The 68,332-nt window shown below is 56.6% G+C and overlaps 2 protein-coding genes across 5 annotated transcripts in view; both read left to right on the forward strand.

Moving 5' to 3' along the window:
* Nucleotides 1-10,455: 10,455 nt before the first annotated feature.
* On the forward strand, nt 10,456-41,231 carry SLC6A17 (solute carrier family 6 member 17). 2 transcript variants are annotated; one of them, XM_074893635.1, is made up of 13 exons: nt 10,456-10,525; nt 12,685-12,751; nt 25,534-25,935; nt 29,833-29,990; nt 30,287-30,413; nt 31,120-31,301; nt 32,403-32,513; nt 33,518-33,759; nt 34,425-34,617; nt 34,994-35,186; nt 35,378-35,537; nt 36,064-36,226; nt 36,677-41,231. In XM_074893635.1, exons 3-13 carry the CDS (start codon nt 25,650-25,652, stop codon nt 37,043-37,045), a joined length of 2,184 nt encoding a protein of 727 aa, XP_074749736.1. In that variant the 5' UTR covers nt 10,456-10,525; nt 12,685-12,751; nt 25,534-25,649; the 3' UTR covers nt 37,046-41,231. The 2 variants fall into 2 exon arrangements, with proteins under 2 accessions (XP_074749736.1, XP_074749735.1); XM_074893634.1 differs by lacking the exons at nt 10,456-10,525; nt 12,685-12,751 and adding an exon at nt 17,476-17,894.
* Nucleotides 41,232-44,242: 3,011 nt separating this feature from the next.
* Nucleotides 44,243-68,332, forward strand: part of KCNC4 (potassium voltage-gated channel subfamily C member 4) — a 24,364-nt gene continuing 274 nt past the window's right edge. The window contains exons 1-5 of one of the 3 annotated variants that reach the window (XM_074893668.1): nt 44,243-44,781; nt 46,756-47,502; nt 52,358-53,294; nt 54,853-55,038; nt 60,662-61,541. In XM_074893668.1, coding sequence (XP_074749769.1) covers nt 44,614-44,781; nt 46,756-47,502; nt 52,358-53,294; nt 54,853-55,038; nt 60,662-60,798 — 2,175 coding nt within the window. In that variant the 5' untranslated portion in view covers nt 44,243-44,613 and the 3' untranslated portion in view covers nt 60,799-61,541. Of the gene's footprint in view, nt 44,782-45,606; nt 45,750-46,755; nt 47,503-52,357; nt 53,295-54,852; nt 55,039-60,661; nt 61,542-67,411 lie in introns of those variants that run through there. The other 2 variants (XM_074893669.1, XM_074893670.1) reach the window with 2 other exon arrangements.

Below are 68,332 nucleotides of genomic sequence, written 5' to 3' on the forward strand. Positions count from 1 at the left end.
TCTCCCGGCCCCATTTCTGGGAGGACATTGCTTGGGTGAGAGGAAACAGGGCCCCTACCCTTCTCCTGGGGACACGCGTGACCAGTGGGACAGCACTACCTTGTCCCCAGGATGGGGTTTAATGGGTCCCACCTGGCTCCCCCATTGGTCTTCCCTTCAGCTCGTCGGAGGGAAGTAAATTCAATAACTTCACCAAGGGCATGAGCTCAGTGGAGCCGGCTGAGGCTTTCCTCGGCATTAACCCCGCTTCCTCTGCCGCACGGAGGAGTCACGGTTGTTAGCCGAGGCCGGAGGCTGAAGAGGAGGCAGAATACCCCTCTCTGTGCCTCTGCTCCCCAAGGAGCTGAGAAAGGGTTGCCCCATCCTCTCAACCCAACCTAAAATGCGCCTGGGGACCTGCTGCTCCGGGCAGAGGATAAAATTGCACGGGAAGGTTAATTGGCAGCAGGGAGCAATAACGTTGCTGCAGTGTCTTTCTTCTCTGTCTGTTTGCTGTAGCGCTGTTTGATTTGCTCTCCATCCCTCTGGCGCGGCAGCATCCTCTCTGCCTGTCAGACCAGCCCAGCCAAGAGCAGGGCACTGAGAGTGGATGCTCAGGGGGGGATTTTGCAGCATCCCTCTCGGGTCCCTGGCACGTAGGAGGTATTGGTGGGCTGAATGTGGGAACGCTTTTCCATGGAGGAAGGCACAGAGCCTCCTCTGTGTCCCTCTGACTCACAGTAATTTCATTAACTTGTCTCATTCAAAGGAGGCCAGACCCTGGCAGCGTGGGACACGCTGACCCTATCGAGGCTGCGTTGTCTTGCAGGCTGAAATCCATCCTTTCATTGATTCCAGCAGGGCCATCTCCCAGCCCAGTCAATTCCTCTTGGCTGTGCACGGAGGATTAATTCGCCCCCACTTCTGCCCACTAAGGCAACTGCTTCTGGGTGAGAGCACAGCAGCCTTTTACCAGCCGCTCAAGGCAGTGGTTTACCCTAGGAAGGAGTGAGGGGTTGTATCCAGCCCAAAAGGGGGATGAAAGGGCAGCAGAAATATCCTCCTTGGGTGGGAACGGGGCAGAAAGAGCATTTTCTATAGGAAGAAAAATGCATCTGTTCTGCAGGAGTCAGGTGCAGGAGTCGTGCATCACCATGAGATCCAGCATCCCTTTGCTTGTTGCTGGGACACCTCTGCCTCGATGGGACCCCCACGTGCTGTAACAACCCCCTCCCTCCCATGGGGAGCCCCCATCCCACGGGGTGGCTCGGTGGGACACAGGACAGCTGGGTTTGGGATGATGCTGTTTTCCAAGGCGCCCGCTGCCAGCTCTGGCTTCTGCCGGCCCTGCAGGAATGCGCGAGGGCACCTGGAGGCAGAGCCCCTGTTTGTTGTTTTAATAAATACAGAGCAGACGGGTCCGGCATGGGGAAGCTCTCCTCCGAGGAGCTGGAGGGGCTGAGAGGGAGGGAAGACCCCAGTGGAGGGGTTCATCCCTGCCCTGAGCTGCTGTCAATCACTGTCATCAGCTGTCCAGAGGCAGGGTGATTGACAGCAGGTTCAGTAGCTGCTGTCTCCTGTTTCCTTCTTGGCTGAGGACAGAGGTTGAGGGCTAAACCCAGCTCCTGAGGGGTAACAGGACATGGGGTGGGGCCCTTGGGGGTTGTTTTCTTGGAGGCTCCCTGCAAACATCTTTCCTTTGTTCTCCCACCATAGCAGCCTGCAGAAGAGGAGGAGGAGGATGAGGAGGGCTCCCTGCCACGCTGGCTACAGGGCCCAGTGCAGGCTCATGTTCTCCCCACTACCCTATTTCACATACCCATCCCACGACCTGCGTGGTGACGCAAGAAGGCAGGAGGTGAGTGCTGTGCCCTCCCCAAACAAGCAATCCCCAGGGTAAATCCCAAATGCCCCCTTGGGTTGCACCCCAATATGTTTTATCCAGCCTGTAGGGTTGGTGCCCCAAAGGGACCTGGGCTCTGTGCCTGTCCCAGCAGCAACTGGGACAACAGGTACCTTTGGTCTGAAGGCATCAACCTCCCAACCCCGTCCTGGCTCCCAGGGCCTCCCATCAACCCCAATTTCCTGCAGACCCCGGTGATAAGAGTCTGATCCTCGGCCGTGGAAATCCGATGCCCCGAAATCGGGGAATGCAGGTCCTGGGGGACTGTGGAAACGCAGCTGAGAATGAGCAGATCTTGCTGCTTCTCAGCTGCCAAAGAAAGAAATCCCTTTGGAGGATGGATGTGGTCTTAGTGCCACTCTCCAGCATCACAGCTGGACTGTATTGCCCTGATTTCTGCCAGTTGTGTTGGTTCTTGCATGGTTAAAAGCTGCCAGGCACACCTGTGCCCACTGAAGCACTCAATAAATAACTGGGTGTTCATTGTGATTTAATTTCATCCCTTTTTTTAGGCTTTACTGTGGTCATTGAAGTCCAAGGGACTCGTGGATCTCACTTGCTCTCCGGTAAGGTTGGAGTCAGGGATTGCAGAACAAGGCTCCCTCTGGTTTTCCTGCCCCTCTTCACCTCCCCTCATTTGGAGTCTGGCCTGGCCATGCCCAAAACGAGGGAGAAACCCTAAAATCACTCTCCCAAGCTGGTCTGGGAGCCCATATTGGGCAGGTGGTGGGTGCTGTCAGATGAAGGTTCTCATGGGATACTGGTTTTGCTGGACTTGGAGGGGGTGTCTTTTTATCACACCAGCCCTGCATCTCGATGCTCTCCACAGAGCACGGACCAGAGGAGCTGAGCGATTCTGGCTTATTTATTCCCATCCTTATCAACCCGGCTCAGGATACGTCCATTCCCTGACCTCACCCCATCCCTGCACCCCGCTGCTGTGGTGTTCCCCGCCTGCACTGGGACATCCCTCTGCTCTGCTGGGCCTGGGGGCTTTGTCCTCCCAGCTAGCCTTGAATTTGGGGTGAATTTCTCCCTTTTCAGGTGTTCCTGTGCATTCTGATCAGGTGTTTCAGCCTGAAGCTGCACATCCCAGATCTGACCATGTTAGAGAGACCATCTCCAGGTTTTACAATCCCTTTCCCAAGTAGGAATGGGTTCAGCTTCAGGACTGCCCCATCCCAGCTGCCAGGCCTGGAGGGCAGAGGGAAGGTGTGATGTTGAGTCAGGAAAACCAGACATCTCCCCAAAAAAGTCCACTCTGCTGTAGATGAAATGCTCTGTGTGAAAGACTGTAAAACCAGAGCTGACGTATGCCCAGAAATTACGCTGATTTAATGGAGCTGCTATCTAGATTGCTTTGTAGCCATGTGCCAACCGCTGCAGCGATTGAACTAAACTGATTTTCTTGAGGAATCCTCGTTTGGGAGTGCCGGCATCGGCCGCTCTGCTGCCAGCCCAGCCGGGCAGTTTAATTCCTCGAGGCTGGTGGTTCTCACAGGGTTGAGCTTGGGTTGAAGAGTCCAAAGATGGGAGCCCAGGATGGGGATGGCAGCCCCAGGGCTTGTCTTGCCTCCCCAGTTTATAGCTTGGATAAGGGGTCCCTGCACTTGGCCCTGTTCCCATTACGAGGGGACAGCCGGGGTCTGCACAAGGGCTGGGGGTTTATTTGCAGCCCCGGGACCGAGTGGGGAATTTGGGATCTGCATCACGCTCGCGCCTGGGCTCTGTCAGGCAGAAACGTGGGTAGCGCACGTGAGTCCAGAACTGAGACTGTTGCAGAAGAAATCTCTGCTAAGGAGCCAAGATCCTCATTTTTTTCCACCCAAATAAAGTCTCAGCCAGAAAGTGGGATGTATCCAGGGCAACGCCGGTGCCTCGCAGCTTGGCTTTGCCGAGACCCAACCCGGGATCCCTTTGGACCAGCACAGGGGTAGGATGGCTCCGGGCAGCACTCCGGGTCTGCCCGGAGGGGATGGGAGAGGCTCGCAGGGGGGATCTCCCGAGGCTCCGGGCTCCCCCAGAGCCTCACGGAGATGCTCCACTGCCATCTAGTGACAACGGGACCCCGGAGAGGGAAGGTCGGTGACACCGGCCCCGGGTGAGTCCAGCCGCGGGCAGCGGGTCCTGCCCGCTCCCCCTGGCGAGGGGCAGCCTCGGGGGGTCTGGCCGTGGAGCTGAGCCGTCTCCCCGGTGGAAAGGAGGGTTCTCCATCGCGGCTGATTCCTCCCTTGCAAGGACAGAGTGTTTCTCTGCTGTCCTCCCCCGGGCAACCCACCACGGGCACCTGCCTGCATCAGCCTGGCATCACTGGCAGGGAAAGGGCTTCTCCAGCCCTGTCCAAACATGCTCAGGCTCTAAACATCTCTAGATCAGGCTATTACATTTTAAAAACTTGCTTTTTCCGAAGGAGCTGATGGGAACAAGGTGCCTGTGCATCCCCGGCTGTAGGTACCCGATTTCCTCCGGCGCCTTGGACACGCTACAGCCTCCTGGAGCATCTCTCCACCACCTCCTCCCTCCCTTCCCTCATCAACGCAGTGAAATTATTTAGTGCCTTTAACATAATTAACACATTGCAATCCTAAACTACTAGCAGCTGCCCGGCCCCGCAATTTATCCTTCCACTCCACCATTAATGCCTCCCTCCGGGCGATTATAAAGCAAAAAAATGCTCCAAACCCAAGCCCTGTGCTGGAGGAAAAAGGAAGAAATGGGGCAGAGGACCTGTGTGCGTTAATATAATTAACCCACCGCAATCCCAGATTGCTTGGAGGCTGCCTGGCTCTGTAATTCATCCTTCCACCAAGCTGTTAATGTGACCAGAGGGGCTGTTAGCGCACACGTGTGTGTAAATGTGTGCGAGGCTGCCGTGTTGTCCCCGTCCCCCGCTTTTTGGAGGTGATTTCCCCGCCAGCATCATCTCCCCAAACGTGTCTCGCTCCTCAGTTTGCCACCCGAAATCACGGCAGTCGCTGTATGATTATACGCCTCTGTTCTGTAATTACCTTTGCTTACGCTAATTGTGTAATTGGGAGAGGCAATTACCTGGTGAAATGAGATAGGAAGAGGGGCTGGCTGGCTCTCCCAGCACGGCTGCTCGTGGGATCCCTTCCTGGCTGGTCCTGGGGTAAATCAGGAGTAGAGTCGCTGACCCTCTCGGGAAGGGGACCCCTGTGTTTGCAGTACGGTGCCTCGGCCGCATCCTGCTCACGCAGCAACTGAAGCCACCCCTTTCCAATCACCCTTTTCCCCCCTTTTAATGCTCAAACCCCTGATCCTCAGGGTTTATCCCCAGATATCAGCCTCTCTCCCCAACCCCACATGTGCCAGCTGCCACCTTACCTGCGAGACTCCTCACGTCGGGCTCAGAAACATCTCCCACGGGCTCTCTTTCCCCTCTCTCCTCCCATGTGTTTGCAGACAGATGTCCCCAGGGCTTGGCCCGTCCCCAGCCCGACCCTGCTCCCCGTGATCTACATGGATAAACCCTCCTGGGATGCTGGAAAAAAGGAGGGTGAAGTCCCAAGGGGATGGCTGGGGCAGGGAGGGGAGAACCGGGCTCGGAGCAGGATTTGCTCCAAGATTAAGGATCTGATTTCTTTCAGCCGCGGCTTTTTCTCGTCGGTGCTCTAAGCGGATTGCATTAAGCTGCTTGGTGAGCGATCGCTTTGGATGTATCTTCCCAATTTTGCCTGTGCTGTCCCTTTGGGGCAGGTTTTTGGAAAGGGCTCAGGGTCTGGTGGGGGCCTGCTGGCTCCTCCCCAAACACAAGACATTGATTCGGCTCCCAGCTCCCCTCCACTGCCCTCTCAGCTCTACCGATGCCCCCAGGTCCATCTCCAGATTTTGGCTTTACCAGGATGATTTCACCCACTGGGGTTTGGTGAGCAGCTCAGCAACCGAGTCTCAGCAGAGACCTGACAAACTCATCACACCCAGTGCTTGGACACTGCCGCTCCCTCTCCCTGTAGCCTTGGATTTCAATATCAAACTTTTCCAAGGAAGGAAGTTAAACCCCAGGCACAACACATTTAATCTGCTGGCAGCACTAATCCTATTTGTAAACACTCGGGTGAGGGGTGCACAGCTCCAGCGCTTGGCTGAACCCCTCAGCTTCCCAACGGGACCCCCCCTGATCCCCCCCCACCAGCACACGCCTCCGACACGGGGAGTCTGGCTGCCTTTTCCCCTCTGAATCCTAAACCCCAACAGTTTTGTAGGATACAGGTGACCTCTGTTTTGAGACAACACGGAGAGCTCAGCATTCCCAGTGCTCCCAGTATGGGATCCCTCTGATCCGGTGCCAGGATCCGCAGCTCCTTCTGGTTTTTCCCCGGAGTTCACAGAGACGTGCAGGTTGTGGTGCAGCATCGTCTCCCCGTTTTTCTGCTGGGGCTCTCCCTGCTGTGTGCAAATAATTAACAGATCCCTGTTAATGGGGTCTGTGGTGGCGGGGGCCAGATCCAGACCAGCTCAGTGAGGGATTCGGGGCCTCTCAGGAGCCTGGGGACCCCCCAAAGGGCAGGTGATGCCCAGCCCATAAATCACTGCTGGCCACTAAGCCAATGGGAGACTGGATGCTGCATCATATGAGTAGATTCATGCGGTTCAGCCAATGGGCAGCTGGCTTTTTGCATATGTGATGAAGGGATAATTAACAGCTAGGTTTTCCCTCCCACGCTGACCCTTCAAAGGGGGGATAAAAGGGCTGTGGGGAGCACAGTAGTTTGTTGTTATTCTTTGTGTTACAGTAGGGCTGAGACAAAGACCTCGTGGGCTACAGCCCTTGTGATGGTGGGGACCCCCAAAGCCACCCAGAGTGGGCTGCAGCGTGGTGGGGGCCAGTGGCCTTGGCCACCAGCACAGTGCTGGTCCCCTGATGGGGGCTCCAGCAAGAGGGATCCCACACTGAGGAGGGCAGGGGGTGCCCAAATTTATGGCTGGTGATTTTTGTGCCTGCTCCTGCCAGTTGGCATCAGGTTGGGGTAGGTGATTTGGGGGTGTGGGGAAAACAACATTGCAGGGATGGGGACCCGCGGGTGAGAGGTTTGGGGGGGGGGGGGCAGGCAGGAGGGCAGCGATGGGAAGAGCGAGGGAGGTGTCAGGAGGAGCAGATGGTACAGAAGGAGCTGCTGGGGGAGAGGGGGGATAATTATAGTCTGGAGCAGAGCTCAGCAGCTCCAGGTGCGCGTCCCTTTCTCAAGCTCGAGTGCTTGGATTGAGGCATCTTTAAAAAGCTGTGAGGGACTGGGGCATCTGCCTGGTTGTGTGAAGCATCTGTGGCTGCTCTGAGCAGCTTTTCCTTCCCCTGCTCCAGTGTGGCTCTGCTGGAGCTGGTTGCTGGAGGTCCCTGTCCCTGTGGGTGGTTTGGTGATGGAGCCCTGGCTGGTCCCATCCTTGGCACAGATGCTGCTTTCCCCAGCTCAGCCCTGCAAAACCCAGCTCCTTTCTTTCCCTCCATCGCACCTGGGCTGCTCCAGGGCTGGGTCTCATCCTGCCCCATCCTTGAGTGTCTCCTGCGGTCCAGGCTGGTGCTGGGGACTGGCTCCCATCACTGGCAGCTCTTGCAGCAAAGCCGAGGCAGCGGAGCTGAAACAAGCCCAAGCAATTAAAAGCACCCGCAGCAGATGGTCGGTGCAGTCTGTCTCCCCGCCACTGCCGCCTCCTCGCTCTTCCCTTTCCTCATCCTCTCTCCTGACTCCTCTTATTCTTGTTTTTGCTGACTTATTCCCTCCAGGATTTCCCAACCCTTCCCCAAAGCAGGACCCCCACCTGTACCTCCAGCCCCTATTTTCACCCCAACGGAGGTGCACAGTGCAAACCCAAAGCCTCATCTGCTGAGCTCAGGTGTTCAGGTGAGGAGACATCTGCAAATGTGGGGAAGCAAAAGCACGATGGGGGCTGGGACCTGCTGGTTCCATCTGATCTTCCCCATCCCCAGCTGTAGAGAGATGATGCTGCGTGTTTTGTGTGCCCTGGGCTCCAGCTCTGAGCGTCTTCTTGAAGGGGCGGTATATTCTAGGTAACAAAGAGAAGGGATGGTTAAAATATCCCTAAAATCAGCCTGGTTGAATGGTTCCTATTTTATACAGGCTTCTTCTGCATCCCCCAACCCTTCCCTTGATTCGTAGCCCCCTCCCCAGCTCCTGGGTTGTGCTCAGCCTCCCCAGCTCTGCCCAGGCGTAAAATTTCCAGGTGGTGCAGCTGAAATGGAGCCACAAGCTCTCGCCTCTGACGGGGCCGTGGCTTGAAAGGCCACAGGCTTTGCAATCCCCTCTCCCAAACACGAACATCCCCCGTGTCCGTCCCCCCCCTTCCCAGGGGATCCCTGCGCAGCTGCATTCCTCCGCGGTCCCTTTCTCAGCGGCTGTGGCCGTGTCATTCAGCCGAGGTCGAGCCCTGCAGCGGGGTCGATGGGCTTTATCCCAGCTTCCAAAAGACGCATTGTTTTTTTGGGGTTGATTTCTCCAGTTGTTTGTCTCTTCACCTCCTCCGGGGTCTCTTTGGCTTTGCCAGTTTTGTTGGGTGTCCAAACCTCCTCTCGGGTGGCAGCGATTAAAGCCTGACCCGGACAATGGAGTGTGCTGCTGTCTTGGCAGCGGCTCCGCGTGCCGACAGCCATGGGGATGCTGCAGGGGCGGGGACCAGGATGGGGACCGACAGGAGGTTGCTGCTTGGATGGTTTCCCATGTAAAGGCTGGGCTGGGTGGGTGTTTCCACTGGAAGATGCCCCAGGAGGTCCCTGAATGGCTGGTTTCAAGGTGCTCTTGTGTGGGGATGCCCTGGGGGGTCCCAGCTGGCATCAGGCTGTGTGGCGGCTGAAGCTCTGAGTACTGTTGAACCAGGGGGAAAGTCCTGTTTGCTGAGGCCTGAGTAAATCCTTCCCTGATCCTATCAAGTGTTGCTTGATGTCAGCGCTGTCTCGGCTTTGCTTGGCTCCAGGCAGTGCCAGAGCCTGGGGGGAAGGGATGGGGCACAACAGGGGAACCCCCACTTTGCAGCCAGCACAGAGAGCTCTGAGCACTGGGGAAAAGGAGGAGAAATCAGAAACATGGGAGGATTGAACAGGTAAAAAGCCAGACCCCAAACCACAGCGAGCCCCGCTCTGGCAGGGGGTACCACCCATCACGCTGCGTGGCCGGCACATCTCCCCTTGGCAGAGCCATCTCCTGCTGTCACCCCTGTCCAGGTAAGGGGACTTGGGGAGGAAAATCCCCCTCTCCCAGCTCCTTGAAAAGCTGCAGCAAACCCTGAGCTGGCTGAAAAATGTGCCTCTCCCAACATCTTGCAAAGCTGCAGCAAATCCTGCCTCAGTGCAGGATGCTCAGGGCATGAGCCCGCATCCCTGGTGTGAGCGGGACGGGGCAGCGTGGCCACGTTGGACCCGCACAGCTCAGCCCAGCAGATGCTGCTCAGGCAGAAACACTCCTCAAAGCTCTCCCGAGCCCCATTCCTCCTCCTGGCCCCGTTGCAGCTGGGCTGGGTCTGTGCTGTTGGATGGGAGAGAAGAATAATCAGCCTCAGGGGGCTAATGGCAGGAGGTGCCTTGGTTTGTGCCAGCTATAGTGGGGCAGCCTGGCTCTTCCCGATGGGAGAGGGCTCCAGAGGGGCTGAGCATCAGCGGCCTCTCGCACCGAGGCAGGGGAGAGGCAGCCCCGCGGGCGGCTGGCTGGGAGCTCAGCAGGGAGGGCGAGGGATGGCATCCAAGCTCTTCTCTCCAGCAGCGTTTCAGATACCTTGGGGCTTGCTCTGTCCTTAAAGCGCAGTGAAACCCCCTGATGTGGGGAGCTTGGAGGGTTGGGGGGCATGAGGGAGGGGAGGGTGGCTTGTCCCAACTCATTTGTCTTCACGTGGATGATCGTTTCCAGCTGAACTGCTGGGGTGGGATCTTTTTTATCAGCTGATTTAGTCCTCCGAGTGACCCTTCGCAGCCTTGAGACCTCCTGGTTTTCCCTCTCCACCAGTACAGCTCTACTGGGGGCTGAACTGCTGCCGGAGACATCCCACCCTCAGGCAAGATGCAGAAGAGCCCGTGGAAATGCCCAACTGAGTGATGGCCAGGGGATTCAAAGAGAAAAACCCAGCTGTGCCCAGCATCCAGGATAAAGAAACACGCTCCCTCAGCCAGATGTTTTGGGTTTCTTTCAGGCCAGGGGTGCTCACAGGACGTTGAAGGGTGGGTTTGTGCCGTGTACAGGGCAGTGGGTATCCCTACAACATCTCCATGGGCAGCCTGACTTCAGGGACCTCCGAGGATGGACACGGAGGCACTTGTGTGCCTGACATTGGCACTGAGATCCCGTGGGATGTGCTGAGATGAAGCTACAGGTAAAAATTCCCAGGAGGAGGGAAAAAAGAGTTCGGATCTTTGCCCTCTGTTACTCTCCACCAGTCACGGGTCAGCCCAAACAGCTCGATGGGGGGTGAAGTGAGGCGCAGGTGAAGGTCTCTGGGGACAGACAGTGGCTGTTTCTGGGACGAGACAGGCGAGGGAAGAGCTCAGTGTGTGTTTGTGCTGCACTGCTGCAAACCACTCCCCAGCCGCTGGAACAAGCGCAGCGGCTGTGCCACTCCGTCCCTGCCCGCGTCCTTCTCCTCAGATGGCCGCATCCTGCTCCTGGAGGTGCTCAGGCCTGGGAGGTGAGGGATTCAGGGTTTGGTCTGGGGCAGGATGCAGCATTTCTTTGGGGCTGGGACTAATCCAGGAGAGCAGCTGGGATGGAGGGCGTGGGATGAGGGCTGGCTCCCAGTTTGATGCAGACCCTGTCAGGCCTGATGGGGCTTGTCAGGGTGGTTGGTTGGGCCACGGGAAGGATTTTTCACTTGCACCCAGCTCTGAAAGAAGGAGGGAGCAGGGTGAACCCACCACCCTGGGTGGCTCCATCTCCTGATGCCTCACTTCCCACACCCACCCTGCAGGGCTGATGGACCAGTCCTGCCCCAAGTCCGATTGCCGGGTGAGCCAGGCTTCTCCGCAGTCTGTGTTTTTTTCCACCTTTTCCTTGCTCTGCCAAAGGGGATTATTAAATATCACCTCCCTCATCCTCAGCTCTGTTCAGCTGCTGAGGGGTGACCTGATTGTGGGGACGTGATACCGCAGGGGATGGAGGGGTGCGGAATTCAGGCCAGGGGAGCTGAGTGGCTGGTGGGGGGGAGCTGAAGGGGAAATTTGGGGACTGTTTTGCTTGGAAACATATAGAAAGCAGCATCCTGGAGAAGAACGTGTGACGTCAAAGGCAGCGCTTAAAATATACCCAGGGCAAAATCACATGGCAGCTGGTGAAACAGGAGCCGACGGGCTCCACGCACCAAGTCCCACGGGAGCCTTGGGGATGGGGTGGGAAGCAGCCCCCAGCTGAAGCCGGCAGCTTTGCTTTCTCCGCTCCCTTATTCCAGCAGCTCCCCGGCCCTTGCCACCACCCAGGAGCTGCATCGCCAGGCTGGGGACAGTGGGGAGGGCTGGCCGGTGGCAGGCGGCTGCGGGGACCGCAGGTGGCCAGCTGGCTCCCATCTGCTCCCCCGGCAGCCGGGGTTGTGGCTGTACGGCCCCAGGGTGGTTTCTGGGTGATTTTTGTTGAAAGCAGCTACTGGTGGGGACCGGCTGGATGGCATTTGGCTGCTTCTCGTTAGCTGGGTAGAGAATGATGCCGGGTGCCAAGTTGCTGGGGGTTATCTCCCCGGGGAGAGCAGGGACTGTGGCAGGGCATGATGAGCAGCTCGGTGGGGTTGGCTCAAGAGCCCAGGACGTGCTTTTTTACTCCAGGGGATGCGAGTTGGGGTGAAAAATCCTCTGGTTTTGGCACTTTGAACCCTCTTGAGTCTGCCAGGCAGGTTGCACAGTCAGGATGAGCATCAGAGGAACAAGCCACATAGTCTGGGCAGCATCAGACAAGGCCATTGCAAACTCCGTCCTTGTGTCCTTCCTTTGGGACTCAGAAAGGGGACACATGTCCCCCTCTCAAAGAAGCTGGCCCAACGACAGGCTGAGATCTCTATTCCTCCAGGAATAAATGGCACAGCCAGCAGTGACCATGCAAGGAGATGCGAGGCTGAGCAGCCCTTTGAAGGGTTTTTGTTTTCATTTCCAAGAACAAAATGTCCAAGGACTCTGCAGCTCCCCAGAGTGGATCCAGGCACTGAGACTGTCCCAGATCCCCAACTCAGGCCTCTGTGCTGGGCAGGGAGGGCTGGATCTGGCCATGAGAGAGGGCACTTGGGGTCTATCCCACTGCAAACCTTCCAGGGAGATGGAGGTGGCTCAGCTGGGGAGCGCAGGCAGTGAGGGGCAGGACCAGGGGTCTGGGAGGGAAAGCAGTGTCAGCCAAGACACAGGCAAAGCCTTCAAAAAACCCTCCCTGGGATCACTCAAAGCTCATCCAAAAAGACCCATCCAGGCCATCAAAGCCACCTGGAAACAGAGCCTGCTCCGCCGCGGCACCCCGAGCCAGCGTGGTGCCACCCAGCCCCAGCGCTTATGAATTCGCCCCGTTGCACAACGCAGACTCGGCCGTGTCTGATCCGACGGCAGCTCGGCATGTGAAGAAAATTAAGACCAGAACTCAGGAGCAGCAGCTCTTTAAAGCGTGTTGTCCCGCTGCTAGGAACCCTTGCCCAGAGGCGATGGGACATGGTTCTCATTCCTACGCCTGTGCTGGGGTTTATTATTTTTCCTTCTATTGTGCAGAGTCCCCTTTATTCCCTGCATGCTTGTCCCCCAGGGCTGAATGAAGCAGTGTGGTTTTCTTCTCGCACTCAGACAAGGCTTATTGCCTCCTCCCAACCACCCTTTTGTTTTTTAGACGTGATCTCCAGGACAAAAATAGATGGCCCCTGCTCCTTGCAGTGCTGGAGAAGAAGAGCCAACAGGTGAGTGCACGGAGGGGCACTGGGGCTGGTTTCATTAAGATCACTAATAAATGGTAAATGTTTCTTTTAAAGGTCATTTTCTCAGTGATTTTTGATGTTTCCAGCTGGGTCTGTCTGGCGTTTGTCCATATTTTGGGGACACGGTACCCTGCGGGGTTGTCATCCTGCTCTTGGGTGACCTGAGAAGTTTGGGAGCCCTTGGAAGTGCCACCATGTCTGTGCAGGCTCGATGGTCACCGGCTCAAGGTGTCCCTGTTCCCCCTCGTGATGATGAGGATGGGGCATCTCTGGGATGAGCAGGGCAAATCCAAGGGGAATATCCTGCTCGGGCTCCCAGCTGTGCCACTGCCTCACCTGTAGCCTTGGGCACATCCCTTCGCCCCACGGGATGGGGGAAGCAGCCTGGCACAGCAAGTTGGGATTCTTGGGTGGAAAATGCTCTGTAAGAGCCAGAAATTCCTCTGCTCTGAGTCAGGCCAGGCTCTCCTTTCCCAGGCTCTGCTCCTTTCCCTCCACGTTAGCAGCTCCCGGCCTTGAATGAGCCGTGACAGGCCCTGGCTTTGCAGGCAAATACATATTTAGAAACCGGAGGGTATTATCCCCTTCGATTATTATCACTTGAATGTAGGTCGACTTGACAGCTTAGGTGGAAAATCATCTGAGCTGAGGTCCACGCTCACTGTCCTGTTAATCACTCCCTGTTCGCACCCTGCTTGGGGGGGAAAAGCCAGGTTTAGGAGCCTTGTCACCAGTGGAGGAGGCAATAAGGTAATTTATTAAGGCAGCATCTCCTCCCAAAGGCACAGGGTGGTCCCTGCGGCCAGGGGGGGTTTGGGGGAGAGACGGGGTGGTAAATGCATCTCCCCATGCTGGCAGCACCCTCGTGATGCTCCAGGCTGCCGGCGGTTGACCAAGGGGAGGGATTCATTCATCCCTGTGCTCCCTGCAGATGTCCATCCACCCCTGCTCTCTGTCCATCTGGGCTTGTCTGTCTGTCCATCCCTTCCCACAGCTCTGTCCCGGTGCTGCTGCCCGGCTGCAGCGCGTTTGGAAACGCAGGCGGTGCCGCATCCCTCCTGGGAAGGACTGCTCCATCCCCACCCGCTCTACCCTCGCCCGCTCCCTCTAAACATTCTCGCTGTATTTTTCCTCCCGCAATTGCAACTTTCATCCTTTAAAAAGCCTCAGTGATGCCTCCCCCACACTGGGCCCCCTCCCTTGGACCAGTCCTATGAATGAATGGTTGGTGGCCCTGTGATGCCATTTCCATGGTGACAGATGGCAGCGGAAAATGCGGGGATCAGGGTCACATGAAAGCAGCGGTAAATTCAGGCGGTTATTTATAGGCTGCTGCTCCAGCGTTTATGGAAATGCGTCTATCTTCGACCGTGGTATCAGCCCTTTGCTGGCTCTCCGGGGCACTGCTCTTCCAGGAGAGACATTACTCATGCTCTGCTTTAATCCAGACTGTTCCCGCGGCTCAGGCTAGTGTCGGAAAAGTACCGGGCTCTCTGGGTTTGAGGTTTGGGTTGGGTTTTTTGTTTTTTTTTTGTGAGCCTGAGTCTCTGAATCAACCTCAGCCAAATACAGCCACAGTCAGAGCTTCTTGCATCTGCCTGTGGTATCTTCTGTGCTGATCGCTGGCACTGTCTGGGGCACGACAACCTGGGCCATAACCTGAAATTTCCGTCCTGAGTGTGAATGTTCATGGCAGAGCCCAGATCCAGCCTTGTCTAGGCTTTTTTTAGCTCTGATACAGCTGGGGAATCTTTCTGTGCCTCAGTTTACCAACCAGCAACACACTTCAGTGAGGTGTGGCCAGCCAAAGGGAGATCTTTAAATCCGCAGGAGAGGATTTATGACACTTTAAGGTGTCATCGAGTCACCTGTCACCCAGGAACCACCCCCCTCCCCAGCTCAAGTGTGTGCAGGAGCAGGGGAGCTGAATGGCTGGTTCAGTCCCTTTTAATAAGGTAGTTTGATTTCCCTTTGCTTAAGAGCCCCTTAATAAATTCACCCAATCTTCTTTTTTTAATCTCTGGGTGTGCAGAGAGCTTTATGCTGTCGGCATTTGCAGCCCGCGGGCTCTGCAGCTCCCCTTCCTCAGTCCTCCCAAGCTCGTATCCATCTCCCCATGGAGACAGCACTAGGATGCAATAAAAATGTCCATCTTTGGAGATTAGGAAGTTTTTCTGGTGCCTGCAGACAGCAGTGCCTTTCTCCCATCGCTGGGCTCTTCCCAGTGCTTGTGGCGAGCCTGATGCTGCCCTATACGGGGGTGGCTGTCACCTCACAGCCGGGGGAGAGTCCGTCTCACACCAACCCTGTGTGGGGTTGAATTTCATGGAGGGAGAAGCTCCTCCACGCCCCGGGATGTCTCCTGGCCCCTCTGCCCCGTGGCTTTGTCCCAGACCCCTGACTGCAGCTGGCAGTTGTGCGGGAGCAGAGCAGGGAGCGTCCCCGTGGAGGTGACGTGCTGTGGGGCACGTTTCTCTCTCCCTGCTCGTTAATACCTGCCATTGCCTGTGCCCTGCATGTCCCCGTAGGAGGGAGCAGGGGACCCCAGCGATGTCCTGGCTGTGATGGCTCCAAGTCTCACCTTCCCCTCCCAGCCTGGCCGCTGCACCCCTGCCTGCCATGCTTGCTTCTCCTATCGACCAGAAAGCGTGATCCGCAGGAAGGGCTGTCACAAGATGCCACACTTAAAACACAAAAATCATAAAGTCTTCAGAGAGGTCACGGAGGCTGACCGCAAACCAGAAGAGCCCCTGGCAGGCTTTGACCCACATCCCATCTCTTCCAGGCTGGCTCACACCAGCCTCAAATTCCCCTCGCCCCTCCCAAGGTGCGTCAGCCCCCGTGAGATGTGCGGGGACGTCGCAAGCAGCTGAGCAGACAGCGGGGATTTTGTGCCGTAGCGAATCCCGAGTGCGACCTGCCTCTTCAATGTTTAAAGGACATTGTAGAGAGGTTGGTGCTGGTCTCTTCTCCCAGGGAATTAGTGACAGAACAAGAGGGAACGGCTTTAAACTGCAACAGGGGAGGTTCAGACTGGACATGAGGAACAAATGTTTCCCCGAAAGAGTGGTCAGAGAGTGGAATAGGCTGCCCAGGGAGGGGGTGGAGTCCCCATCCCTGGGTGTGTTTAAGGGCCGTTTGGATGAGCTGTGGGGGGATGTGGGGTAGGGGAGAACTTTGTAGAGTCGGGCTGAGGGTTGGACTCGATGATCCCGAGGGGCTTTTCCAACCTGAATGATTCTGGGATTCTGTGATTCCCCGTTGAGCTGCCTTACCCCTGCCCGGGATGGGTAAAGGCACAGTTTTAATGGAGTGTGGCCTCATTTCTCCCTGGAGGGGCAGGAGGGAGAGTTATGACCGTCGCTCTCGCACTCGGGCGCTGGATCTCGGTGCCGGCGCTGGCCGAGCTCCCAAGTACCTGCGAGAATTGATCATTCTGTGCCTAATAGGCTGGAAAGGGAAACGGGTCCAAAAGCCAGAGATGTGCATAAATGTTGAGATCTGGGAGCTGGAAGGAGCGTGGTTTGGGGCTGGAGGTCTGAATCCTCTGGGGTTTGTCTCTTCCAAATGTGTTTTTCCTCCTGTCAGGGTTTCCCACAGGCCCAGGAGCTGGATACTGGTACCAGTATCCCCAGCACCAGCAGCACACTGGTCAGGGAAATGTGTCCAGGCTACACAGCTGGGGTTTGGATGGGCTGAATTTGGGTTTTCAGGACCCGGAGACCTTAATCATTTCCACCAGGTGCTGAACCAGCAATGAACTCCTTTGAAAACTCCTTTCCCCCACCAGTAAACCAACCCAACAGCCCTCTGACTTTCCCAATTAACCCAATTAGATGTTTTCTGAGGGCAGGACTCTCGGCAGCGCTGAATAAAAGGGGAGGGCTGATCTCTACAGGTGTGCCTGGGCTCTCTGCTACCCACAGCTACCGCATCAAAGCAGTCTAAGTGGCTGTGATGAATTAAGCCTAAGAAGCTGGATTTGGGGTTTTCTTGCCCTAAAGAGCTGTTTGTGCATGTGTATTTCTGTCTTCCTCCTGATAAAATACCTGGTGTTACTATAACCCACTGTGTCCTGTTGGGAGGGGGAGTGGGACCCTTTTGCCTGTGGAATTTCACCATTAGCCTTAAAGGTGGGTTAATAAATGTCAATAACTCATCCTCCAAATTTGGCTTACACCCTTAGCTCAGCCTTGCTCCAGCTTGTGCTGCTCCTGGGCTCGGCTTTGGTACCAGAGGGGACTGGTGTGGCTGGAGATGGGGTGTCCTCTGGGTCTGGGGTCCCTGAGGGTCAGCCCTGAGCCGCTCTGCCTTCAAAGGGCAGGCTCCAGATTTACTCTTGAGTTATGGGGAGCAGAATTTGGGTCCCAACTGCTCCTCCTGCCTCCCGTTGTCCCTGTGTGGTCTGAGACAAAGCGACTCCTCTAATATATTGTTACCCTTGGAGGAAAGGGGTGACCAGATCTCCTCCTCCCCCCCTCCAAGCACTCCCCATCCCCAGGGCAGAGCCCCGGTGCTGGCCAGGAGGGCACCTCTGGGGCTGCTCTTTTTGGTTGGTGGTGGGGGGACATTATAAAGGGGGTTTTGCCTTTCCCCGCAGCACCAGGGTGGGCAAAGCTGAACCCACCCCTTCTGCCAGGACTCACTGCTATTTTATTATTATTATTATTTTTAAATGTAAGAGCTCCCCTCGGAGTGGGGGGGTGGTGGTCTGGCATCCCAGCTTTGACGTGCAGCCCTGGTGACTCAAGCCTGCGTCAGGGGCTGCGTGTCCCTTATTATTTATATATATATAAAATTATTTTTTTTTTTTTTTTAAATTGGGTTTGGTTTTTTGGGGGTGTTTTTTTTGAGCCGAGCGGAGTTACCTCCCCTCGGGCGAAGGGGAGCGGGGCCGGGCCGAGCCCAGCGCGCATCCGCCGAGCGCGGGGGGGGGCGGCGGGAGGGGAAGCGGCCGCCCGGTTCTCGCAGCCACCGGTACCCGCCAGCGCCGCCGCCGCCGCCGCCCGGTCTCGCCCCCCCCCGCACCGGGGCGGGGGGAACCTGGGCAGTTTCTGCCAGGAATTTGCTCCGTCTCCTCCGGGATCGGTCCCGTTTCACCCTCCCCGGTTGCCGCCGCGCCGAGGTAAGGCTGCTCGCTGTGCTCCCCCCGCCTCGGGGGTCTCGCTCCTGGGGGGGGTCTCCCCACCTCACCGGGTGCTGCCTGCTTTGTTTGCCCCCTCCCCACCGCCGCTGTCGGGGTCTTTTGGGGGGAAGGTGCCTCAGGGTTAGGCTGGGGGACCCACACACCCCTAAGTCTGGAGGCATCAGGCGTGGCCCTAAGGGTGATGGCATCGAGGTTTGGTCGGCGGGGGGGGACACATTTAGAGACAGCAAATGGCTTAAACCACCCCGCAGAGCCTGGGGGTAGCCACCGGGGGGGTGGCACTGGCCACCCAGCTCAGGTTGGTGGGGGGCTCGTCCCCTCCAAGCCGCTGCCTGAGGGTGGGTAGAAACGCAGCTTCCAGGTTGACCTTGACAATAACATTGGGAGAGGAGAAAGCATTCGGCTGCGATGAGTATTTCATTCCTGGCCCCTGAAGTGTTGGAGGTTTATTTTCCCTTCTTTTATTTTTATGCCTCTCCCTGAATGTGGAGGGCCGGCTTTGAGGCAGAAAAATGGGGCTTGGGGTCGTGGTTTCGTGCAGTTGTCAGTATTGGGTGTGGGGAGTCCTCATTCCCTTCAGTGCATTTCTTGCATGGCTGGATGTGCCCAGAGGTGTGTTTTGGGCTGGCATCTTGGCCAGGTACAGATTTGCATCACGCCGGGGACGTGGGGCTTAGCCCGGCTGAGAAATCTGCTCCCAGCTCTTTGTAAAACACCCAGAAGGTGAAATCCTTCTGCTTCTTGGATCGTGCCTTGTGTCTGAGGCACCTGAGGTTTGAAACCATCAGGAGCTGATGCAACTATTTCTGGTCTTGGTAGGAAAAAAATCTGAAATGCCACGGCAGCTGAGCTATTCCCGGCAGGGTGTAGAGTTTCTTGCGAATATTTCTCTAGAGGTGTCGGGACTGGGTCAAGGAACCTGGATGGTGGCTTGACTGCAGCTCAGCTGCTTGGAAGGGAAATAAAATGTGGGTCTGAGATAAATTGGAGACGGCTTCGCTGAAGTCGATAGGAATAAAAGGGTTTGGTTTAAATCTGGAGTGACTCCGCTGCTACTTCAGGCTTGCTCAGAGCAGGGAATCTGGAGTTAAACCAGAGCCGAGTTGGAGTCACAAGGATCAAATTTAGCGTAGATCAGATGCTGACCTACGCACATCCAGACTAAACCATTGCCTTGGGAGGAGAAGCTCTGATTTTACCCCATCCTGGGTTGCATTTGGGCTTGTTTGTTTACAAACGTAGCAGCAGCTTCATGAATTACAATAGGGAAGAGCAGAGCTCGCAGAGGGTTTTGGATGCTGCCCATTCGCTGGCTTTTAGGATAAACACGGACTGGTTTTGGGTTCAGTCACTAACCTTCAGCTGGAGCCGGTGAGTTAAGAGGGATCACTGAGATCTAACTGGAAAAAGGATCATCTGGTGAATCAAAGAGAGCCCTGAAGGAATCATATGACGGTTGGCTCTGATACGGTGTCATGCTATTGCAGCTGATGTATGTTTTCATGATACTAAATGAGGGATGAAAGGAGACCAAATCTGATGAATCAATGGGCTCATACACTTCGTGACAAACCCAAGTGCCAAGGCTTCCCCTCCTCCGGTGGTGTTGTGTCTGTCTCATGACCCATCGATGGTGAAGCTGCCCTTTCCAAAGGTTTCTTGGCACCTATTGAAGAAAAGAGTCGCTGTAATGTCACAACCTGCCACAGGGCATAAAAAGCCTGAGCTGGGGGTGGTGGGAAACGCACCCACCTCTGGGGTGGAGCGGGTGCGGTGGCTGGGGTAGCCCCACCTCTTCTTGCCTTTATAGGAGCTGAGGGTTATTTATAACATCTGGGCGCTTTTGCTGGCGAAAGCCACTTAGGTAGGTGTAAGACAGAAGCGGAGGCAGCTCTGATTCATCAGCGAATGTGAACTGCTCCTGTGTCATGATGCTAAAGCGGGCCCGAGTGTTTGCACGGGAAGGACGTGGCGCAGAGCACCTCCAGCACCTCCGGCGGGGAAATGCCGGGTGCGTGCCGCTGAGCTGCTCTCAACCCCGCGCCCGGGCTGCGTTCTTGGTTTCCAGTAAAGCTTCTTGCGGGTGCCCTTGTCCTCAGGCACCCCTGAGCTCTTCCATCTGCTCATGCCGGCCCTGTCCAAAGTTTGTGCCTCTCCACGCGTGGGTGTAAGGGAGGGAGCGCACCGGGATGCAGCTCGACTGGGGGGACTGAGTCACCGCGTGTCATCTCTGCAGGGCGGTGAGAGCCTGGTGCTAATTAACAGGGATCGTTTAAAGAAGGGGGGAGAGAGGGAGCAGCCCTAATGAGCCCAGATGGCAAAAACCTTCCCCATGGAGCCAGAGAGGATGAGCAGGGAGGAGCAAGCCCCAGCGCTGAATAGATTTAAGATGGAGGCGTCTTGGACCGACTCTGGCTCGCAGAAGGGAGGTTTGTGTGACAGGAAGGTCCTCAGAGTAGGGCTGGGGGGATCAGAGCTGCAATGCTCCTGCGTTGGGCAAAATTCTCTTCTTGGGGCTTCGAAGCGATGTTTGGATGCTGCTGGGAGGGTCCTGCCCTTGGTTTCTTGCGGCTTCTAAGAGTGGGATACCCCCCAAAGGTGGGATACCTCCCAAAGGACTCGATCCCTCTCCCATCTCAGAGGTGCTTCTGACCGCAGGGAGCAGCAGATGGGGGCTTGGAGCTGGTTTTCTCATGATTTAATCTCAAAACTGGGATGTGCATCCAGGGTTCTTTCCCTTTGCTGCTTGGCTTTGCAGCGTACAGAGGGATGGCAGGAGGGATGCTTGTTCCTTCCCTCTGCCTCTCCTTCCCGGGCTCCTTGGCTTCCTGGGTGACCTTGGATCTGTCCCTTCCCCTCCTTGCTTCAGTCTCCCCATCTGCACCAAACCGCCTGGCCCTGGGTGCAAGGGTTCCCTGGCCCCGTGTGTGTCAGGGAGGATGGGGAGCTGCACACTGATGCTCGGATTTCCCAGCCTGAACCCACACGTGGCCTTCCACCTCCTGAAATCCCTCTGTGCCTCTGGGCGCTCTTCCCTCCCTTCTCTGCTCTGTGACCTTGATGGAGTGAGCTTGGCCTTTCCGGCCCTGTGAGCTGGATGCTTCGCCAGCAGCATCTTTCTCCACTCCTTTAGGAGCTGCAGGGGATTTGCCTGCAAGCTGAGCGCAGCGGGGCTGCAGCTGGAGGAGGAGAGGTGGTGGGGTAGGGAAGGACCAGCAGAGAGTCCCCATGGTTTAGTTAATTTTCAATTCACCCAGTCTCAGCCTGTGTTTTTTCCTGCCTCAGTTTCCGCTTTCTGGACCCAAACAGGGTATAAATGTGGAATTTGGACACAGGAGAGGAGAAATCTCCCCCCCGCCGTGCCCATCCTTCAGACCCAGAGCATGTTTGCTGTGGGCGGCTGCTCTCCTCGGAGGCTGCTGTAAATCCCCATCTCCTCCCTGCCTGCCTCTGCGCTCCCAGGCCTAGCTGAAAGCTTTGCTGACACGTTTCCAGCCTGCTTTATTGCTCCCCAGACGCCTTCCTGAGAAAGCAAGGATGGGCCGAGGAAGGACACGCGACTTGGAGCATCCCTCCTCTGCTGAACCATTCGTGGTGCTGCTGGCAGGGCTGGGCTGGGGGACGAGGTGCCCTCGGCTCCCAGAGGTCTTCACTCATCTCAAATAGCAGCTTTTCCCCAGCGAGTGTTTCCATCTCCAGCTAGGATCGATGGGAGCCTCCGGGCAGGGATTAAACCTCCTGGGTGTAGCAAAGCAGGAGCTTCTCCATCTCTGCCCCTTCCCTGGGTGGGGTGAATCCAGCTTGTACCACAGCAAACCATTGCCATGGGCCTTCCCCCGCTGCAGCGGTGGCTCCTGAGCTGTCAGTGCAAAGGGATACAGTGGTCAAGGCCACCTCTGTGTCACCTGGACATGGGGGACACGGGGGATTGTCACTTGGCACAAGCAGGAGGTAAGTTGTCCCCAGGGACAACCCAGTGATGCTTTCCCCAACGTCTCCCCTCGTAACGCCCTGTGGGATGTTCTTGGCTGCTTTCCCGTGATCTCTAGAGCCACCAACACCGACCCCAGCACAAACCAGTCCTTTCCCTGGTCCTGCCGTGGGAAAAGTCACGGTCCCTCTCCAGGTACCTGCGTGGGTGCCATCAACACTGGTTTTACCTGGGCAAGGCGGTTGTTGCAAAGGCACCCCTGGTCCGGCAGAGCAAGTGAGGTTATTACAAGCTGTGGGCTCTGAAAGACCCTAATCTGTCTTCTAAAGAGAAAGAAAAAAATGCACATTTAAGAAAATTAAGGTCATGAGGGCTAAGTAAACAAGCTGAATCTCCATCTGTCAGTGGCAAGGGTTTTCTATCTCTCTCCAGCCCGGAAAGCTCCTGGTTGTCAGCTGATCTGCCTCGTCTTTCTCGCAGGGTGGTTATTATTTTTGGCAGATGGATTTTTGATTAAATTCCCTTTTCAATCAAAGAAATGAGTGGAAATACCTTTCTCAGGTGGATTTGGACCGTGCTTTCCGATTTGAGGGGTGCGGACCTTGGGACCGATGCAAAGTGTTGGGGAAATTAATAGGAAGAGCCCTGTTGAACTCACTGTTCCCTGCATCGGGTCCCTGTGCTGTGTGGGTGGGTTGGTGGTTTTGTGCTGGTTCTGGCTGGGCTCGTCTCACGGTACCGACAGGGACGTGGATGCTCATGGAATCGCTGTCGGGAATAGTCCTTTCTCCTTCAGGCCCGGATCTCCTCTGGGCAGCACCATCACCAGGCTGGGGCTGAGCCATCTGGGAGACAGCAGGACCTCCCCGAGCCAGCTGTGGGGACACAGTGACAGAGCCATGCCGGGATCAAGATTGGGACCTCTGTCATGGTTTTTCCCTGCTCTAGTTCAATTTGGGTGCATCTCCCATGGGGAGGAAGACTTGCACCTTCACCGTCATCTGATCTCAATGCCTAGAGAGCCCTTGCCTCAAGAGAGCAGTCAAGGACCCCTTTTGATCCCCAAATCCTTTGGGAATGTTGCTGTCTTAAGTGTCCTCCAAGGTGCTGAGAGCTTCTGGGGCTTTGAGATGTTTGAAGAAACCTGCTCTTCAAGGACCACTGTGTCCTGCTGCCTCTCAGCTCCTACAGATAACGCTGGGGGGACCTAAACTGAGGAGGGGGAGAGGTAGAGATCCAGAGGGAGATGCTGTGGGGTCTGTCCTGTCTCCATTGCCCTGACCTGGCTCAGCACCACCTTCCCTGGAGCTGGGCACCTCCCAGGCTTTGCTCCAAGGGGTTGAGCTGTCCCAGCAGAGCAGTTTGGGTGCCCTCGCCATGGGGGACTGAGCTCTGGGGGCTAGGCCAGCAGATCCTGTCTTCTAGGCTCTACACTTAATATAAAGAGAGACTTTAGCCCCCGAGGCTGAGTCCTCTTGAATGTCTGAGTCACCCTTGCTCCAAAGGAGCTTAAGTGGCTGCTGAGCAGACAGAGAGCAGCAAACAACTCTGGGTGATTCAACCAGGTCTGCGCTAATCTATACAGAGCCTGATCCAAAATCAATGGAAATCCCAGTGATTTCCTGGCTGCTGGATGAGGCCCTTCCCTACCCTTGGTGCCTGTCCCCATCCCGGCTGAGGATGCTCCAGCCCCAGACAGCCACGTGTCAGTAATTGCCACGATAGAGCCATGAGCAGTTTACGTGAATGAGCCCTCGTTAGGAAATTAAACATTGCTGGGCCAGGCTTGAAAGAATAATTCAAACGGCTTCTCCAGAGGAGCCGGATCCAAGAAAGATGTGGAGCCGACACGGTTGCCTGGCAACGGATGCAGCCGACAGCCGAAAATAGCTTTTCTAATAAGAACAGGGCCTGGCAAAGTGGGAACTTTCTTCAGGGGTGAAAAAACACCAAGGTGAGGGCGAGGGAGGGTGAGGTTTCCTGCTGCCGATGCTTTGCTTCCCTCCCGCGCCGGGTCGGGACCTTGGTGCGCTGGATGGGGATGGGCTTTGCTGGGCTGAACCTGCTGCTGTGAAAAGGTTTGGGTTTGTGAGCTGAATTGGGTCAAAAAGATGGATGTTTGTCCAAAGGAAAGAAGAGCTGGGGATGGCTCTGGAAAATCACCAGAGAGTTTTCCTTCAGCTTGCCAGAGGGGACAGCGGGAGGTCGATCCTGTGTCGCCCATCCTGCATCATCCATCCTGGTAGAGACCCACGCTGAGGGTTGGCTGCCCCAAGGACTGTGCTGATGGGTTATTTGTGCAATGTCACCTGTGGGATGTCACCTGAGTCTTGTACGAGCTTTAAACTGAAGGAGAAAGGCCCCAGGGTGGGGGTGAGATGATGCTGCAGCCTGGCTGGGGTGGGACAGGTCCCTGAGCACGGCACCATCGCTCTTCCAGGGACCAGTGACCAGCCTGGGGTCCCCTGGAAAATAGGGAAGGAGGGAAGAGAAAAGAAATAAGTGTGGCCCTTTGGGAGAGTCATTTTTCCAAGATATGGAGTCTCTAGTGGGGTTTCTGTGTTTTCTTCCCAGCTGGTGAAGTGCCACGGTCCCAGCTGGAGTGGGAGCTGCCAGTCTGACCCCAGTTCTCCCAGTATGGTGAGGAGGGACATGGTGCTTTTCTGGGTTGGGGAACCCCAGCCCAGCAGAGCAGATTTCCCCGATGCCCCCAAGTTTTTTGAGACGGGGGTGAGCGCTGCTGGGCTGAGCCAGGTTGTGGGCACCCCCTGAAATGCCTCCGTGCAGGATCGCTCCCGCAGCTGGAGGAGTCCCCGGTGCAAACGTGACCCGCCGCGCACATCCGCTCGTCACCGCGCCGGCAGCAAACCCACGCTCCCACCCACGCTCCCTCTGTGGATCCAAAAATTACCCTGCCTGCACCCATCCCAGCCCCGCACCCGTGGGATCTGGTGCCATCGGTTTTGGAAATGAGGTGGTGGGGGCAAACTGGTGTTAACTGGTGTAACCGCTGTGGGACTGGTACGGCTCTTCCCGGCCAAGGCTGGCCCGTGGTGAAGGCTGGGAAGGTGGAGCGGCGGGGACGATTGATGGCTTTGCCTTGGCCGATGCTGTTTTGCAGCCGTTATCTGTTGTAAAGCTGCCTGGGAAGATTTAGCTGCAGGCTCCCAGGCTTTTAAGTCACTCTTGATAATGTTCAGGGATGGAGAGATAGCCTGGGCATTTGTCACTGTCCCCTGAGCGCTTTCGAGCTGTCGTGGGGCTGAGCCCGGGCTCCGCCGATGAACCAGGAGGGGAGGGAGCAGGGCAGGGAGGGCAGGGCCCTGGCGCTGGATGTGGTGTCAGCCCTCGTGGGGGATCAGCTGCTGGCCCAGGGTTGTTGGAGGGGAAAAGAGGTGTCACGGCGATGTGACCGGCTCCGTCGCTTGTCACTGTTCCCTGCAGCCCAGAGGAGTTCCCTCCTGTGGGTCGCAGGAGGCTCTTCTCCATGAATGCTGAACAAGGGGTTGCTCCTGGTCCATCGTTCATGGAGAAGGGGGCCCCTAACATTCCCCAGGCCAGAGGGAGGTCCCCAAGGCAGGGGGTGATGGAGACCCTTCTCCTGGTCCTGCCAATCCCACCGGCACCAGGACACCCTGGGACTAAGCCAAAACCAACTCACCCTTTGTGGACCCCTTCCCTGCCCAGGTCCTGCTGATGAAGAGGAGGTGAGGCCCGAGCTGTAGCTCACACCGTTCCCTGTGGGACGCTCATCTTCTCCCCTCGCCCCATCCCGCCCCCCGGGGCTGCCAGGAGCCGTCCCGATGCCGAAGAACAGCAAGGTGACGCAGCGGGAGCACAGCAGCGAGCATGTCACCGAGTCGGTGGCCGACCTGCTGGCCCATGAAGAGCCCGTGGACTACAAACGCAGCGTCCTCAACGTGACGGGGGAGACCTGGGACAAGCAGAAGGATGGAGACGAGGAGCTGGATGCGGAGAACCGGCCGGCGTGGAACAGCAAGCTGCAGTACATCCTGGCGCAGATCGGCTACTCCGTGGGGCTGGGCAACGTCTGGCGCTTCCCCTACCTCTGCCAGAAGAACGGAGGAGGTGAGAGATGGGGCAGGGATGGGCTCAGCTCTTGGGGAAGGGGGTATGGCCCAGTCCTACCTCACTGCACGTCAGGGTGTGGATCTTGGGGCAGGATGGGGGTTATTTGGGCTCTGAAGTGGGTTATTTGGGCTCTGAAGGAGGAAAGGGGCAGCCAGGAGCTGCTCACGGCTGCGTGTTCATCAGTTCAGAGATGAGGGATCCTCCAGGACGGCCTCGTCCTAAAGGGTGTCCACCCACCCACTCCAAAGTCAAGGCGAGTCACAGAATCATTCAGGTTGGAAAAGCCCCTCGGGATCATCGAGTCCAACCCTCAGCCCGACTCTACAAGGTTCTCCCCTACCCCACATCCCCCCACAGCTCATCCAAACGGTCCTTAAACACACTGAGGGATGGGGACTCCACCCCCTCCCTGGGCAGCCTATTCCACTCTCTGACCACTCTTTCTGGGAAACATTTGTTCCTCATGTCCAGTCTGAACCTCCCCTGTTGCAGTTTAAAGCCGTTCCCTCTGTTCTGTCACTAATTCCCTGGGAGAAGAGACCAGCACCAACCTCTCCACAACGTCCTTTCAGGGAGCTGTAGAGAGTGATGAGTCTCCCCTCAGCCTTCTCCTCCTCACACTGAACAGTCCCAGCTCCTTCAATGGCTCCTCACAGGATTTATTCTCCAGGCCCTTCCCCAGCCTCGTTGCCCTCCTCTGCACTCGCTCCAGGCTGGGAGCCAGGATTTCTTGCTGCAGCCCCCAGTTCCTGTTGGGGCAATTTGGAAAATAGGAGTGAAAAAAGAAGAGAGCCCCTCCATTTCCCTAGGCCCTGAAAACACGCTGTGTAGGCTCCAGCCCCTTCCTAAGTCCTTCCAGCCAGCCCATCCTCCCTTCCCACACCATGCCCCTTCCTTGGGCTTCTAGGAGCAGCCTGGAGGGCCAGGTCTCTTCCAGCTGTGCTGAGACCTGACACCCTTCATGACACTGATGAGAGGGCAGGTTGCTCATCATCAATCCAGACCTGGAGGCCTCACCCCCACAGCACTGACCTTTGCAGCGGTGGGAGGCAGCCCCGGCCGAGCGGCCCTGAACAAAGCCAGGATCAGCCCAGCTTTCCCCGCTCCCCCTTCCTGGCGCTGCGTCCTTCGACGTGCCCCCAGCCCCGGTGCTGGCAAGCCTGCAACGCTCTCAATAATTAAAACATCTCTGGTGTCATCTTCACGATGAGTCATTCTCCCAAACGAAGACCTGTGCAGTCAGCACTTCCCACCCCGGGGCTGCTGGCACCCCCATCTCCCTTCCCAGCTGGGATGGAGCGCGCTGCGGCCGGCTCCGCCATCCCAGCATCTCCCCGGCTGCTGCCGCTCTTAGCTCCTGGTGCCCTAGTTTGGGTCCAGGCGAGGCTCGATTTCGGAGCGCTACGGCTTTGCACGGTGCGTTTGCTGCTCTGCAAAGCTGCTGTGGGGCTCTGAGCGGGGCTTTGGGTTGCGGCGAGCATCTGCAGGCATCGGGGCGCGTGTGCGTCGGGCGCGGCAGGGAGGGTTGTCCACATGGCCCGAAGGAGGTCGGGAGCAGAGCCTGGGCTAAATTCAGGGCTGGGGTAGATCGATATGGCCCTGCTGGCTTCATTACGCAGCTCTCCGCGTCTGGCGTCTGACTTCCAAGCAGGTTTTCCTGATTAAATGAGATTGGGAACCAGCTCGGAGCCAGAGATTGGAGATCCAGAGTCCTGCTTCTCACCCAGCCGTGCCTCAGTTTCCCCACTGGCACTGCAGTCGATAACTAACTGTAATTAGTGCAACAAATGAAAATTTCTCAGCTTACACTGACGTCTCTGTTGTCCTGAATGTTTGTGGGGCTTTAGCCTTGGCTGTCTCCGGTGCTGGGTAACAGGAGGAGCAGCCTGTGTTCCCCTTCTGGGATTCATCCTGGTGTATTCCCTGGCAAATCCAGGGCTGAATTTGCTGTCTGTATGTGGGGGCATTAAGCAAGTGTTTTCAGACAAAAGGCCAGATGGGATGGAAAATAGGGATGGGAAATTAAACCTACAACAGCCCTGAGACCCGCTGCGGTGGAGGAGATGGGTGTGGTGGGTTTGAACCCGGCAGCTTGGCCTCATCCTGCAGTGGGACACAGGGACACTGAGCCAGGGAGGGACTGGGACAAGCAGCTGGGTTTAGGAACTCCTTGCTGTTGTATAACATCTTTCTGCAGCAGGTCTCAAAAAAGGCTTTGCGAGCTGCCCCAACCATTGCCCCGATTTTACACATGGGGAAACTGAGGCACAGAGCTGGGAACTGGCTTGAGCAGCAGATCACTGAGCTTTCCACTGGCCGGGTGGCATCATCTCCCCCATCCCATGGGGCAGACACTGATTTTTCTGCCTTTTCTTCCTACTGTGTTTAACCCTCTCGGCCCCTGGCTGGGGTTCCCACAGGGCTGCAAGGCTGACGCCAGACAGACGGATGCAGGAGCTGGGGAGTGATGGACAGACCACTTCTGGCTGTGCTGAGCAGCCCTGGGATGTGGTGGCTGCTGCTGCTGCTTTCTCTCCTGCTCCCCAAGTGGGCATCTGTGGGGGAGAACGGCTGCGTGCTGGTAGCAAGATGGGCTGGAGCCAAATTTCCAGGACTCGGTGTGCCAGGAGCCAGCACGGGCTGGCAGCGCTGCCCACCACGCTTCCCCACCGGTGCTGCTGAGCCCAACGAGGCATCGGCATGAGCTGGTGCCCCCCTTTCCAGAGATCACAGAAAGAAAATCTCCAATATTGGACAAATTTCCTCTGAATCTGTCTGTCTGTCTCATCTCTGTCCACAGATCAAGATGTGGATGCCCAGGCAGGCGTTGCAAAGGGCAGGATGCTCATGGGCCTTCCCAAATTATGCTGGGCTCCAGCTCTGCCCTGCTCTCTGCCTCTCCCTTCATCCTCTTAATCACCCTGGGCTGCTGCATCGTAATTTATCTCCCCACCTGCATTTTTAACACATCAATCCCCAACCTGCTGCCGGGGTGCTCGGCTCGGGACACTGTTGTGGGTAGAACCGCTTTGCAGTGCCGCTGCTCAGAGCAGCATCAGATGCCCGGGGCCGGGGGGTGGTGGCTGTCACTGGGGCGTAAATCCAGCCGGGAATTTACCCGACACAACCGGGCTCTGACACGTGCCTTTGGATCGCCTGCCGCCCCGCGGGAGCGAGCCACATGCTCCCTGGCCCGTTCCTCAGCCCCTGGCAGGAGGTTGGAGTAATTCATCAGCTGGGCGCTGCAGCGTGAGTCATCGCATCCTTTACGGTCATTTGGTTATGCCTCAGGAACTGCTAATTTCTCTCTGGCCTCCTCAATTAGGCAGAGATTAACCAAGTTTCTAATTTGAGCTGTTTCTGCCCCTACCAGACAACCTCGCTCTGGGCGGCACGTGGCAGGGTGAAAGCTGCTGCCGGGGGACATGGGGTGCCTGTGGGGGTGCGTGTCGGTGCAGGGGGCTTGGCTGTGCTCGGACACGCGTGTGCAGGCAGGATCTGGGTGAAGAGGAGGTTTCCTGCCTGCCTGTGTGTCTGAGGTGGCTGGGAACGTGGGTATGTCCCTGTGGACTGGCTCAGGGAGGTGCCTCCTCGCGCATGGGGCGATGTGTCTGTACGGGTGCAGAGTGTCTTTAGGTGTGCTGGGGTCTGTCCCACACGTACCCACGCTGGCAGGGGACACTGCACCCTTTCCTTCCACGCACGAGTGTTTGCTCCTCTCCATGCCTGTCTTGTCTGCTGCCCAAGCACTGATCTGTATTCCCAGATCCATTGCAAATGAACCCCTGGACCAGGCAGATCCTGTCCCAGCTCTGTCCATCCCTGTCCGTCTGTCCTTGGCTGCATGACAGCAGGCAGAGACGGGTCCGCAATGAGCTTTCTCTCCCCTGCCAGGTGCCTACCTGGTCCCGTACCTGGTCCTGCTCATCATCATCGGGCTCCCCCTCTTCTTCCTGGAGCTGGCGGTGGGGCAGCGCATCCGCCGGGGCAGCATCGGCGTCTGGAATTACATCTGTCCCCGCCTGGGGGGCATCGGCTACGCCAGCTGCCTCGTGAGTGCACCCACGGGTCCCCCTCAGGCCCCCGCCTCGGGGTGTGCGGGACAGCTTTGCAAGCTGCGAAGCAGGGGGTGGCCTGGAAGCGAACCTTGAGGGGCCCCACGCAGAGGTTTGAGAGGTCAAGGGGAGTTTTTCCAGCTCCACTCGTGGGTCTAGGGCTGGTTTGGGAGCGGCCCCTTCCCCTGATCCCAGCAGCACTGCTCCCCCCGGGTCCCTGCTCAGCGGGAGGTGTGTTGGGGACAGTGTCACTGCCCTGTGATTTAATCCTGTGTCCCCCTTCCTCACCCCAGGTGTGCTTTTTTGTTGGTCTCTATTACAACGTCATCATCGGCTGGAGCATCTTTTACTTCTTTAAGTCCTTCCAGTACCCTCTTCCCTGGAGCGAGTGCCCCATCGTGAAAAACGGCTCCGTGGCCAGTAAGGGATGGCTGCTGGCACGGGCGGGGGGGGAGGTTCAGCTGGGAGAGAGCAGTTCCTGGGGAAGGGGGGCTGTGGGACACTGGGGACCCCCAACATCTGTAGCTATCACAGGTTGGGGACACCGGAGGTTGAGGTGTCTCCTGGGGTACTGGGTCCTCTCTGGTCCAGCTGCCTTGATCCTATGGAGATGTTTCCCTTGGGTTGGATGAGTCTCTCCCATGTTCCCCCCTCGGGGTCTGTCCCCACTGATGGGATTTGATGCCAGTTTGGGTCTCCAGAGCTTGGGTCTCTGGGCTGCCTCGGTGCTTAGATCTGACCCAGGACTATGGAGGGAGGCAGCGAGAGCCAGGCAGGGCTCACCTGGATGCTCCATCAGTGCCCAGCTGAGATGCTGATGGAGCTAACGGTGTTTAATAGCATCTGAGCATCTCCTTGGGACACTCTGGGAGGTTTTATAGCAAATGCAAATGTCTCTCCCTATATTTAACATCTTATTTTCACCTGACAATGGCTTTATGTCCTGTCTCTTCTTTTTCCTACTAAAATGAGCCCCATTAATTCCTGCCCCTTAGTTTCCAGGGTTGCCTGCCTTCCCTGGCCGGCTCCAGCAGGTCTTTGACATTAATTGATGTTCACCCCCTGAGAGATGGTGGGTAACTCTCCCCCAGCCCCCCGATGCTCCCCTGCCTCTGCTCGATTGCAGTTGTGGAGACCGAATGCGAGAGGAGCTCAGCCACCACCTACTTCTGGTACCGGGAGACCCTGGACATCTCCAACTCCATCTCGGAGAGCGGGGGGCTCAACTGGAAGATGACCCTTTGTCTGCTGGTGGCCTGGAGCCTTGTTGGCTTGGCCATGATCAAAGGCATCCAGTCCTCAGGGAAGGTTGGTATCAGTGGCCACCTGAGCCTGGCTGGGGTCTGTCCTCAAGGCAGAAACCTCATGCCTGGACCACGCTCTCCTGCCCTGATCTGGGGTGGCTGGAGGATGCTGCGTCCCCTGGGGAGCTCAGATTTGGGGCCACCTCTGGGGGGATCCAGAATAAGATCGAAAGAGTGTAGGGAAGAGGTTTAGTCCAGCTGACACCCACAGCAATGGCCCAGGGCTCAGCCACGGCCCAGGCTAGCCAGATCGCCTGCCCAGCCCCTGCACTTAGGGTGTCAACTGTCCATTCCCTGGTGCACCCCATCTCGAGGGATGCCCGTAGGCTGTAGGGGTGAGAGCTGAGCCCTCCTTTGCGGGGGGAGCACTGGGACTCTGCGCAGGAGAAGCCTTGGGAGGGGGATGCCATTAGCTTGCAGAGGCTGTTGACATTTCGCCAAGGCTGTGTAGGCACTGGGGTCAGATGCAGAAGGGTATGGTCTCCCAGGACACTTGAACTGTCTCCAGATGTGCTCTGCAGAACATCTGGTGCATTAGCAGATAGCAGAGGGCAGTGAGACCGCGGCCCTGAGAGCAGAGGGGTGGGAGTGAGCTGCAGGAGTGGGGCCGTGGCAGCAGATCTCCCCTGCCTGGGATGAAGCCCCATCCACATCTCCTGTGCCAGGAACCCGCTGGGGCTCCTGCAACCCTGGGCAGATGCTGGGACAAGGGGCTGGGGTGGGGGTGCAGAGCTGCCCTTCCCTCGGGCTCCCAGGCCACCAGCAGTTTGTGTTTCAGGGATTTTCTGAGCCGACACTGGCATCTCACATTCAGCAGCCCCAACAGATTTTCTCTGCTAAGTGTGTCCAAGGACTTTGCAAATCCACCAAATTGCTCAGGTGGATTTGCAAAGTGCTTGGACACACTTAACAGAGAAAATCTAACATCCTGCACCTAGGAGTCCCGTGGGTTAACCCTGCGCTGCCCGAGGAGCAGACCTCATTCTGGGGAGGGTAACCCTCCCCTCTCACCCCTGTTGTGCTGTCCTTGGGTTGGGTGGGGAGGTGGCTGAGCTCCGCGGGCAGTAAATACGATTGTGCCCGTGTTGCTTCCCTCTTGCCCCAGGTGATGTACTTCAGCTCGCTCTTCCCCTACGTGGTGCTGGTTTGCTTTTTGGTGCGGGGACTTCTGCTGCGCGGGGCGGTGGATGGGATCATGCACATGTTCACGCCCAAGGTGAGAGCCTCCAAGCCCAGCAGACTAAGCAGGTTCTCCTCCCGGCTGGTCATACCCTATTTTCCCTTATGCTCCCCACCCCAAAAACCAGCATACCAACCCCAAACTACCTCAGAGATCCTGATGGATCATCAGGATGTGCTGGCAGCACCCTAAATACAGGGTATGGCCAGGATAGCCAAGAGCCTCACAAACTCATCACCCTGGAGCTGCTTTGAGCCTTAGCATCACTCCCATCACCTTTAGGTGCCCAGACACCAGGGTGGGGGAGTGGGGGTGCCCAAGGCAATATATTTAAAGGCTCCATGGGAAGATGTTGGCTGACAGCAAAACCTCTGCTGGTGGTATGCATCCATTAATTAACCAGCTAATTAATTAATGAAGCAGATATGTAGATGAATTAGCTCAGCCGGCGAGGCTGTTAGAAGATATTAATTATGATCTCTTGATGAATGATGCTTGGAGACCTCCAGCCTACAGCTCTGGCTTGCAGGAGAGGGGGGATGTGGTTGGGGGACGGGAGGTTAAACAAACCCACCAGCCATGATGTTTGATCTCAAGTGCTCCAGGTGCTCTGGAGGCAGGAGATGGCTGGGGGAGGATGGAGACCCATGGCTGGGTCGCATGTGGCTCCCTTGGGTGAGGGGATGGGGACGCCAGCTCCCTGGGGAAGCTGGGTGGTCCACTGGGAAGCTGTAGGGCTCTGCCCTGGGAAATCAGGCCCCCAGCTTGGGCTTTAGGGCAGACAGAGCACCCAGAGACGTGGTCAGGTCAAATCTTTGCCTGCCCTTCTCCACGCCTCAGTTTTCCCCTCTGTGGGAAGGAGAAAAAGGACCTGCGAGGGCTGGGTAATGCAGGTTGTGGTAGATCAAAGCGTACCCATGGCTACTCCAAAACCAGCCCAGGTTATAGGCACAGCAGCCTTTTAATTTAGCTCTGGCTCCGCTGGGATGAGTTGTGGGGCCACCAAACCACCTAACTTCTTCTCATGTCTCCCCTCCAAGCTGGACAAGATGCTGGACCCCCAGGTGTGGCGGGAGGCAGCTACACAGGTTTTCTTTGCCTTGGGCCTGGGCTTCGGGGGGGTCATCGCCTTCTCCAGCTACAACAAGCAGGACAACAACTGCCACTTTGATGCCACGCTCGTCTCCTTCATCAACTTCTTCACGTCCGTCCTGGCCACCCTGGTTGTGTTTGCTGTGCTGGGCTTCAAGGCCAACATCATGAATGAGAAATGTGTGGTGGAGTAAGAGGACTGGCTTTTTCTCTGTTTGGGGTGGGCAGGTTTTTGCTACTGCTGGTTGTGGTGGGTCTGGAGGCAACAGAGTAAGTGCTCTGGAGCTGGGTGATGCTGTGTTTTGGTGGACCCAGGTTCCTGATGGTCAAGGCCTGGATCTCCAGAGATGTCCCACTCTAGTGGAGGCAGTTGGGTATTCAGCTCCACCAACCTAAAATCCAGGCCTAAGATGAGCTCTTAGTCTGCAAATTGAGGGTGAATCCAGCATGTCTAGTCACATCACCTGGGTTTCCCTCAGATTCCACTCATTGTAGTGTCCACTTGTCTGCAAGGTTAAGGGAGCCCAGAAGCAGCTGGAGGAAGGTGAATTTGTGCACCTAGTGTTATCTTTAGACCGTGAGCTGCATCCATAGAAATCCTGGCCATGCAGAAGATAAGCCTGAGAAGGAGGAGTATTCCCTGGTGGGCCCCCATCTCTGCCCTCTGTCATGTGGCCTAATGCAATGTTTACTTACACCTTGGGAAATTGCATAGAGGTCCTCTGACTGAGACCTGGGTAACATGACCCTGGGAGGTTCATCCTGCCTGGTGCAAAGGGCTTCCATGGTCAGGCCCCATCCTCCAGCCCAGGAGGAAGGGGACATCTCTGGTGACCAGGCTCTGTTCTCCCTCAGGAATGCTGAGAAGATCTTGGGCTACCTGAACACCAACGTGCTGAGCCACGACCTCATCCCACCCCATGTGAACTTCTCCCACCTCACCGCCAAGGACTACAATGAGATGTACAGGGTGATCATGACAGTGAAAGAGGGGCACTTCAAAGAACTGGGCTTGGATGCCTGCCTGTTGGAGGACGAGCTCAACAAGGTACCTGGTGGCACTCCTAGTTAGGACCAGGAGGTCACCAACCCCATGCCTCTCCCTGGTAGGACCTGCTCTACTTGTGTCACTCCTGGTACATAGATCTGGAAAAGCTATTTTTAGAGACCTTCCAGGGATGGGGATCCCCTGTCCCTGTGGTCTTCCCCTGCACACAGTGGTCCTTCCTGGGGTGGGGGAAAGGTCTGCCCGTAGCAAGTCTATCTGGGACATCACTGCTTCCAGGCTGGGGTACCAGACTGGATTTTTCTTTCCTCAAAGAGTGGTTCAGCACAATAGCAGGGACCTGAGGCATGCAGGGGCTTGTAGGCTGTGTCCCTGATGTGTTTCTCCTCATCTTTTGGTCCTTTCTCCCCCTGAACAGTCGGTGCAAGGAACTGGCCTGGCCTTTATTGCCTTCACAGAAGCCATGACCCACTTCCCAGCCTCACCATTTTGGTCTGTCATGTTCTTCCTGATGCTGATAAACCTGGGGTTGGGGAGCATGATCGGGACCATGTCAGGCATCACTACACCCATCATTGACACCTTCAAGGTGCGGAAGGAAGTGTTCACAGGTGAGGTCTTTTCTCCTGCATCCTCCTGGGGAAGGGGTGGAGGGCCCCCATTGCCCTGGGGAGTCACTCCAGAAGAGTGTGGACATGGTGGATGTGTACTGGGTCCTGCTAATGCAGGGAATGGACTGCGTGACGGAGGCGTTGGTTCCCCTTGGGGTGCTCTGCTGACCATGTTCTTTTGCTCCCCACAGTTGGTTCCTGCATCTTCGCCTTTGTGGTGGGACTGATCTTTGTGCAGCGCTCTGGGAATTACTTTGTCACCATGTTTGACGATTACTCCGCCACGCTGCCGCTCACGGTTGTGGTCATCCTGGAGAACATCGCTGTGGCCTGGATTTATGGCACCAAGAAGTAAGGCATTTGTACAACAAAAAGAAAAACCCTCCTTCCAGCTCTTTTCCATATGGCTTTTTCCCCAGGAGGCCAGCTCTGATGGAGCAAACGCGCCAGGGGAAGCTACCTTGTAGAGGCAGGATCTCAATTCACCTTGATCCTCTGCTCTGCCCTAGGTGTAACCCAGCCCCAGAAGCAGGTCCTTCTAGTGGGTATCTAGTGTTGGTTGTGGTGCTGTCACTTGTGATTACCCTTTTCTCTGAGGTTTCCAGGTCCTTTTGGAAGAGGACCTTGTTCCCCCAGTGCCTGTTCTTGTTCATGAGTTGGCCAGAGCAAGGGAGGTTCTGGCTAATGCTCAAATGGCCTTTTCCTTAGGAGGTTCCCAACCAGTCCTACAGGCTTGAGGGACACATAGATGCTTGCCTGGATCAGCTGAGCTCTCTCTAGGCCCAGCCTTGAGTGTAACTCACAAGAGGGGCTCCTGGGAGGGAATTTCTTGCTTGGAGGTGGGGAACAACATGGCTCCATCTCTTCTTCTTGGCAGGTTCATGCAGGAGCTGACGGAGATGCTGGGTTTCCGGCCCTATCAGTTCTACTACTACACCTGGAAGTATGTCTCTCCCATCTGCATGGCCGTGCTTATGACTGCCAGCATCATCCAGCTGGGAGTCAGCCCCCCGGGCTACAGTGCATGGATCAGAGAGGAGGTGAGCACAGCTCCCTTCCCCGCAGCCACCTCCACCCCAGGTCCAGGCTGAGCAGGGGGCAGCCGAGAGCTGCAGACCACCTTGCTCTTCACAGCCCTGCTCGTTTCTCCTCCCCTCTCCTGCTAGGAGGTGTCGTGCCTATGGCTGCTTATCCTCTGCAAGCGATCGGGTTTGTCCACACTGCCCAGAAATCTCCAGCCAGCTCTGACCGTGGACTGAAGTTTGAGCTCGGATTTTGGTTTGCTGCCACAGCTACAAGCTGTGTGCTGTGTGCAGGACCATATCCTTTTCCTTGATTTGAACCCACCTTCTGATAGCTTCACATGCTGTCCCTGAGGATGAGGTCTGGCAGGAGGCAGCAGAAATTGCCTAGCACTTAGTCGACGTTGTACCTGGTGTGCATCACCTTTGCTGCAACAGCCCCTTGACACTAATATCTGTCTCTTCCAGGCTGCAGAGAAGTTCCTTTTCTACCCAACCTGGGCCATGGCTATCCTCATCTCTCTGATCATCCTGGCATCCCTCCCTCTGCCTCTGGTCTTCATCCTCCGACAGTTCCACCTCGTGTCGGATGGCTCCAACGCCCTCTCTGTCACCTACAAGAAAGGCCGGATGATGAAGGACATCTCCAATTTGGAAGACAACGATGAGACCCGCTTCATCCTGAGCAAAGTGCCCAGCGAGACCCCGTCCCCCATGCCCACGCACCGTTCCTACCTGGGTCCCGGGAGCAACTCCCCCATGGAAATGAGCAGTGCCCCCAACGGACGATACGGGAGTGGGTACCTACTGGCCAGCACCCCTGAATCCGAACTGTGATGGTTGCCTGCCGGCCACCCCCACCGGGAGAGGAGGTCACTGGGGAGTGGATCCTGGCTGTCCAGGCAACAGGAAAATTAATTAGGAAGATGAAGAAGAAACCCCTCTTAAAATTGTAACCAAAAGCAGCCATTTCTAAGATGACAATGGGAAGAAGGGATTGTGTGAGGGGCAGGACTCCTCCAACAACCCTCGGCTGAAAGGCAGGATCCCCCAGGCTTGCCTTCGGGGAAGGGAGGAGGAACAAGAGACGCTGCAATATCTTTCCAAGAGTTGTCCTCATGCAGCTCAAATCTGAAGCAAAGAATCTCTCTTTTCTAAGCAGCTGATGGTTGGAAAAAGGACCTGGTGTCAGGTGGAAAGCCAGCCACGCTTCCTCCTGTAACCCAGTGCTCTTCCCTCCCAGTCTGTTGTCCTTTAGCCGGGAGGAGTCATGGCCTTATTCCAACGAGCACAATTAACCATCGATGTTCATAGCACAAAAAGGTGCTGCTGTTGTCACCATCGTTGTTGTTGTTGTATCTCCTGTAGGTTTTTATAGCTGTGGACATACCTAAATAACCCCCAAATTTTGACCAGGGCTGGCAGGGAGCAGCGCGGGGCTGGCTGAGATGTTGCAATGTGTGAGACAGTGGATGGTGGATCCTTGGTGTCTGTTTTGTTACGACCAGCATGGGGACAGCGTCTGCGAGTTGTTCTGAGACATGGAGATGTCACGTCCATGGGATGAAGCAGTCAGCATTCTCCGTGGTTAGGTGGTTATCGTGCTGAGTGGCAGCAGGACCTCCGAAGTGAGGGTGATTTGGGTGTGTGAGCGAATGTGTGTGGGGTCTGGATAGGGTTACCATGATGGGGGTCAGGAGGACTCTCCTGGAATTACTCCTGACATGTAGGATGCTCTGCTGAACCAAAATCCCTGGCATGGTGATCGTCTCCTCTTGCCACTCTCTTTAGATGTCCCAGAGGGACATGCAGAGAAGCTGTGGGGCATCCAGTCCTACCACAGTCCTGGTTTAGCTCTCAGGAAACCACCCCCTGACTTACCTCGTTTGCACCCACCAGCTGAGGTGAGCTGGGCAGTGATTATCTCTGGACGTTCGTCCTCATTTCTCATAGCTTCGAGCCGGGGGTCTGCAGTGCCTCCCGTTGCACCTCCACGGGAGCTCGCCAGCCCTCGGATGGGGGTAACCAGCTCCTGGGGACAGCAGGCGGCTACTGGGAGTCAGTGCCAGGGCCCAGTGTCCCCACTAGCTCTTGATCCAGGCTGGTGAGCCCTTGTTAGAGCCCAGGGGCCTCTGTCATGCCCATCCACGTTATCTGGGGACCAGACTGATGTGACTTTATGTTGTTTCTCCCCAGACTGTCTAGGAAAGTTTGGGATCTCCCAGCTCTGAGTCTCTCCCACTGAGACCAAGTATTGTTGCCCTGAATCCTACACGTAGCCGAGTGTTTCTGTCAAGGGTACCAGTATTACGCGGCATCTTCCTCCTTTCCCCATGGGGTCAGGGGAGCAGCAGCCTGCTTGCGCCCTCTGTCCCTCTCAGCATATTGCTATGGCCTCTGAAAGCTGAGGGAGCTCCTCATCCTTGGTTCTGCTGGGCTTAGATCATGCATGATAGTATTTCAAGCCGGTCTGAAGGCCAAGTTTTTGGGTGCTTGCCCATGAGCCCTTCTTTCCTCCGCTTTCCTGTCAATGGGTTTTCTTCCACCCCAATTCTTCTTTCAGCTGGGAGGCAAAGGCAGAAAGTACCTAGTCTGTTTGCCACATCCTTGACTTCCCTTAGCATCCCTGGGGCTGGGAGGTCCCCCACAATGACGTTTCTCTTGTGGGTTGTGATCCTTTATTTATAGTCCTTCTCCATGGGTTTGGCTGGTGACCTGGAGACTCTTCCTGGACAATCAGCTCAGGCCCTTCATTAACCATTTTTCGAGGGGGAAAATGGACGTACGGACTGAACCAAAGCAGCTCAGTCTTTGATGGCTCTGAGAAGCACTAGGCCTGTGTGGTCAGGATCAGCCATGCTCTTGTCTCTCCTCCAGCAGTCGCTCCATCACCATCCCCTCCGCTGTCTTTCTCCTTCCCCTGCCCATGCAGAGGGACATAGAAATACCCTCACCGCATCATCTCTGAATGGCAGAAGCACAGAACCTGTGGCATTTCCCCAGAATTAGCCAAGATGTTCCCTCCCGTCTCTTATTTCTCCTTCTGTACCCAGTTTCCTCCACCCAACCAGCAAAACAGAGGATGAGCCAAATCGTTGCCCAACGTCACCTTCCCGATGCCCCTGAGCCCAGGGGCCGGATCCCCACCATAGCTCCCATGGAGTTAACGGAGCAGGACACCTCCCGTAGCCAAAGTGTTTAGTCCCATCCGCTCCCGTGGCACGATGCTCCTCGAACCCTGGGGGGAAGGGTCCGGCCCTCTGTCTCTCCCGTCACCATTCCCAAACCAGCCAGGGAGGCGTTCGCTCTCCTCCCCTCTTCTTGCAGCGTCAATAAGAGGCAAAGTCAATAAGAAGGTAACAAAAAAGCTATATTATATATATATAAAATATATACAGAGAGAGGAGATGGAATAATAACCTAGAGATTCTCTATTTCTATTGTATATTTATTCTGTAAATGTCACTGTAAATGCTGTTAAATGACAAAACGTATTCCAAAGTGGCCCGTGACCTATTTTCATTCCCAGTGCTGTACAGATCAATTCTCATTGTATATCGAGACATATTTTTACCTTTTTATTTCTCGTGTGTGGTGGGTGGCCGTCCCCCCACCCTGTCCAGCCCCGGGGTGTCCAGCTGCCCTGGGGATCCAGCAGAGAGGAGGAGGAGGAGGAGGAGGAGGAGGAGGGACGACACCTATATTTTTATCTGTGGAAATACTGTATTTCTTCGTGGCATTTGCTCGGTGTTAGACACAGGGTGTTTGGGGGGGGGGGGGGGGAATGTGTTAAATTTTAAGTGATCTGTGTCGTCGCCGTGTGAGCGTGCGCGTGTTTGTCCGTAGATGCCGTGCGTGGGGGTGTGCGCGTGTATGTGTGCGCGGATGTTTTGTTTAGGATTCACTTCTCGCTGTACTCGGTCACTTTTGGAGCCTGCGTTGGGGGTTTCTCCCGCTCGCTGGGGCAGGCTCTCCCTCCACACACCTTCTCGGGGTCCTGGGCTGCGGATCGGGCCGACCCCCAGTGGCTTTTAGCCCTAGAAATCACTTTTTTTCCTCTTTTTCTCCACAGAGGCACAGGGAATAGCTGCTAGTTGTGAGCACAGGCACTTTTCAGTTTTCCTCCAGGCAGTGGGAGAAGGAGGGGGGGAACTGCTGCCGATATTCCTGTCCCCCCACATCAGCTCCCTGTTCGGTTCCCAGCCCAGATCCTGCCACCCAGAGCAGGACAATGGTGTCCCTGGCTGGGGGACAAGGAGGTACTGGGTAGGTCAGGAGAGGTCAAAACTCTGTCCCCTCTCTGGGGACAGAGCTGGGGAGGGGTTAAGTGGCTCTGGAGTGGGGGGTGGCTGGTGCTGAAGGCAGAAGGGAGCTTTGCAGGAGGGTGCCCACCCTGTGACGGTGGTGCTGAGGGACCCTGTAGGGCTGGAGCTGGGATGCTCTATCCCAGAGCATCGGGCTCTGCTGCCGGTGCTGTGAGCAGGGGCTGGATCTGCCCTTCACCTTGGTGCAGAGCAGAGGGGATGGCTGGAGCCAGCTGTACTCTGCTGATTTGCACCTTCCCTGGGTGTCCCTTGGTATGTTCCCCTCACTCTCTCCAAACCAGCCCCTGCTTCACCTCCTGGCCCCCACCCAGACCCTGGCAGGTCACGTTAAACCCCAGCACCTCCCTGGAGCAACTCCCACTGCCTTCCTCCTGTCCCCCATCCTTCCCCGAGCCTGGGTCGCACTGGCAGGAGTGGGGAGCAGAGCTGGGTGGCCTTGGTGGCGGGGGGGGGACACGGCACAGCCTGGGCATAGCCATGGCAGCACACAGGATGCGGCCGCTTCCCCTGCGGGCAAGCACAACGCTGGCGGAACCCTCCTGTACAGGTAAAAGCACAGATCTTGTAGTAACTCGTCCCATGTATCCTCGTAGCCGGTGTATTTACCACGCGTGCCGTGCCGGCCGGACTCCTCGGCAGTCAAGAGAAACCCTGTAACAGCTGTAACGGAGTCTGATTAAAAGTCTCTTCTTACCAAATCTTTTCTCACCAAGTCTCTTCTCTGCCTCTGTTTCTTTTCTTGGGGTGGGCTTTGGCGTCTCTCTGAGGTTTGGGGTTGCAGAGAGCTAAAGCAGCAGGCACCAGGGCTGTGAGCACCCGTGGGCGTCGATGGCTCTGTCCTTCCCTGTCCTGTCCTGTCACCGCTATCGTCCTTCTGTTTCCCCTCATCCTCTGACTTCCCTCCTCCATCCAGCATCAGCCCCTGCAAGGGGCTCGCTCAGGATGCGGCTGCCCATGGAGCTGATCTTCCACCCTGGACCAGTTCAACCAGTATACACTGAGGCACGTGGGCTGGTATGACACAGCATCTGCTCTTCTGCACGATGCCCTGCTAACGTCACTGGTGGCTTATCCTGAGCCCTGGGGGTACTGGGAGTCTGGAGTTTCGCCCTGGAGAAGGACCAGAGATTTCCAGCAGCCCCAGATGACTTTAACTGCTGGGTCTGAGCTTGGTCACAGGCTCGGTGGGGAGTGGGGCTGCCTCTTCCCTTCCCTCCCATCTTCTGTAACTCGTTTGGCTTCTCCAGGGCTGGTTCAGCCCCAGGGAGAATGAGGAAGGAGGGGGAAGAAAACAGGGTGGATGAGACCAGAGGAGATCCACCAGCACTGGGGATGCCACCAGGGTGAACATGTCCCCGCTCCGGTGGCAGCCACGCAGGAGCCGGGTGGGTTTTCTGAGCACCTCTGCATAATCTGGAGGTGTCAGTGTAGGGCTGGGGGAGTGTCTGCGCTGGGGGCAGGAGGTGGCACACGGGTTTTCTTTGCCCAGAATCCCTCCAGGACCTGGCTCTGGGGAGGCAGGGGGGGAAACATCCCCCATGGGCAATGGCCAGGAGACGTGCGGCAGCTCTGACCCCAGCGATGGAGATGCTGCCAGCTCCTCCTCATCCCCAGTGAGGTGGCACAGAGGAACATGCAGGATCCCAGGCGCAGCACCCGTCAAGCCCCGCTCAGGGTGATGCCTACAGCTCTGCGGTACCCACATGTGGTGCTCACTGCTGTGCTGAGCTGGCCGGCCTCAGCCTGCCCCTGTGCTCCGGGTGCTGGGTGGCTCTGGGCTTGGGAAGAGGCTCAGAGCCAGGGAGGGGACACGTGTCCCCACCCCTGGACTGTGTCTGAGGACAAGACACTGGCAGGCTGCTGCCATGCCAGCTTGTCCCCAGCCCACCCCCAGCACAGAGGGGTCTCATTTTGTTTTATTCCTCTTTGCCTGCAAAAGCAAATCCTGCAAAAACTCCAAGCAGCAGCTCTGCTGCATCTTTGGGATTGCAGCTATCGCAGGGGTCTGGGTGAGCTGCTGCTGTGGAAAAGCCTGGGGCCAGGAGGGTGAGTGGGGCAGGATTTGGCTTCATCCTTCCCCCAGAGTGCTGGGGGCTGAGAGTGGGTCTGGGGGGGGCCAAAAACACGCAGGTCCCGATGTCAGGGGCTCCCTGTGAAACAGATGAAGGAAATAAACTGAAAATGGTGCTTCTGGCCCTTGTGGGGCTAGAAAAAAGATGCAAAGAAGTGGGCCAAAATGTAAAATTTAAGCCTAATATCTATTTTTTTAAAAAAAGATTTAATTTTCTGTGAAAGGAAACAGGGAGCCTTCAGAGCCTGGGGGGAGGTGAAGGCTGGTGCCGTTGGCTCGGGGGGTGGGTTTTGGGTGTCCCAACTCAAACCGGCTCTGGACCAGGGTACAGGCACACGGTGGGTACAGACACGCGGTGGAGCCGCTGACAGCAACATCCTGCTGTGGTTCCCTGAGCACCTTGGAAAGAAAACCAGAGACAGTATCTCGACTTTTAACGACGGGGAAACTGAGGCACAGCACCAGCTCATGAACCGCTCCTGGTCATTCCAGAGGCAGACGATCTCCACCAGCACCATCCCCGCTCCAGCCCAGCCTCCTCCCGTTCCCAAATTGCTTTTACGGAGCGAAATGGCATCAGCGAGGCCGTGGATGGAGGCAGATTCGCTGCTGGACCGAGACACCCTCCACTGCCTGTTTTTTTTTTTTTCCCTCGCCTTGGCTCCAGCCTATGTTCAGGACCCACAAGATGGCACTGTGTGACAGCAGCACGGGGGGACTGCCACCCGCCGCCTCAGGAGAAATTGGGGTGCAGGCCCTTCGCGGGGGCCGGGGGATGAGCTCGCTCCCCTTCTAGGCAGAGGTCGTGGAGGGACAGGGCTGCAAACTCCGTCCGTGCCACCCGCGCAGCCCGACTCCCCGTGCTCAGCTGGTGATGAGCAATTTTAGCTGAAAAATTCACCCGGCAGAGGCGGACGGCAGAGCTGAACCTTGCCCACGGCTTCCACCGGCTTCTTTGGGGAAGACCCACCTCCAAGGGAACGTCCCCGAGGGTTGCTTGGGGCTTCTGCCCTGGGGAGCTGCTCTGCGGCATCAGCACCCTGAGGTGCCACGGGTGCCACCACCCACAGACCGGAGACAGGTCTGTCCCACCAAAGCATGAAGGGGAGAGGACAGAGACCTTGTTTGGAGCATCTAGGGGTTGCTGAGGTCAATGTATCTTTTTATTAACAGAATCCTGGGCTGGAAGGACCTGGAGAGGTTGGTTTGTCTATCTCTACCCCAAAGCAGGATTGTCGCTCCCTAAAGTGAGCTGCAGCCCACCTTCCTCCTCCGTCCCTCCACGGATGGAGACACTGTGTGATCCCAGCATGTCCCCAACCTCTCCCTTAGGCCACACACCCCTCCGAGCATCCTGTAGCCTGTTGTACTGGTCTCACTGTGCCAAGCTGGGGATGTGTCTGATGTGCTGGACCACAGGCAGGGCTCAGGGTGCTGCACCAGGTCAGGGGGAGAGACAGTGCAGAGCCCAGTGGAGGGGACCCAGAAACCCCTTATCACGTCCTCAGCACCCACCCAAGGGCTGTGGCTTTCCAGGTTGGAGCTGATCCTTCTTGAGATCTTCCAGGTCTGGCTCTTCATTCCATCCTTCACCTGGATGTTATCTGAGATGCTTTCAGCCTTGCAGGAGGTCCCTGCAGAAGTGACTCCTTCTTGCTCCAAAAAGGCCCTTATTCATCAAGCTCTTTCTATTTTCTCTCTTTCTCTCTCTCTCTCTTTTTTTCTTTTTTTTTTTTCATGGACATTAAAAATCTGAAGGCATATTTAGAGAGCAGACAGCTTTGGGCGGGTGTTGCTGGCTAAAAGATCTCTTCCTTCCCCAGATACAACCCATTTGTCTGCCTGGCCACCTCCTCCCACCCCAGGAACGGCCGCGCTTGGGTGCACGAAGATCTCCCCGGGATGAAAGTCGCCGGATAAAATATTAGCATCAGGTCGCAGCATTCCTTCCTCCTGGCCAAACTCGCATTACCGATGATGAGGAGCTGAGCTGCGATGCCTGGCCGGTGATGCAAGGCTCGATTTTTCCAGCACGGTTTTCCCTCGGGCTCCACGCTCTCCCGCTGGTGCAGCCCCGGGTGGTTTGGGTGTGGAGCTACGCCAGCCTCCACCCGCTCAGGATCCGGCCCTGGAAGCTGTGGAGTTGCAGTTACAGTTGGAGCAGGGCTTTCTTGGTGGTAAGATTTTAAGCGCGGCTCTCACGCCTCGTGGCTTTTTGGGTGGAGCGTTTGCCCCAGCCACCCCCAGTGCCCCCTGGTAAGGGGGTGAGGATGTCACCGAGGGGACAAAACTGGGCGGGGGGGGGGAGGAGGGGACCTGGGGCCCTGGTAGGGACACTCCACAGAGCCCAGGGAGGGATGCTGGAGTGGGGCAGCATCCCCTGCTCGCTGTCCCCTCACCCTGCACCAAGGACACCCTTATCCAAGCGCTGACCCCCCAGCTCGGCCCCCCACCCCAATAACAGGCCTGTGCTGGTCTTGGATCCCACCTATGACCCCAAAGCACCCGCCTGCATCCCCCCCCCCCCTTCCGCACCGCCCCAGCACCAGCAGTGCCAGTGCAGGAGTAAACAGCGCTGGCAGGACAGGGACCCTCGGGTCTTCGCCTTGGTGACAGGCTTGTCCCCTGGGCCACCGCCGCTCTTCACCTCCTCCCCAGCCCCAGGAGACAGGGCTGAGCATCACTAGCACCCCGGGGGGTGTAAGAGCCCCCCCAAGGAGGGGGGATTAGGGGAAGGGGCCCTTTGCGGTGGTTGGTACCCTGGGTCCCAGCCTCGGCGTCCGTGGGTGCAGCTCTGGGGAAGGGGCATCTTTCACGCAGGAGCCGAAAGAGAGCAGAGAGATGCTCGGGGAGGGGGGGTGAGAGGGAAGGAGGGCCAGCTCTGCCTCCAGCCACCCCGCTCCCCACCGGCCACGACCCCACGCTCGGGGTCGGTCTCTCCTGACCTCTCGGTGAGCGAGGGATTGCGAGCCAGGGAGGGATGGGATCTGCTCGAGCCTCTGCCAAGAGCTGGCTCCAGATCCGCAGGCAGCTCTGGGCTGCATTTCCCCTCCGGCGCGAAGCGGAGCTGGGGTGTCCGGGGTTCACTCCTCGCTGACACCGAACCCCCGAGAGCCCCCACCTACACGTCGGGCCCCGCGGGGAGGTGAGACGGTGCCTGGGGGTGCGGGGGGGCATTGGGGGGGGGGGTGCGGGCTGGGCTGGGGGTGGAGGGGATGGATGGGGGGAGGGATGCGGGGATGGAGGAGCGTGGTTGGGAGGGAGGGAGGGAAGCGGCGGGGGGCGTCGGCGGGGGGCTGTGGGGCTGGGCGCTGGGGGGGGGGGGGGTCCCCGGCCCCCCGGCGGGGCGGCGCCGGCTCCCGTAACCCCGCCGCTCAGCTCCCAGCCCTATAAAAGCCCCGGGCGGCGGCGCTTCCCCCGCCGAGCCCCGGAGCAGCCCTCGCCGCCTCCCCCGCGCCGAGCCAAGCCGGGGCGCAACAGGCCCCCCCCGGCCACGCGTGAGCGGGGCCCCCCCCGGCGCCGCAGCCCCCCCCCAGGGAGGGCAGGGCCCGGCTGGGGGGGGCGGGGGGGGGAAGCGGGACGTGGAGGGGGGCGCATCCATCCCCTTCCCCCCCCTACCCGCTCCCCGCCGGGAACCTGGGAGGCGCCCCCCGGCCGCCACCCCCCCTCCCCGAGACCGGCCCGGGGGGGGCGGAGGGAGCGCGGAGCCGCCGGAGCGGGAGGGGCGGGCGGCGGGGCCCCCCCGCGCCTGGCGCTGCAGGTACCGGGGACGGGGGGGACACGCAGCCCGGCGGGGCTCAGGGTTCGCCCCCCACCCTCCCCCCCGGGCCTTGGCGGCGGCAGCATCCTCCCCAACCGGGCCCGCATCCCCCTGCGGCGGGGCCGGGACTGCCGGACACCCCCCCCCGCCCGCCCCCCCGCGCCCTGCGAGCCCTGCCCGCGGCCCCCTCCTGCCTGCACTTGTTGCTGCCCGGCAGGGCTGGGCTGGCTCCTCGTTTAGGGCGGTTTTATTTAGGGGGGGTGGTTTTGGAGGGGGTGGAGGTTGCAGCCTCCCCTGCTGTCCCCCAGCAGCCAGCGGTGTCCGGCTCGGCTCCAGCCTGCTCCCCCTGAGGCCAGAGCCAAGCCTGAGCCCCCCCTTTTCCCCTCCCCAGTCCCATCTCTGCCCCCCTCTCCCGCCTCCACCGACCCCCAGCTCCTCGCCCGGAGGAAGGGTGCGCGTAGCGTGCATCTCCCATCCACCGAAATCTATGATCAGCTCGGTGTGTGTCTCCTCCTACCGTGGACGCAAGTCTGGGAACAAACCACCCTCCAAAACATGCCTGAAGGAAGAGATGGGCAAAGGGGAAGAGTCGGACAAGATCACCATCAATGTAGGTGGTACCCGGCATGAGACCTACAAAAGCACCCTACGGACTTTGCCGGGCACCCGCCTGGCCTGGCTCGCCGACCCCGATGCCCAGAGCAACTTTGACTTTGATGGGAAAAGCAATGAGTTCTTCTTCGACCGGCACCCTGGGATCTTCTCCTACGTTCTCAACTACTACCGTACCGGCAAGCTGCACTGCCCCGCGGACATCTGCGGGCCCCTCTTCGAGGAGGAGCTGACCTACTGGGGCATCGATGAGACGGACGTGGAGCCCTGTTGCTGGATGACCTACCGCCAGCATCGCGATGCCGAAGAGGCCCTGGACATCTTCGAGAGTCCCGAGCCCGGTGGAGGGGCCGGCGGAGAGGAACCTGAAGAGGAAGGGGGTAGGGAGATGGCCCTTCAACGCCTCGGCATGGATGACAGGCCGCCGGGGGCAGCAGGGGCTGCCGGAGGGGGTGGCTGCTGTCGGAATTGGCAGCCCAGGATGTGGGCGCTCTTTGAGGATCCCTACTCGTCCAAGGCGGCAAGGGTAAGCTCCCGAAACGCGCCAGTGGGGAGGTAGGATGGGGCCGGGCTGGAGTTGTGTCTCCATCTCCCCATTCCTGTGGGCGAGATGGACTCTCCTAGTGGGTTACGTGGGCCCCCCGCGTAGCCATCTCTCTCCTACCATGGGGCACGTTGGCCATCTCCCATCCTACGGGAAGTCTCTGCCATCATCTCCCCATCCTCTCCCAACACATTGCATCAAGGAGAGCTGGGCTGAAAGTGGGGGCAAGCCCATTCCCTGCCCCCTCTGCACCCTCGGGTGCTGCCTGGACACCTCCCAGGCACATAGAGACAAGGGATTGTCAGGGAGGGTCCTTGGCAGGGCCGAGTCCTGGCAATTTCAGGATGCTCTAGGACAGGCAGGATTGCTTGAGTTCCTCTTGCGGGTTGTGTGCGTGCCCGTGCCAAAACCCACATTCAGTGGCCCAGGTGTGGAGTGGGGGGACAGGGCTGGTGCCTGCTGGCGCCCGAATCAGGTCCTGAAGTAAATGGGATCCTTATGGTTGTCCCCAAGGAGCTCGTGCTCCTCTTCTACAGTAGCAGCAGCAGCCGCCCCAAAGGCCACCCCGTGCCTCTGCACAAGGACCCCTCCCTGCGCCCCACAAGCGGCCTCGTCCCCGCACCCTTGTCCGCCACCGTCGCCGCGTCGATGCTGCCCACGCGCAGCATACGGTCCCCATCAGCACGTGCGAGCGCAGGCTCTCAGCCGCGGTTCACACACACACACACATCCCAACCCCCCTCATCCACACACGTCCCTGGGGCCCGGCACACCGTGTACACACACACACGAGCACGTACACGCACAAACATCCCCCCCACAACCCTCCTTGGGCATGCAGACAATCCCTACCCACAGACACCGACATGCCCAGGATGGATCCCCCATAACCAGGTGCATCCTTGGGCTCCCAGCCCTGTTCTGCGCATGTGTCTCGTCTCCCAGCTACTCTTAGATCGTCCCCAAAGCGCTGCCCACCGACCCCCAGACACCCACCCGTACCCATCCAGTCCCATCCCCGTGTGTGTGGCCCCCATCACACCCAGCTTATAAATCTGCCGCACACACACATCTAGGCATTTGGGATCTAAATGAATTCTGGATGCATTTAAAGGTGTAAAAAAACCCATCAATGGTAAGAAATCCTGCAGGCATTTCACACCCACCCGCAGCGCACGGGGCAGGGGTCAGTTTGTCAAGGTGATGTTTTCACAGCTAACGTAAAAGCAACACACACACACGCAGAGGATGCTTGGGCAGCAAGAGCTTTACTCATTTTAAAAGGGGTACCCGATCCTTTGCCCATTTCTGAGGGCTTGTTGCCTCTGAGAGATGCTCTGAGTGATGCACAGCTCCAAATAAGAAAATTAAAAAACCCCCCAACAAACCCAAGCACAATAATTCAACTCAAATTTTTCACGTTATTATTTGGTTCTGCTTTTCCTGTGTGCTGAGCTGCTCTCGGGAAGGCATTCGCTTTAGCAGGAGGAGTGTGTCGAAGGGAGCAGAGGTGGATGTGATGTGAGCTCTGACTGGGGTTGGAGTGGAGTGGGACCAGTCTGCACTGGGAGCTCCCGGCTTCCTTCTTACTTCTCTGAGATACAGACTCAGCTGGGCGCTGCCACAGGGACGGTCACCTGCCAGTGGTGACGCTCACAGGCTCTTCTGGGTCATATTTTCCACTCTAAAATATCAGTATAGCTTTGCAATGGCTTAGGAGCGCTGCATTGGCAGAAGGGGAAACTGAGGCACGGAGCAGTGCAACCTGCCCAGTACACCCAGTTAATGCAGGGAACGGTTACTGGTTTGGAGTCACCGTCCAGCACTAGGATGCTCCGGGACCCATGAGCATCTCTGCAGGTGCAGCTTTCATGGTGTTGCCTTGGCGTTTTGGGGTGGCTGAAGCGAGATTTCTTTAATATTGCCCCGTTTTGGAGTCTCCCCCTTCCTTTCCAGAGCAAAAGGGGTGCTGCTGGCTCTGGCGTTTGGCCTGGGGACGTGCCAGAGCAGCCGGTCCGGCGCGTCTTGCCAAACCTTGGCAGCGGCGGGAAGGAGAGCGCTCCCAGGTTGTGTGCGTAAATCCTCTCCCTCGATTGTGCGACAGCAGTGACTAAGAGTCTCGGGGGCTGAATTTCTCCAGTCCTTGCTCCTCCTCGCCCTCAGAGCAGCCCCTCGGGCCCTGACTCAGTTGGCTCCTGGCTATTTCCATCTTTCCCTCCTTCCAGCACTTCTCTCTCTTGGCACCTTCTGAGCTGGCAACTGCGTTAGTGTGCAGTTAGAATTTCCCCCCTCCAAGTTTTTAGTATTTTTTCCTTGCAGCATTGATGCCCACTGGATCTTGACTCCTGCATCTAGTCCAGTCTCAGTAAAAATTTGGTCCCTAGTGTAGCTGCTGTCCCAGCTGGAGTGTAAAATTCTTTTTCTCCCCATGGGAAACTGCCCTGGTTGTGATTTCCTCTACTTCCAAACTCTGCTTACTTCTAGCTCTTCATTATTTTTCCCTTTGCAGCCCAACTTGTGGGGTCCTGACCTCACTTCCACTGGGGCTTCCAGGCTAGTGATCCCCTGGGAGTGTCATGGGGTTTTTTTGGGGAACGTCCATCCCAAGCTGTTGAGCGCATGTTGAGATCGTGTAGATCATCGGCAGGTTCTGAAGGACTTGTTTGGTGGGACTTTTGGTGCTGTATTGGTGGCTACTGGGTATGTACATAGATTTTATTTTATTTTTAAGACAGTTTCGGAAAAAAAAATTGAGCTTGGAGCAGAGGCCAAAGCTGAGATAAGACATCTCAGATCAGATCTTCAGCTGACACAAAACTGGAGCAGCACTATTGACTTTGAGGGGGGACGATGGTTGGCACCGACTGTGAACCTGACTCTACTATTTTTAGAAGTTGCTTTTGCTCCTGGGGCTAAATCAGATCTCACCTACATGGCTCATACAGCAGGGTTGCTTCATTGCCTGAGTGTTTGCAGGGTCTCACTCTCTTCCTTGGTAATTTTTTTCTTCCTACTTTGCTTTGAGTCTGTTTTAACTCAAGTTTTCCATACGGGGAAACTCAGGAATGTTACTCAGCCCTCAGCTGAAAAGCAGATTATTTTGGCCATGCCACCGCTGCGTAGACACACTTGTCTGGTTAAACCGGCCTTGCTTTAAGATCCCACTTTTTTGTTGGGTTTGCTTCAGGAATTGTGCGTGGCTGATCGGCAAGAGCTGCCTTCGGAGCTGCTGCTGGTGGGGCCACGTCACGGTGCGTGGGCCAGAGTGGTCTGATCTGAGGGGTATGGAGCATCTCAGCCCATCCCCGAGCAGGTGTCTATTGCTGTGGGGGGAGATTCATCTTCTAGAGGTTTCTCCATCAATTAGAGCTCAGCTAAAACTTCACACCTAACTTTTGGAGGGCTGACACTCTCTGTGCAGGACCCACACGGGTTTGTCCTTGGGGATACCCCTCAAGGATGCTCTCAGGAGGCTCAGAGCTGCCGGCACGTTACCGCCGGTGTCCAGGGCTGAGTTTTTCTCAAGCGTGACTCAGGCTGTCTCTGCTGCTGATTCACTCCAGCCGAGGACCCAGGCTGTCGTCTCCAGCAGGCTCATGGTGCAGCTGCCTGCTGAACGCAGCCCATCGGGTGGGTTTGATAGCAAAAGGTCGCATCCTGTTCGGTGCAGGCAGGCTGTGTAGCAGCAATGGGTGCTGTAGCAGGATCTGCTCCCAGGAAGCCAAACCCGCTGTGCTTTTGTGCTGGTGGAAGGTAGAAGAGCTTTTCTGCTTGGAGGCTTTTTTTTTTCGGGGGCTCTTGGAAACAGATGCTCTGGGTAATGGACTCATCATGAGCTCATTCTGTCGGGGAGGAGGGCTGAGCAGGATTGATGGGGGGGGACGACAAAGTGTTTTCTTTCTGACACAGCCTGTGATTCCCACCGCGTGCTGCCAGCCCCTCCTCGCTCCCATCCGAGGCGAAGCGGCAGCGTGTCGTGGGGAGGAGGCAGCACGGAGGGGCCAAAGGTCTCACTGGTCGGGCAGAGGGGAGAAATGGGAGCATCTGGTGTGTCACCAGGTCTGGGCATCCGCGGGACACTGAGCTCTGCCTGCTCCTCTCCTTCTCGTCCTGCCTTCTCAGTCCTGGGACTGTTCGTGGGCACATTGTCCACCACTGACCCTTAGGGAGCAGGGATGGGGCAAAAGGACATCTCTGATACATCCAGACCCCAAACCTCACAGTCGTGAAGAGTGCGAACAGCTCATTGCAGGGGTGGGAGGGGTTGGGATGAATGTGGAGGAAAACTCTTTGACTTAGTCCTCTCAAAGTTCCCTTTTCATGTGTGTTCCCAGTGGGGGCTTGCTCCAAACCCAGGCTGTTGCAGGTCTCCCTTCATCCCCGTCACTGTCATTTCTGGCACATCTTCAGCCACAGCTGGAGCCCAGCACACCTTCCTAGTACTTGGAGAAAGGTTCTGGAGTGGTGGCCCCAGACACTGAGGTTTGCTGTCAACTGATGGGGCAGGTCCAGGGAACCCTCTCTGTTCTCCATCCTTGGTCTTGGGGAAGTGGGTGGCAGCAGTGTAGCTCCTGGGGTGTTTTGAGCCTGTTGCACTCATTTTCATCAAATGAGGGCTTCCCCCATCCCTGCTGTTGCTATTCACTGGCAGGGGTTAGAAGAGATGCACCAAAGGCAGGTGACATCAGAAGTGTGTTTCAGGCTGCCCCAAAGTTGTTGTCATGGGGGTTCATAAAATTGTTGCTCTCCTCCAAAGAGGGGAGGTTGACCCAAATCAACGAATCAGGAGCAGTTGACCCAGATCAGCTAATGGTGTGTGCGATTTCTACTTTTGCAGGTAGTTGCTTTCGCCTCGCTTTTCTTCATCCTGGTCTCCATCACAACCTTCTGCCTGGAAACGCACGAGGCCTTCAACATCGACGTCAACGTGACGGAGACCCTTGTGGTTGGCAACACCACGACGATTCTGCTGACACATAAAGTGGAGACGGAGCCCATCCTTACCTACATTGAAGGGGTCTGTGTCCTGTGGTTCACCCTCGAGTTCCTGGTTCGCATCATCTGCTGTCCAGATAAGCTTCTCTTCGTTAAAAACCTGCTCAACATCATTGACTTTGTGGCCATCTTGCCCTTCTACCTGGAGGTAGGTCTCAGCGGCCTGTCCTCCAAAGCTGCCCGGGACGTACTGGGCTTCCTACGGGTGGTCCGTTTCGTCCGGATCCTCCGGATCTTCAAGCTGACACGGCACTTTGTGGGTCTCCGGGTGCTGGGCCACACGCTCCGGGCCAGCACCAACGAATTCCTGCTCCTCATCATCTTCCTCGCCTTGGGGGTCTTGATTTTCGCCACTATGATCTACTACGCTGAGCGGATCGGAGCCAAGACGTCTGACCCTCGCGGGAGCGACCACACTCACTTTAAGAACATCCCCATCGGGTTCTGGTGGGCTGTGGTCACGATGACAACCCTGGGCTACGGCGACATGTACCCCAAGACCTGGTCGGGCATGGTGGTAGGGGCTCTCTGTGCGTTGGCTGGGGTGCTAACCATCGCCATGCCCGTGCCCGTCATTGTCAATAACTTTGGGATGTACTATTCGTTGGCCATGGCCAAGCAGAAGCTGCCAAAGAAGAAGAAAAAGCATATACCCCGTCCGGCCCCGCTGGACTCCCCTACCTACTGCAAATCTGAGGAAAACTCCCCCCGTAACAGCACCCAGAGCGACACTTGCCCCTTGGCAGTAGAGGAGGGGGCAGCTGAGCGGAAACGGTCAGGTGAGACCCAAAAGATGGGGCAGAGGGAGGGGGAGAACTCCAGGAGCTCCCAAGGCAGCGTTTTTGGTCCCCTGGGTCGCAGAGTCCCTGAGGACTGCCCTGCTGCAGGACACGGCCCCCAGCTCTTGGGGTGGTGAGAACTTGGTGCAGAAAGGGCTGGGGCCCTTGGGTGTCTGGGTATTGGGTGCTGTTTTGGTGGACCAGGGTGCTGCAGATCAGGATCCCCCCTCCAGGCAGGTGAGGAAAGGCCATCTCCTGCTCTCCTAATGGCATAGATCGAGTCACCGTGGTGTGATTCAAGGTGTCCCTACCTAGCCCATCTCTTCCTCACACTGACAGAGTAAGACCATTTGCTCATCTTAGCCTGGTAATGCCCTCGCGGTAGATTTTCTTTTGCTTGTCCCCACCATAAATCAGGGCAAGCTTCACCAAAATGGATAAATCCATGGATATTTCCTGGGGCTTGATCCCACCTCCCCCTTCATCTTCTAGTAGATGTAGCATCCCTGCATGGCAAGGTCAACGCTGCTCCAAATCCTGCGCTCAGGCAGGAGAAAAATCAGCCCCTGTACATTTATTATTTGGTCTCACGCACTGAGCTGGGGTTTGGCCAGGTTGGGAGAGGGCATGGCCCCAGCTGTGGTCTGTCGGTGGTGGGCAGCATCGCTTGGGCTAAGCTTGGGGGACTGCAAGAGCCCTGCCACGGTATCATTGCTGGCCATGGAGGCTACTTTGCCCTTTTTATCTTAGTTTGCTGCCAGCGGCACCTCCGGAGCAGCTGGCTGAGCAGTGTGGAAACAGGAGGGACCACGGTGGGGTTGCATCCTGCACCAACGTGGCATTCACCGAGGTCAGCCCTGAGCAGGCACACATCTGGCCATATGTGTTTAACAGTGATGGTCCTTCACTCGTGGGGACACAGAGAGCTCCACATGCCCCACATAGGTGTTTTCCTTTATAAATCTGCATTTCCCATGTGCCTACACATGCTGTCTGCCCCAGGAGCCCTGGCAGTGGGGCGCAGTGAGAGCAGCTGCCCTGCTCTGGAGGAGCAGGTCAGCCCCATCCCTTCACCCCAACACCGACCCAGGAGCTCTGGCCAGACCCTCACCTGGCATAGCATCCTCTCAGCTAACGAACCAGGGAGTAAGATGATATAATTTAGCACTTCACCCCTAACCTGAGCAGCCTGTATCTCAGCGGTGTGAATTTTGGAGAGCTAATTTACACCAGTTAGGTGGGTGGATCTCAAAGACCAGGGGTGTTTCTTCCCTGGCAAACCCTGCTTGGCTTCACGCAGGGTATAAAACCCTCAGCAGGAGTAAGAGCTGCTGTTTGCTGCTTGGGATTAAAATCTGGCATGGTCCTGCTCCCCGGTCACTCTAAATTAGCGTGTCCAGGCTGGGATCGGTACCTGAATTTGTGGGTGTTTCTCTGGGCCATCTGCAATCTGGTCTTCTGGTTCCTTGCATGGTCTAAGCAAACCCTTCTGGCCACCCCAAGCACCTCGTCCTGTGGATTTAATGACTGCTGATGGATCTCTGCCACCTTCTTGCAGACTCTAAGCAGAACGGTGAGGCCAACGTGGTGCTGTCAGACGAGGAGCAGCCGCTGTCACCGACCGATGAGGAGAAGCGGCCCATGCGGCGCTCCAGCACCCGGGATAAGAACAAGAAATCCTCCACGTGCTTCCTGCTGGCCACGGGTGACTTCTCCTGTGCAGCGGATGGAGGCATCCAGAAAGGTATGGCTGATGCTGGAGGTGTGAGCTGGCCTGTGGGCTGTGGAGGAGTGAGGTGGAGGTTTGTTGCATCAATCCAAGACAGTGGTTCATCTCCATCTGCCTGCCTGGCTGTTGTTCTCTGCTCCCCAAATCCACTTGTCTTCCTGCCTCTCCATCTGCTTCATCTCCGTCCACCACGTCTCTCCGTGCTAGCTCTATCCTTTTTGTTTTCTCCTCCCTCAAGTTCTCTTCCCCCTGATTGCCACCATTTGGGGTCTGTGACCCCATGCTGGCTGCACCGCCCTCCTTGGAGACAGGTCTGTCCCTTTGTTCCCCAGTGCTCCCGCTTCTCCTGTACCTCCAGCTCTTCCCCTTGGGCTTCAATCACCCGTCCCAGGGCGGTGTGAGGGGGACATCTCTCCTGGGGATGTGGTGAGGTTGTGACTGAAGGTGGTCAAAACGTTTTCGATAGGGAAAAAAATCCACCGGCTTTTCCTTTCCTCGCCCCCTCTGATGTCTTTTGGTGGGTTCGAGCGTGGGGAGCCGCGATGTGTCAAGTGCTGCCTTGCCAAAAGCACCGGGCTGCCAGAAAGGCTGTCTCCTCTGGGCTTGGAAAGTGAGCTTTGCTGAGTGTTGAGGTTTTCTATGGGAAACTGTGGGGGAGATGAGTCAGGAAAACACAAAACTCTTCTTCCCATGACAAAACAACACTCCTCTTCAGCCTGGTCCCTTTGCCCCGTCCTCCAGCGCTCTCTGCTCCACCGGTGAGCGTGCCCTGTGCCCGTCTCCCAGCACCCTGGCCCCTGGGAGGGTAAATCCAGTGCCTACCATGAGCCACAAAACCCAGCTGCACCCTCAGTCGCTGGGATAATTCTTAGGACGTGGCTCAGTTTTTCAGTTCTGCAGTTTTTCTTGTGTGTCCAGGGTGCTGTGGGATGATGTAGCTGCAGAGCTGACCTACCTCTCCCTCCTTGGTACCATCTAATGCCAGTTACACACAGGGAACGGTGCATGTGAGCTGGGACCAGGCAGGAGAAAAGATGAGATGCTACATCTCTGAGCTGCACGCCAAGACCTTCTGGCTCCTGCTGTTGGTGCTTTGGAGGCCCTCAAGGGTTTGTTGCTGCAGCACTGCTTGGGTTGGTAAAGACTGGATGGGCTTGGGACATAAGGAGGTGTTTGGGGGCAATCACATTTATTGCATTAGCAGAAGCAAATTGGTTGCTTCCTCTTGGGAAATCAAGGATTCCCACTCAACCTCATCCCTTCGAAAGAGAGAAAAAAGTGAAAAGCTTTGCTCATCTTTGGGCAGAAGGGTACTATACAAATATTTGCTTGAAACGCCTCATGTTTTTTTCCTGGAAGTGCCTTTTTCTGTGAGGTTGGTCTATTTTCTTAATGTCTGCTAATGCAGAGGTAAGGGGGGTCTAGTCCTGCTCCACACTGGGGGGATGCTGAGCTGGAAGGGATGAAGGAGAGTGATGAAAGCCAGTGCTGATCTTCATCCTTACAAGATGCTCCAGTCAGGCATCTCTTCAACTGAAGTACTTGAGCTTGGTCCCACTGAAGCCAAGAAAAGTAGAGTAGATCTAAGAGCTGAGGATCCAGTGCTGCTTTCGCTGGGCTCCCAAGTCACGTTACTTGGTTGCAGGAGACCCAGAAGTTTTTCTCCTTGCGTGGTGGCAGCAACAGCTACTCGAAAGGGCACTTTGGTGATTTTTCTTGGTTTGTTCTGGTGTCTTTCCTGCAAAAGTCAGAGTGCTTTTTACAATTAGAAATAGATGTGTATGTGAGTCACTTACCCCCACCTTGCTGAAATGATCTTACACCTGGAGAAAGGTGGATCTGGTGTCCAGAGGGGCTTGAGTGATGCGCGAGACCTTTTGGGAAGAGGAAACCTCAATAGCTGCGTCCTGCTTGGGCTGTTGGGGAGGGAGTGGTGGGATGCTGCCCCGGGAGGACAGGGCTGATATCTTCCCTGGTGAAATGCTCCAGCGTGGTCAGGGTCAGTGGTGACCAGAGACGATCAGAGGGGCAAAGCAGCCTCCTGCACTCCAGCCGAAAGCCGTTGGGAGCCGCAGAGGCGCCTCTTCCCTTGGTCCTGATTTATCTCCTGCTGAGGCTGTTTGTTCTGGTACTGGGATGTTGGCAGCTCTGCAAATTGAGATGAGCTTGGTTCTGAGCCCGACTTGCTGATGGCCATCTGTCAGATCCTGGGACAGGTACTGATGTCTGTACAAGCTGTGGAAATCAGGAGATGGAACTGGTTCAGGAATATGCTGCAGATCTCAGCATCCATCATGGTTCAAGCCTGATTCCAGCGGTTGGCCTTGTTGGGACAAGTCAAAGAGAAGAGCTACCCCTGCCCACCATCCCTTGGACCTGGGCCCTGGAGGAGACCGGGCTGGACTGCAGTGGATTGCCACATGGCATCTGTTTCTTGTCCCTATTGCTGCTTCCACTGGTGTCACCTTCCTCCCTTGCTTCTGGGGACGGCTTCAGACCCCTCATCTCCCTTCAGCACTCGGGTCCTGCTCAGCAGTTCCCCAAAATATGTCCCGCTGAGGCCCAGACGTGTTGGCATGGCTCTGTCTTGGCATGTAAGCCCCCGTCCTCTGCTTGGATGGAGGGATATGGAGGCAGGGTGAGTCCACCATCCCCCATGCCAGCGAGATGGGTTATGATGGTCTAGGAAAAGGTAGTGATTGAAACCAGAGTGGGATTTCAAGAGAAGCCACAGGCAACGGGGTTAAATGGAGGGAAGGGGGTTTACCCTCCTGGCAGGTCAGCTCTTCCAGCACCTCCCTTTGCTGGCAAGCTGGCATGGCAAAGTGGCACTTTTTGGCTTGGTTGCCAGAACCCAGAGCAGCATGCAGCTGATTTTTACTCTGTTGCTTGCTATTAGTGCAGGGCCATGACCGGCACGTGGCTTGAGCAGCGTGGGATTGAGCGCGGGGATGCTCACGTGAGCATCTACCGATGATGCTTGGCTGGTGGGGGGGGAGCAAGGACAAGCCCACGTTTGCATGGGGACACGCGTGCGAGTGCCTGCAACACGCAGACGAGCGCCAGGCCGCCGTTATAAACAAGCACAGGCGTTCCTGGGCAATGCTGTCTGCTTGCATTACCCCGTCCCCATCTGCTGCCGGCTCAAAGCATGTGCGAGCGTGCACGTGCGCTCGGGAGCCACGAGCGTTTGCACGCGGGGAGCGCGGCATCGCCGAGTCCCGGGGAGGAGCCCCCGGGGGTTACGCGCTGCCCCACCACTCTGTTTATAAGATGCCTCTATACAGCTCCTTGGCAACAAACCCGTTTATAAAGCGATCCCGGTGACCTCAGTTAGCACCTATGTGAGTTGCTGGGATACCAGCTCCGTTAACGAACAGCACCGGTGGCAATTAGCAGAGCACAATCCTCCGTCGCTTTGCAGCTTGACTCCGTGGTGGCACCTGGCCCTGAGCTTGGTGGAAAACCATGATGGCCTTGAGAGATGGAGTCCTGAGCTCCTTCCCAGGTGCTGCCACGAGCGTGGCAATAAATTGGTGGAAAAAACAAAGTGTTGGGCTTGGGGCAGGTTTTCCCTTGGAGTCCTGTTGCAGAGGGGCCTTGGGGCAATCAAGCACCTTTATGAAGTGCTGCCCCAAACTGTGACGCTTGAGACTTAATCAAAACTGGCAGCGTGATTTTGGCCCTGTTCCTACGCCCATTTCCGTCCTTTTCTATTCAGTGATCTGAGCAAGAGGGCAAAGAGCATCCCTGTAAAGTGCTCAACCACAGCAGCGGGTCCTTGCATTGCCAAGGCAAGCAGCTTCCAGCAAGCCCATAACACCCCTCTGCCAAACTGATGTTGTTTGGGTGCTGGATCCACCAGTAACCCCAAGCTTTCAGGGACCGGTTGCATCTCGGCACGATTGCTTCCCACACGTGTAGCTCAGGGTGGCAGGGAAATGCATGAGCTCTTCAAAGAGCCTCAGCGCTCCCAGGAAAAGAGCAAGGTTTGTTGAAGGATGAGCCCGATGAAGTTTTTTTTGGGAGCAGGGGGTCTTTGCATCAGCTGTTGTAGGTGGGAAACATCCCCAGCTCGGGATGGGGCTCCCCTCCTCGCTCGCTGTGTGGATTCATGCCAAAAAGTAAATAAGGAAATTGCTCTTCTCTTTGGGGCCTGATTCTGCTCTCACTTCCACTGTGAGAACTGGAAAAGCTTTGCTGAAGTCAGCAACGGGTTTAGGCAGATGGTCCTCTGTCCCCTGGACCTTTCTCTGCTTTGAAGCTGGAGGAGCCGTCTGCTGTGGGGCTGAGTTATGGGAAGCAGTTGAAGACTCCTGTGCCTCCCTGCCAGCTGCTGTGGTTGGGAAATAATTAGGAGAAAAGTATAAAAAGGGGATAAAAATCAGATTTGAAGAGGTAGTGCTCGAGAGCCTTTTCCAGACGATGCTTGCGTCTCGGCATCCTCCTCGGGGGTGTGTGTGGGGCTGATACCACGGTCACTCCAGTGTGAGCATTAATCCCTGGTCTAAGCCCAGAACAGCCCGGCCGGGCCAGCACCCGCTGTCGGTGCCTTCGCATCAAAGCAGAACACGAAGATGCGCCATTAACTCCCCAGGGGGGATGCAGGGACAGTTCCCAGCTTGGCGCTGCCGAAGGGGCCATCCATCACCTTGTTTTTCTGCTGTCAGGGAGCCTCCTCCCTCCGCTCCCCCGCTGCGTACGCACGCTCGCGCGCACTTGCTTTCTCCAGAGCTCGCTGGTGCTTGCAGGGAATGCAAACGCGAGGCTGGATTTGCTCGCCTGGGCACTCTCGGGGAAGATGCAGCCAGCGCAGCACGGCACAGGGTGGTTGGGCTCATCACAGCCAGGCGCATCCTTAATTTTCCATATTTTGGCAGCAGAGCTGTCCCTGCAAGGTGCAGCAATCCAGAGAGCAAATCTTGGGGCTCATCTTTGAACAGGGCTGCTGTTTGGCCCTAAAAATCCAATTTTCAGTGCGAATATTTAGTTTCTTTCCAGAAAGAAAAGTGTCTTTTGACCTGCGAGAGCAGTTGTTCTGGCTGTTGGTTTTCATTAAAAGCTGGAGCAATTTCTGGCTCTTTGAGGGAGTGTGAAGGATTCCCATGCTTAAAGCAGTAGAATTATTTGCTCTTTAATGCAGTTTCTTATGGAAAATAATGAGCATGTCTACCTGCTCCTTTTCATACAGAAAGGTGTCAGCAGCAGCTTGCTGCTATAGCTGGCTTAAAAACCAGAGCCGGGGGAATAACTCCTTCCAAATCCTCTATTTGTTTGAGTTCTGCTGCTTTTCCCCGTTTGCTTCAGCCCACAAAATCCCCAGACTCATTCCTCATTCAGAGCAATTTGGGAAACAAAATCCAACACACCCCAGGACCGATTTGGTCTCCCAACATCAATGACTCTTGAGTCCTGGATTTGGCTGGTGCTGCTCGACTGCACGGGGAGCCAAGGGGAAGGGAGGGAGGTCTGAAGGATCTGCAGAAGCTTGGTTGCCCTCAAAAAGCCCTTCCTGAATTATTTAGGGGGTTGAATTGGGGTGTGGGGCTGGGCGATGCTCACCCTGGTGCTCTTTGCTTTCTGAGCCTTGGGAAGGAAAAGGCTGCTCGGCTCTAACCTGTCCATTTTTTTCACGAAGGCTATGGAAAATCCCGAAGCCTAAGCAGCATAGACGGTGTGGCAGGATCCACAGTGGGCTTGACTCCCCTCGCGTCCCGCTGCAGCTCTCCCTGTCCTCTGCGGCGTCCCTGCTCTCCCGTCCCCTCCATCCTCTAAATCGCCGCCTGGATCCCGCTTTGTCGTGTCGTGTCGCTCTGTCCCCCCTTCCCCGTGATGCCGTGTCTCCGCGGTGGTGCCTGTGCCCAGAGGAGACCGAGCTGGGACATCTCCATCCCTGAGAAGCGGGTTCTGATCTTCTCCAGCCCAGCGCTGCCGCCGTGCTCCCCCTGCCCGGTTTGCAGGACATGTAAAACGTCTCCATTGAACTTGTCTCATGTCCATATGTTTGGGACGGTCCCTGGAGTAGGTGTTGGGGTTTTTTTTCCCTTCCTTGAAACCTTATTTATCCTAAATAAATTGGGCCAACCCATGCGATTCCCTCTGGTGCCGAGCCCTCCTCCCCGTGGGCCGTTTGCACTTGGGCTAAAGGGTGGTGGAAATGCGAGGAGGACATGTTGACTCATAAAATTATATATCATTGTGCTGGAAATGGCTGAGTTCATATAATTTTAGGTCTTTTTTTTTTTTTTTTTTTTAAAACCAGCCTCAAATTTCTGGAGGCAACAGATGAATAAACCTCTATTCCCTGCCCAGCAGCGGTTCCCCTCTTGTTTTGTGCCTTTTTCTGCCTAAATCCCACTCGTTCCCTTCCCACTTGTGTCTGCTTCTCCATCCAACCTCAGGGAGGGTCCTGAGGCTGAAGGTGGCTTTGGCAGCCTTGAAAATGAGCCCCAAGGTCCCGTGGAGGTGGGAGGCTGTAGGGCCCCGGCCTGGGTGCAGGAAGCATGTGGAGGCTGAGATAAAAGATTGGCAAAATAAGTGTATGGATGTTCCCATGAAGAGCTGGGGGGTGGTGGGGTGGGGAATGTGGGTCCCTGGGAGTGGTTGAGAAAGCTGCTGTTCAATAGTGGGGAAATGAGATTTGAGACAAAATGATGCCTAAATGGGTGGGGGGATGAATCCTCGTTTGAGATGGATGCAGGGTGGTGGGGCAGAGCATCCCCATGGGGAGCTGGGTTTGAACCGGGTCCTCCCGCATCCTTGGGAGGACAAGGTTGGAGTGTCAAACTCCCTGACGCTCTGCTGGTTTTTGCTCACATGTATTAATTTTGGGGATGATTTTGAATGATCTCAGGTGTCTTCCTGAACTGGAACAAAACCTTCGGTCCCATAACTTCTGGCTTGTTTCTAGCCCTGGCTCTGCCTCCCTGGAGGCGTCTGGGTCTTGGGTGGCTGGAAAGGGCTGGTTTGGTGGGTGCAGTCCAGGTCTCGACTCTCATCCCGGTGCTCTCTCGGCCTCTTTCCTTTGAGCAAGTCCAGCTCAGTGGGGCTGGAGCCTGGGGACTCTCAGCTGGAGGAGGGGGAGCAGAGCTTAGCCTTGGGTATGTTTAAATAAAAAAAAGCCCCAAGAGCTTTTTGGGGGTCAGGCCCTTCCCCTCCATCACAGCCAAACCAGACCAGGTGCTCAGGAGATGATGCAGAGTGAGGACCCCCTTGGTGCAAGGCTGGTTCCTGCACCCCGAAGGAACCGGGCTGGATTTTGGCAGATCCCACAGTCAGGACCCTCCTGCTCCTTCCCAGGCTCCCTGTGCCTCAGTTTCCCTCTGTGTAGAGAAGGGTTAATGCTGAGAGCCTCCTGCAGTAAAACTCCTTTCTGCCCCAGTGGAAGAGATGCTATGCAAGGAAGAAGCATTAAATGCCCCATCCAACTTATTTTTTTACCTCCCCACTGAGCTGAAGGAGCTGCCAGAAGGAGCCCAGTCACGACATCTCTAAAACAACCCCCCTCCAAGTCCTCCATGGGGCCAACAAGAAGCCCTTGCCTTTTATTTTGCTTTTCTTCTTTCCTTCCTGCCTTCCCCTGCCCCAGCTGTGTGAGCAGAGCAGTGAGAGTCAAAGGGAAGCAGAAAAGAGGGGAAAAAACTTGGTGCCATCAGCCCCGGGGCTTGATGGCAGGAGCTGACCACTGCATAGACCTGGTGCTGGAGCTGGAATTTCTCTGAATTTGAGGAGAAATTAGGATGAGCTGCATCTGTCCTCTGCCCAGGATGTCCTGTAGCGGTTTTCAACCCCCGTGCCACGGCGGTGATTCACTCCTTGCCGGCAGCATGAGTTTGCCGTGTGTAGCTGCACTCCTTGGATTTCTTTAATTAAAGTGTATTCCCACACCAAACGGTCGGAGTAACTCGGCAGGTTCATGAATCACCCCAAAACCCTGTGAGCTGGGCGAAGGGGAGCATACGGCGGCACCATACCAGTGCTTCTCTGGCACATCCTCCCCTTTGGAGCGGGCTCCTCTCGAAGCAGGAGGAGCTGGAATATCCCCAGCCTGTGCAAGAGGGAAGGTCACCCTCCATGATTTCAGTGGTCTCTGAATCATAAATGATTAAACCAAGGTCATGCGCTGACTTTGGGGATGAGCCAGGCATGAAAAACCAGCTCTGCAGCCCTGTCTCTTGCAGAAGAAGCAGATCAAGAGACTCAGACTTTGGGGTTTGAGTCTCTTGAAAGCAGAGGATTAACCCCGGAACAGACGCAGCCACAGGTCCCAAGAGATCCCGTCCTCTCCTTTCCCCCCACCAGGCTCCCAGATCAGCTCATCCAAACACTGGAGCCAGTTGCCTGGTGTGGAAAACCCTTGGTGGACCCCCCAAAAAATCTCATCCCCATCAGAGCAACGAGGGTTGAGTATGAGAGCTGACATGGAGCCGGTAGGATGCAATTTTTAGCAGTGGCGTTATGCAACTCGGGAGAAGGGATGACTAATGTGCAAAAAGCTCCTCTAAAACAACCGAGCCCCGAATGGGAGACGGAGGGATTTCAGTGGGAGGCACCAAACTGTTGAAAAACCCATCGCATCTTCTCCCTCTTCCTCCCCGCCTTCTTCTGAACAAGTGATTTGGGGGATGCAGGAGGGGGAAAACAGCATGTTGTTATTTTTAGGTGGGGTCTGGGTTGGTCTGGGGGGCGAGTTAGCAGGGGTTAATCCCCTGGATAAGATTATAAGAGGAGCTGTAGAGGATCAGAAGAGCAGAGCACTAAATATCTTTCTAGCCCAGGGTTTTATCTCAAACAGTGGCCAAAATTGGCTGCCTAGAGAATAGGATAAGAATAGAGCAAGAATATACGATACTTCCCCCGAATATCCTCCCAGCCGCTTATCTATGTTTAGGGATCTGGCTCGGAGCGCACGTTCCAGCTAAGGCGAAAAGCAGCGGGAGAAAGCAAGGTTGTTTGATTTATTCTTGATGAACTGAATAAATCAATAGGAGTCCGGCTGCCTCTGCCCAAGCCCTAAAAAGGCATTTAAAAAAAAAAAAAAAAATCAACTGGTGTGCAGCGACTGTCAGGGCAGGGAGCTCGCTGCCGGTATCCCAGCCTGGAAAGGAGAGTTTCCTGTGGGATGGGGAGAGCGTGTTGGGTTCCCAGCAGGATGCTGGGATTGAGCAGGAACATATAGATAAAGGACTGTGTGTATCATATATACGTGCCCCTCGCCTATGTAGAGCATGATGCCCGGCAGCGTGGTACCCAGGGGGCTGTAGGGCCCGGTGCCTCTCGCCCCATCGCAGCTGCAGGTGCACATGATGCTCGACAGCAGGAACGAGCTCAGAGATGCTGCGCAGCGTCGAGCTGCCCCGATGCTGTTGGGAGTCCTTGCAGCTGCCTGTCGGTGTGTCTGTCTGCTGAGACCGGCAGCACTTTGGGATGGGGATCAAACCCCTGTAACCACCCGCGCCCAGTGCAGAAAGCAGCCGTGCAAGGGGAAAAGCTGAGCAGCCTCATCCTTTGGATATCAGGGGGGCGGGTTGGGGGCAGTTCCCCCCTCCATCATCCAGCAGCAGCTTCTTCCTTCTCTCTTCATCCTGGGAGACTCAGACTTCAGTGCTGCGTGGAGACTGCGCTGCCATCCCGGGTTGCGTGCAAAGTATTAATTGTTATTGTTGCAACAACTGCTCTGTTTCTCGGGAGATGCCTGAAAGAGCTGAGAAAATAGAAAGGCCTGTCAGGCAGCTGGGCAGGAGGTTAAGATGTCAAGAGAGTAATTGCTCTACCCAGAAGCAGCCTGTTTCTGGCTTCCCCAGCACTGCCAGGAAAAATCCTCAGTGCTTATTTGATGACAATAAAAAAAAAAAAAAAAATAGCAACCCCATCCCTTGCCCATGCTGACGAGGAATGGGGAGAGCAGAGGCAGATGCAAAATAAGATGCAGTTAAGCTTATAAATAGGTGCCTCCCAGCTCCCAGTCTGTTACTTCATTACCTCCGCCCGGGCAATCGATCCTTACGCTTTTCCCCCATGAAAAGGTAAATGGAGGCTCAGAAAGTATTTTGCAAACTGCTGGGGAGCAGGTCACGCTCTTCCTCTGGGGCAAGGAATATGTCCTGTGAAAAAAAATAAATCCTTTGGCTTTGGAGAGGGAGAGGGGAGTCAGCCGGATGGCAGCCCCACGCTGGCACCAGGCTCGGGACCAGCTCTCTGGATTGTGCGGAGGATGCCCAAGGCGAGAGGTGGCTTTGCAGATGTGCAGCCCCCCCCCGGGCAGCATCTCTGGTCCTCAGCAGCACGGGAGATGCAGGTGGACGCTGGTTTTTGCTCCATCGTCATCAAATCCCCCCGTCTTTACCTGGTCCGTGGAGATGGGCGTTGCGGGAGATGCAGGTGTTGGTTGGGAGGTGTTTTAAGTCCAACATCTGGGGAGCACGGCGGGGTGCTCTGCCCCGTGGGACACTGCCGGCTCTTCAAACCCCTCCTGCTGCAGTGGTGAAAAGAAAAGGGACCTGCAAAGTGTCCTGGGGTGGCCCGGGGAAGCCTTCGAGGGGTGGCCAGGGGGTTGCGAGGAGCCGTCTCTGCAGGAGTGTTTTGGCTTTTGGTGATTTCTCTTTCAGCACCTCCTGAGCCTCTTGTCTGCAAATAAAGCTTTCAGTGGGGGAAAAAATGAAGGAAAAAAACCAAAAGCAAGTGCACGGGCAGCCCAAAGCAGAGTTAGTGTAGGACCTACCAAACATTGTGCTGGAGCAGCTGGAGGCTGGCAGCCCGCGGAGGCAGCGCTTAAGGGTGTTTGGGGAGATGCTTGTAGGGGAAAAGTGGGACTGTGTGAACTCACCATCCCTGGAAATTTGGGGGGGGAGGGTAGCCCTGGCAGCACCACAGCAAACCCTGGGGATTTGGGGGGCTGGGTCACTGCCAGGCTGTGCCAAACCTCTTGCCTTGCCCAAGGAGGGGGTGGCAGAGCATCATCCCACTGTTGTTGGGCAGCAGATCCGCACCCAAGAAGAGGTGGAGGAAGGAGCTACACCTGCAGAGGGGCTGCGAGGGCGAGAGGGGCTGGGACCCGTCAGTGGTGGGGAATCGAGCCGGTAACGATAAGCCGAGACAGGAGGGCAGTTTTCTCGTGGTGGCTTTGTCTGGGGGACAGTGATTAAACACACACAAAAATCTCAGCTGTTGTTATTTATTTTTAGTTGTGCTAATTTTTTCCAAGGCTGGGAAGCTGCTTTCCAAGCAGGTCCCTGGAGGATGCGGGCAGCAGGTCTCGAGCTAGCACACAAAATGGCTTTGAACGGGGAGGAGGAGATCGGAGTTAAAAGCTGAGTCGTGTCCCTGGTAAATCAATCGACCTGACGGGGAATGTTTCTAGCAGGCCACGAGCCCTGCCGAGAGCTTTTAGCTGCTTGCAGGAGTGATTGAACCAGGAGCGGTGATATTTTTCAGCAGCCACTTCGTGCATGGCCAGCGCTGGTCCCCAAATTGCTGCTGGGGGATGATGCTGGGTGCCCCAAACCGGTCCGTCGTGCCAGTTTGGGAGGTTGGGACCTCTCCTGCAAGCCCTGGCATTTAGGGAATTTAATCCCGAGGGCTTTTCTGGGATGCGGGGCTTTGAAAAACCTCCGCGTCTGGGCACTGCTCGCCCAAGCTGTGCAGTGATGCTCGATGGAGGATGAGACCTTTATTTTGGGGAAAATGAGATGCTTTTGGAGCTGCGCGTGGTCTGCAGGGGGAAAGTTGGGTCAGGAGCTGGTGGTGGGTTTTGCAGCAAAATCTGTGGGTGGAAAGGGCAGCTCCGTGGCTTATCGGGCGGATCAGGCGCTGTCTCCCTGTCTGACGGCCCCTCGCCTGGAAACCAGGTCCTGGCACATGGGTAGAGGCGGTGGTGTGACTCAGAGCTCCAATCAATGTTCATTAATTCAATGATAATGAATGAGAGGGAGAGAGAGAGAGAGACAAGAAAAAACACTGCGGGATATTAATGCACCAGGCTTGGCTTTGGGACATCTGGCTTGGGGTTGGCTTGGGAAGTTTTGGTCAGGAGCAGCTTTCTGGGAGGAGAGTGCTGCAGCAGGGATGACTTCTTTCCTCTGCTCTTCATTTTTACTCTCAAAATTGCTCCAACTCCATGTCTGGTTTCTCTCAGAGAATTGTTTCTCAGGTCTCCATCTCTGGGTTCATTCTGAGGCTTTTTAAATTTTTTTTTTCCTGATTTACTGACAGAATAGCAGCGTTTTATCCCTACGGAGAAGGCCGTTTCACTCTGTAGTTACTCTGTTTTCTGCACCCTGCAAACTTTGGGTCCCCTGGAAGCTTAGTCTCTCCCTCTCCTATCTCTCCACCAACAGCCGATGAAAGCGGTATCTAACAGCGTGTTTAATACTTGTGTCTTTAATTGCAGACACCTGCCAAGATGTCCTCTCTTCCAGTTACCCCCAGGGTGAGGTTGTTACCTTCTCCTGAGCCCTGGCTGGATGCAGGCAGCGCCCCGGTGAGGGATGCCTTCCCCGAGGGATGCTCTCCCCGAGGGATGCCTTCCCCGAGGGATGCTCGCCCCAAGGGATGCCTTCTCGGAGGCAGAGGGATGTGTGCCCCGAGGGATGCTTTCCCCAAGGTGGAGGGATGCTGTCCCTGAGGCTAAGGGATGCTTTCCCCAAGGGATGCGTTCCCCAAGGCTCAGGGATGCTCTCCCTGAGGCCAAGGGATGCTCTTCCTAAGGCTGAGCGATGCATTCCCCCAGGGGTGCTCTCCCCACAGCGCAGGGGGGCTCTCCCCGAGGCCAAGGGATGCATTTCCCAAGGGAGATGCTCTCTCCGAGGCCGAGGGATGCTCTCCCCAAAGCAGAGGGATGCTCTCCCCGAGGCTGGGACACGCATTCCCCCCGAGGCCAAGGGATGCTCCCCCAAGGAGCTTTGCTTGCCCACCGCAGCAGCCCAAAGCTCCAGCTCCCAGCTCCGCGGCCGGGGGGGGGAGTTGGCAGCCGGGTCCCCCCAAGAGAGGTGCCACAGAGCAGCGGGGCCGGGAGGGGATGTCGGGGTGCCAGGGGCGGCCCCGCTCCCCTGCCTGCTGCCAGCCCTGCCGCGTACACGCTGCCTGTCTCCCCAGCGCACCCCTGGGCTGCCCCCCTCCCCTCGCCCATGCTTTCGGATGCACCTCGCCCCTCCGCCTCCGGAGACTCGCCAGCTGCTCACCGAGACATCGCCGCCCGCGGCTCCATCCGTGCTCTGACCCCCTCCATCGTCAAACGGCCGCTGGGAACCCTTCTCCGGGGTTTCGAAGGCTCCATTCGAGGTGCCATGAGCGGGTTGCTGCACCGTCACCC

This window comes from Strix uralensis, chromosome 24 (assembly GCF_047716275.1).
Source record: "Strix uralensis isolate ZFMK-TIS-50842 chromosome 24, bStrUra1, whole genome shotgun sequence".
Classification (NCBI taxonomy): Eukaryota; Metazoa; Chordata; class Aves; order Strigiformes; family Strigidae; genus Strix; species Strix uralensis.

Bases quoted from the DNA above. Each gene is read 5' to 3' on its own strand.
- SLC6A17 (XM_074893635.1), top strand. From the start codon at position 25,650: ATGCCGAAGAACAGCAAGGTGACGCAGCGGGAGCACAGCAGCGAGCAT. The intron at 25,936-29,832 runs GTGAGAGATGGG...CTCCCCTGCCAG, and splicing joins CTGCCAGAAGAACGGAGGAG to GTGCCTACCTGGTCCCGTAC. The intron at 35,538-36,063 runs GTAAGGCATTTG...TCTTCTTGGCAG, and splicing joins TGGATTTATGGCACCAAGAA to GTTCATGCAGGAGCTGACGG.